Source organism: Podarcis erhardii (assembly GCF_964252035.2).
Source record: "Podarcis erhardii genome assembly, chromosome: 2".
Classification (NCBI taxonomy): domain Eukaryota; kingdom Metazoa; phylum Chordata; class Lepidosauria; order Squamata; family Lacertidae; genus Podarcis; species Podarcis erhardii.
Genome location: NC_138498.1, coordinates 87,515,950 through 87,588,038, shown reverse-complemented (window position 1 = coordinate 87,588,038; position 72,089 = coordinate 87,515,950). Strand labels below are relative to the sequence as shown.

General features: G+C 41.5%; 2 long non-coding RNA genes across 2 annotated transcripts; one reads left to right on the top strand and one right to left on the bottom strand.

Moving 5' to 3' along the window:
• Positions 1-14,100: 14,100 nt before the first annotated feature.
• LOC309335866 lies at positions 14,101-32,836 on the top strand. Its single transcript, XR_014153782.1, has 4 exons — positions 14,101-14,268; positions 16,869-16,975; positions 29,689-29,722; positions 31,286-32,836. It is a non-coding gene; the product is annotated as an uncharacterized lncRNA (long non-coding RNA).
• A 1,636-nt stretch (positions 32,837-34,472) lies between these two features.
• On the bottom strand, positions 34,473-47,515 carry LOC309335865. Its single transcript, XR_014153781.1, has 5 exons — positions 47,360-47,515; positions 43,416-43,473; positions 41,033-41,215; positions 36,957-37,198; positions 34,473-35,145 (listed from the first exon to the last, which is right to left on the bottom strand). It is a non-coding gene; the product is annotated as an uncharacterized lncRNA (long non-coding RNA).
• Positions 47,516-72,089: the final 24,574 nt, after the last annotated feature.

Sequence of the window (72,089 nt, the reverse complement as noted above, 5' to 3'; positions counted from 1 at the left end):
CAGAGTTCTGCAAGGCTCTGATGTGTGCCAAAAATTACACACAAGCTGGAGAGGCCCTGTTCTTCTCAACATTCCAGCTGGTAGAAAAACAATCACCCCAACGTGGAAGGAGTATATTGAGGAAGGACAGCTGAGCCTCTTGTGAGAACTGTACAACAATAATAGAACCATAGAATTGTAGAGTTGGAATGAACCACAAGGATCATCTAGTCCAACTGCCTGCAATGCAAGAATCTCAACTAAAGCATCCATGACAGATGGCCATCCAGCCTCTGCTTGAAAATCTCCAATGAAGGAGAGTCCACCACCTCCAGAGGGAACCCATTCCACTGCCAAACCATACTTACTGTTGGAAAGTTCTTCCAGATGCTTAGTCAGAATCTCCTTTCTTGTAAGCTTAAATCCATGCATCTAAAGCATAAAATGTCTTATCATAATATTTGTAAATCCGCAGTGAAACTTCTAAACTTTTACTTCGCATATGGAAATGTCATTCTAGAGGGGCATTGTGTATATGTATACATGTGCATACTTTTTAAAGTGCAGTGGAGGAAGAAGACACACATTTGCCATGCTAGTTGCTCAGTTACATGACATCTGATGTCAACAACTAGCTCTCAGATAAGAGAAACCTAACTAAGTCAGCATTAAAATATTTGCTTCGTTCTTTCATATGTTCATTCTTTCATATATCTTGGCCCTGTAAAAGAGAATTGGGAAATAATTCATAATGAATTGGGGGGGAATGTTTAAAAGTACTTTTTTGGGGGGGGGGGATAAGTCAGACAGAAATTCCCAGGTGTCAAAAAAGGCTATTTATGTATACCACCACTGCAGCCCGTGTTTTGTTAGCCCCAAAATGGAAAACAAGTGAGGTCCCAACTAAAGAAGAATGGCAACTTAAACTGACAGAATATGTGCAGCTTGCAGACCTAACATATAGAATAAGAGAACAAGAAGAACATATGTTTAAAGAAGATTGGAAAATGTTTATTGACTATATGGGGGGGGGGTGTACACTTGAAAATGTTGGCAGCAGTAAGATAAATTCAACAGTGTAAACAAGCTTTGATGGATGTAATAATGGAATACTGAATGGTTTAGTTTATGTAAAATATGCAGGGATTTAGGCTGTGGAAAATGAACCATGGAAAGAGAAGAAGGGAAGTCATTAACATTTTAAGGTTGTTTAAATGAATATTCTAAAGTGTAAAACAGGAAATTTAATAAAAAATTATATACCAAAAAATATATATAAAAATTGCATGGACAGAGGTTAGAGGAGGGGTGGAGGAGAAATTCATTTCAGTTCGCATTGGAAGGGGAACCTACCTATGTCCCAGTCATCCTTCAAAATCCACACTTCTCCACATTTTGTAATGTAGTTCACCAGCCAAATAATGTGTATACAATGCATGTACTAGGTTGGGGCAAAGTGCATGAATAATGGATATGTTAGTGAAAATAGCATTTAAAAATGCATTATTTACAAAATCTCTGTTTTACCTGCTTAGCCTTTTGTGTATTTTTATATTCTTTCATTGGCCTTAGGTTGTATTTTTGTTTTAATGGATATTGTTTTTTACACTGTACACAGTGTACACCACACATTAAAAAAAATTCTTTTTTAAAAAAGAATTCAAAAAATGATATTAGGGAAGATTGCTTTGCAAAAAAATACCTATATTAAGGGAAATTGCTTTTCATAAATGTGTGTAATAGAAGAAATTCACACTGAAATGCTGATGAATTTTCATGAGGACTAAAAAAAAAGTTAAATGGTGTGGAAATATGGAGAGTTATATTTCTGAGTGGAAAAATAAGGAAGTGTGTGTGTGTGTGTGTGTGTGTTTAAATACCAAACTGAAAGAGTCACTCATTCCTCCTGGAAGGCACTGTGCAGATGCAATGGTGGTGGTAGAGCCATCACTGTTGCAAATAATCCTCTGTGACAAACTCTGACACACATTCAGTTGGATTCATTGCAAGTTTCTTTCTTTCTTTGCATTGTTGCTCATAGAACATAGAAGGCTATCTCAAACAGAGTTAGATCAATGGCCCATCCTAGCCCAAGTAAATAAGACTTAAAGGGTGGGGGCAGATGGCTAGTCTCTCCAGAAATTTTAACACAACACACTGTATGGGCCAGAAGTTGACTATCTTAAAAAAAAGGAGAGGGCCCTATTGCTTGATGCATCCTTAAAAAAATGGAGACAATCTATTGGTGAATTGTGGGATTTTAGAGTTGGAAGGGAATTTGGAGTCCCACGCTTTGCTCAATGAGGAATCTATGATGCAAGATGCAACTACAGCATCCATGACAGTGAAGGAGAGTCCACCATCTCCCTGAGCAGTTTGTCCCACTGTCAAACATCCCTTACCATTAGGAAGTTTCTTCTGTGTTTAAATGAAATCTGCTTGCTTGCAATTTCCACCCATCAGTTCTAGTCCTCTGGAGCTACAGAAAACAAATCTAGAGGCTTGATAGGATGGTGAACCTTTAGCAGACAAAATGATCTATCCCCATGCTTCTTCTCCTACCCTGTTCCTTAGATATTCTTATTCTTGTACAAAGCCATGAGATTTCTTTGCTGTATCACCTAAAAGGAAAGCGCGGCCCAACCTGGCGAAAACAGAATAAATGATGCAAGGAGGGAGATGTAGATCAAGATAGGAAAAGAGGTGGTAAGGGAACACCTATGAATTCAAATCTCTAGGGCCTGATGAGCTGCACTCAAGGGTACTAAAGGAAATTACAGGTGTAATCTCAGAGCCTCTATCTATAATCTTTGGGAATTCTTGGAGAACATGTGAGGTCTCTGCACACTGGAGGCAAGCAAATGTTATCTCCATCTCCAAAATGGGAAAGAAGACACAGGTATCTACTGATCAATCAACTTGGCAACAATACCTGGAAAGGTCTAGAACAAATAATTAAGCAGTTGGCCGGTGAGCACTTTGAAAAGGATGCTGTGATTACTAAGACCTAGCATGGGTTTCTCAAAGCCCATGCCAGATGAATCTCACTTTTTGATAGAGTTACAAGCTTGGTGGATCAGGGGAATGCTATGAATGTAGTGTATCTTGAGTTCAGTAAGGTTTTTGACAAAGTCCCCCATGATATTCTTGCAGAGAAGCTGGTAAAATGTAAGCTTGACAAAGTTACTGTTATGTGGATTTGTAGCTTGTTTTGCTCCCCCTCCATCTCTTTCATAAGATGTGAAGAATAATGTATAATTCATTAACACATTTGTTTTAAGTTTCACACTGGTGGAAAGGGGTGGGAGAGGTGGCAACATCTAAGGTGCTAAGTAATATTAATCACAGTTTCCTGTGTGTTCAATTCTGCTACATGTTGTAAGTTATTAGAAGCCAAGCTTATTTATGAATCAAACAATGTTTCTGGTGATGAAAGATGGATTTCAGATCCTGGAGATGAAGAATGGGCAGTGGGGATGGGGGTGAGTTTTTAGATTTTGGATGCAATTGTGGAACTTACTTACAAGCCCATAAATCCCATTGACACAGTGGTATTTATGAACTCAAAAGTATCAAGATTGCAACACTAGATTCTATATATTTTTGCTAAAATACACAAACAAAATAAAGCTATAGAGTATGTCTTGCAAATATTGAGTCATAAAATGCCATCATCAATCAAATGCAGAAACATTTCTTATATTCTGGATGCATTTGCAGTACACAAGACGTGTTACATAGTCAATGTGGTCTCCTGGGTGGAATTTTATTCTTTGAGGTATGGATTCATATCCTTTCTCTGAGAAGCACCCACACTGGCTGGCCTTGAGTAACTGGTCAGCCATAGTTCAATGCGAGACTCTGACACATCATGCATTGAAAATTTTGTGAGAAGGGGGCATCTGACTCACATCTCAGAAGATGCTCTGTGAGCATGGAGGCATTCCCTAATACTGAAGGCTTGGGACATTCTCTTCCTCACACCCAGCTCTCTGTGACAACGAATTGCAAATTGATCATCTTTCGGGGTAACTTTGTTGCCACCATCTATAAAACATGAATAGGAAGTATCTCAGTGAACAAGATAAAAAATTGTAAAGAATTTTACACTTTGTTTCCAAATTATAGGGGTCCTTACAAATGAGGCTTTATGAGCACCATGGATTAATATGAATTCATTTTATAAGTCGGTTACCTTGGAGAATTTATAGTGTGCCTCTATCCACACCTGAAGAACACGTCTTCACATTAATTAAAATGAAAAGCCGTTAGCAAAGGACTGCTATATTAAAGGGGAGCTCGTACCTTTATGATCTTGATAACACAATGATTCTCGCAGTCCAGCAGTGTGAACCTTCCCAGACCAAGATAAAAACAGTTTGAGCCTCCAAAAATTAATTAAAAGTAATAAAAGTAATTGTCGGGGAAAGAGCTCACCATTGTCTTTCCCACCCACCATTATTTAAGATGTGAGAACACACATGGACTTCCTCTTGTCAGAAACTGGTTTGGTGAAAAACAGTGCTCCTGCCCCAAATAGGTACTAGGCAAAATCTTAAATGTTTCAGAACTGATTCCTACAGAAAACCCTGCTGCTCCCTTTGAGGCTCTGGCTTCCCACTCTTTCCACCTAGTGTGCTGATTCATGCACAGCCTCACTTATGAACATCCTCCTCCTTAAACTGCATAAATCTGAAGCATGAATAAAATCTGTGGCAATTTGTTGTAGGGAACCAGAAGCTAGCTGTATTAAACAAAGGACACATCTATTTAAAGCACTATGATGTGGATTAAAACAGTTGTGGCTTCCCCCAAAGAATCCTGGAAGCTGAATCCAGTGCCTTCTGGGGATTATGTATATTGACTGAGAACCATGCCCAATTCCCTCTTCATAGACAGATTATTTGTACATTCTTGGTGAGATTTGGCGAATGCTCACAATGGCCATTAACTGCTCAACTTACATCACTTCACACACATACAAACACATTATATTATCAAAAACATGCACACTCATCTGTGCATAAAGCTGCATATGTTGTTTCTATATACTGCACTTGTTATTAATTAAAAATGCTGTTTTTTATGAAATAAAACAAAAAAGCCAGAGAGACATTGCTGATAGCATTCCTTGACCATTTTCACTCTTCTATTGTGATGTATTTCCTCCCTTAGCTCTTTGGGAAACAGTTGTGTTGCTAGCTCTGCATTTTACTTTGGTTTCTTCTCGGTGCGCTAAGCCAATCTGACCGAGATTTCTTGTCAAAATAAAATGGTGCTGTAATTGTACCCTGATCCTAATACTTCCATGAAAATAAATTTCATTGATTTTCATGAAACGTCCAAGGTTTCTTAGCATCATTCATTTGTCATTCCAGCATGAGGCTAAGAAAGAAAGAAAAAGAATAATGGGAAATGTGTATTAAGGGGTGTTGAAAGGTGAGCTTTACACAGTGTGGCGAGTGGGGGAGTCATAGCAGAAATATGGAGTAAGGTCCTCCATCTGCTAGTTTCCTTGTAGTTTTTGATGGCTTTAATAGGAACAATCTACCACACGTTTTGGAATTTGGGTGTGAGTAAAGGGAGATTACAGCTGACATTTTGAGGAGAGTTAGAAATGCTTAAACAACACAGGGCATTTTTTGGTCCTCCTCCTGCCTCTAGCTCATGTGGAGGGAGCAGATAACAGTGGCAAGAGGGTGTGCAGTCTACTCTGCCACAGAATGGCATGCTTTCTGGGGGGTAGGGAGGAGGGGGAAGAGAGAGCGGCCATATGTGCTTCTGAGGCATCTCCGGCTGCTTTGAACCTTATCAACAGGGACTGTGCAATGTGGTTTCTCTTCTCTGTCTCTCTGTCTCTCTCTCTCCTTCAAACTCTTCAAGCAAAACCTTTACGTGCAAGGAATCTCAGAGCGACGACAGGCCGGGAGATAGTGGAGAGAGCCAGGGAACTCAGAGATAGGAGCAGCTTTGCTTTCATGAAAAGCTGGGATGGAGAGAAGGTAGGAAGCCCGGCCTTGCTCCAACTTTCTTTCCTGAAAAGAAGGTCTGGGCTGTTGATCATTTAAGGCAGCCCTCTTTAGGGAAGCTTTTAATGTTTAACAGATTACTGTATTTTAATACTTTGTTGGAAGCCGCCCAGAGTGGCTGGGGAAACCCAGCCAGATGGGTGGGGCATAAATAAATTATTATTATTATTATTATTATTATTATTATTATTATTATTATTAAGATGAAGGGCCACAGTATTTACCTGAACGCTTTCTCTTTTGAAAAGGAGAAAGTTATAAGGAGGGATGTCAGAGAATTCTGACAGAAATGGAAACAGGAGCAGAAATTTTCGATGTTTGCTTTTTTGTCCCACATCTGAGACAGAAATCAATCCTGTGAATATGGTTAGTATTTTCTGCTGCTGCTGTTGCTTTCAGTCAATATGTAATTGATTAAGGTCCCCCACATCAGCATTGTGGTCCCTTTCTATTGAAATGAATGGAGTGGAATAACGGAATGATAAGGTACTTTATGTAGCCTATGTAATTAGTTACGTAAATTACATAAGTTATGCAATTTTGACACAGCGGACAGTGAGACAAATTACATAGTCTTTGCTGGCAAATGAATCGCAGTGGAATGGAAACAGTGCGGCAAGCAGTGTGAACACAGGGCAGAATGGAAAACGATGCTTCCTTACATCCCTTTGTAAAAGGGTGTGGTGTTATTTGCAGATGGGGTGTTCACAAGCTGCAAATGCCTCTGCATGTGACGTTGCCCTGTGAGGATGTTGAGTCGCCTGAGTATGCACTGAGTGTGCCAAAAGCGGTGGTAGGGGGGCAGGCTTGTGACATATACACCCCTGCACATTTGCACCAAATTTTAAGCCCAAGGCTCTTGAGTCCAAGTTGGACTGCTCCCCCAACCCTCTTCACAAGCTCAAAAAAGGGAAGGGATTGACCATCAGCGAATGGAAACATAGGAAGTTACCCAACACCAGGTCAGACCATGGGTCAGTCTAGCTCAATATTATCAGCAGTGACTGGCAGTGGCTTTACAAGGTGTCAGGAATGGGTCTTTCCCTAGCTGAAGATGCCAAGGACTGAACATGGAACCTTTTCTATGCAAAGCATGTGCTGTGATAATGAGCTGCAGCTCTCTGTCTAGGGAGCTCTCCATGCTGCCTGCTTCTTGGCTGCTGAGGTGAAAGTGAAGACACCATAATGTCTAGTGCCTAGGCTAACAGGCCTGCCTGTTAGAGAACTGAGCTCTTTCCCATTTCTAGCCATCTCTTTCTTTGCAAACAAAGGTCAGGGGTGGGCTTTTGGGTTTTTCCTTTGCCTGAGAAGGGGCAAAATTCTTGCAGGTGGTGTGGGTTTCAAATGTTCTTTGCAAACTGTTTTGTCTTCTCACTGTTTTGTCATCACTCACAAAGAATGCTTGCAAACGCCCAAGTTGTTTTTTGAGGCAAACAGAAAAACACAGGTGGCAGCAGAATTTCTGAGGGGAGGGTGTTTATAGCCAAGATAATAAGGTATTTTATTTTATTTTATTTTATTTTATTTTATTTTATTTTATTTTATTTTATTTTATTTTATTTTATTTTATTTTATTTTATTTTATTTATTTATTTTATTTTTACCCCTCTCATCTGACTGGGTTGCCCAGCCATTCTGGGCGGCTCCCGGCATATATAAAAACATAATAAAACATTAAACATTAAAATAACTTCCCTATAGAGGGCTGCCTTCAGATTTCTTCTAAAGATTGTATAGATACATTTGATGTGAGAGTGTTCCACAGGGTGGGCACCACTACCGAGAAGGCCCTCTACCTGATTCCCTCTAACTTATCTTTTTGCTATTGGAGAGAATGACCAGTCCATGGTGACATGCTAAGAAGGGTCTCCCTGACAGATCTCAACTCCCAGGCACTCCTTCCAGTATTTAAGCTGTAAGAAATTTAGGGCATTGTAAGTTATCAGCAAGACCTGCAATTCAGACAGGAAATGTATTGACAGTCAGTGCAGTCCCTTAAGGGCCAGTGTAGCATGCCTCTGCTTAGACAAGTTGATGGGCACTGGTGGGGTATGATGGCGTGGTGGAGTTATCCCATGTTGCTCATGCTATGAGTGGAAGGTGGATGCTGGCAAGTCACTATGCCAGCCTGGAGCTGGTACAGTGTTCAAGTCCCAGTTGAGTCTGATGATGTTAAATGACAGCAGTGTGGCTGGCTCAGGGTCCAGTGAATCCCAGGCTAGCTCACCCCTCTCTCTCCCCACACCAGGAACACCTGATTTGGAGGCTTTCCGCAGCCTACTGTCAGCAGTACTTCTGCCCACATGTTTGGCTGGCAGAATAGGGAGTATTACACTTGTGGAGTGGCACTGACAGCACTCCACAGGTGGAGGACAGCAGGTCAGGGGGAGGGACACCTCTGACTGATCCAGCCCGACTCGAAGGGAGTTCGGATTCAGCCGTAATCCTCAGGAGTATGGGATCAAATCTCTACATTGTTTTTGCCATTTTCTTTCTTAGTTTTGCCATGCTTTGGTTTGTTTTTTAAGCATATCTGATAAACAAGTGTTGACTCTCAGAATTCTTACAAGAGTCTTCTGTCTGCCAAAGTGTTTAGTGTAAGGTTAAGGAAGGAATTTGTACAACATATACAAAGATCTGATGCTTTAAATTTAGATGTTCTTTACTCTCTGGAGAAGAGACTGGGAATCAGCAAAGTTTAGGTTGATCAACCTTTTCTTATTTATTCAGTTTCTTGGATTTTTCTACAAATCAATAGACATTCTGGCAGCAAAACTGAATGTTTCATTATTAAATGTTCATAGACAGCATCCTGATCAAGTAGGCTGGAAATAGTCATTAAATAACAACTTGAAACTAAAGAAACCTAAGTTCTTTCACTTGTTTTTACTCTCCCTGCCAACCCCAAAGCAGCTGTCACAACCACCAACCTTTCCCCGAACCCTGTAAAAGAAGTTCAGTATTGATGTTCCTTGAGAGTCATAAGCTCAAAGTTCCTACTATTCCAAGACTGTGCTTTCAACATACTGATCGATGGGTTCATAAATAACCATGGTGCACCAATGGGTGATGTGTCCGGTCGTGCCTTAACACAATAACCTTACTCGGTTGATTTGGGAAAGAAATGGTCTGTATTGTTTCTTCTAAAACTAGACTCATCTAAAGGGGAGAGGAATTGAATAAGTATTTTTTATTATTATTAGGAGCTATTTGCGAGTTTACAGTTTGTATTCATCCAGATTTTGAATGCATGCCACCATGCATGCATGGATATATGGAGAAGGAATGTTTCCATGGAAGTGACTAGGCAATTGCTTAGGGAGGTGGGTAGCTGAGAGACAGAGTCTTTATTTACAGTTTATAAGAAGTACCCATACCCCACATATTACATCCAAATAGAGATGGATTGTTTTTGAAAGGTTTGGAAAAGGGCACGGAACCCGAAATGATCAAGGGGATGGGGCCATTGCCCTATGAAGAAAGGTTAGAACATTTGGGACTTTTTAGTTGAGGGGGGGGGAATCAAGTAAGAGGGGACACGATAGACAAGCATAACATTCAGAATGGCATGGGGAAATTGGATCAAGAGACACTCAATGGGCTCATAGTTAAACTATGGAATTTGCCCCCACAAAAGGTAGTGATGTTCACCAACTTGGATGGCTTTAAAAGAGGATTAGACAAATTCATAGAGGATAAGGCTTTCAATAGCTACCAGCCATGACGGTTGTATTCTGCACCCATGGCTGGAGCCAGTATACCTCTGAAAACCAGCTGCTGGGGACTGCAGGTGGACCGAGTTCTGTTGCACTCAGGTTCTGCTGGCAGACTTCCCATGGGCCACTACTGGACTAGATGGGCCAGTGACCTGATCCAACAAGACTCTTCTTATGTTCTTTCGGTTCATAAAATGATTTGCAACCAATGTCATAAAAAAACCAATAAAATAATTTTGCGCACTGCCCTAATCGCCAAGCTGCACAAGATTCCAGGGGTTCCAGGTGCTTGCCCAGGGTTCATGGTTCCTTTTGGAATGAGGCAGAGTGGAGACTGTGGTGTCTTTAGGATATATGGTTTATTTACATACACACACACACCTGAGCCTGTGATGGAGGGCTTCACATCATTAAGTAGTGCTTCTCCCATAGCCACAGTGACAGTACTGCACCTGCTACACAGTAATTTACCGCAATTTTATTTATTTATTGTTACATTTCTATCCCACCTTTTCCTCCAAGGAACTCGAGATATGGTGACAGGCCCAAGGTCATCCAGGGAGCTTCATGGCTGAGCGGGTATTTGAACTCTGGTCTCCAAGGTCCTAACCCTACATTCTAACCACTACACCACAATGGTTAAACCCATGTAAATTTTTGATTCTTCCATTTCTGTTTCTAGTGTGTTCCAGACAACATTGCGGCGTTTTAGCTTAAGACTAGTTATTAGTATAATAGTCTGGTTCTCATCCCAAAGTAGAATGATATATGCTGCTTGGGTAGCTTTTTAAAAAAATGCATATATAAATCTTAGAACAAATGTACATTCCTGTAAAGTAAAAAGTCCTTTGAAAATTAATATTATTCACAAGATGTTGGGAATCAGGACTTGATTAGGAACATCAGGATCAACCCACAACCACACCCTCATAAGAATATTCTTTCAGAAGAATCTTCTTTCATTCTGCTCCAGGTCTCTTTTTTATCGTTCCAGCCACCAGCTTTGTTCACTAGACCCTTATCTGGGAATGGAGATATAATTATTCTGTGCATCCTTCCTGATGTCCTAATGTCTTTGAGGCTAAAGGCACTGCCCATCATACACACAGCAGATCTGTCAGAGTTAAATACCCTGTCCATTTTCCATTTTTCTTTCAAATACCAGAAGTGATTGCACCACATTATGGACTAATCATCTGTCAAATTTAATTTATTAAGTTGAATCTGTTATAATGCCATGTAAATGAAGAAGAAGAAAAATGTCACATCCAGACTTGGTATTTCTGGAAAGCATTTCACAGGCTGCTAATAAAAACAGCATTGGATCTTCAGCCAATATGTTAGCCTGAAACAAGGTTCTCCTCATAACTCCATGTGAAAATGAAAGCCAATAATCAGGGATGAGCAGATTTTTCCCATTCTGTTCCTCCAGCCATTCCTCCTGCATTCCAGTTTTAACTATATTTGTTGGAAGACACCCAGAGTGGCTGGGGCAACCCGGTCAGATGGGCAGGGTAGAAATTTAACAACAACAACAACAACTTCCTTGATTTAATTATACCAGTAGAATAGCATGCTGCAGCTGTCCATTCCTTCAGATCATTCCCACCCCCACCCCCCTTTGTTTCTGGATGTGCATGGACACATGAATGAAACACTGCAAAACAAGCCAACTTGATAATGCATATTATGGATCTAAGATATTCTTGTGCCCAATGGCAGAGCATCTGCTTTCTGCCAGCTGAGACCCTACCAGCTCACAGACAGTCTCGCCAGAGTGGTGCATGCTCTGGTTATCTCCTGCTTGGACTTCTGCAATGCGCTTTACATGGGGCTACCTTTGAAGATGACCCAGAAACTACAACTAATCCAGAATGCGGCAGCTAGACTGGTGACTGGGAGTGGCCGCTGACACCACATAACACTGGCCCTGAAAGACCTACATTGGCTCCCAGTACATTTCCGAGCACAATTCAAAGTGTTGGTGCTGACCTTTAAAGCCCTAAACGGCCTTGGCCCAGTGTACCTGAAGGAGCATCTCCACCCCCATCATTCTGCCCAGACACTGAGGTCCAGCACCGAGGGCCTTCTGACGGTTCCCTCACTGCTAGAAGCAAAGCTACAGGGAACCAGGCAGAGGGCCTTCTCGGTAGTGCCACCCGCTCTGTGGAACGCCCTCCCATCAGATGTCAAGGAAACAAACAACTGACTTTTAAAAGACATCTGAAGGCAGCCCTGTTTAGGGAAGTTTTTAATATCTGATGTTTTATCATGTTTTTTAAATTATTTTTATTATTTTTTCATTAATAATATTCCAATTAATAACATATCAAATCATACCACAGCATAACACCAATAATAAAGCCAATTATTCATTTCAAATTAAATAATTTAAAGAGGACTTCCCATGTTCTGGCTAGAGGGAGGAAATACCGGTATTTTATTCTTGTTCATGCATTTTTCTCTGTTGTTTATTCCCAATATCATTATTTTTATCATGTTTTTAATATTCTGTTGGGAGCTGAGTGGCTGGGGAAACACAGTCAGATGGGCGGGGTATAAATAAATTATTATTATTATTATTAAGGTTCCAGGTTAAATCTCCAGCATCACTAGGAAGGACTTGAAAAGACCCCTGCCAGTCAGTGTAGACAATACTAAGCATTAACAAAAAGAATCACTTTGGTTGTTGTATTGATTGGAAGTCCTCACTTAGTCCCTAGAACACAGGAAGTTGTATTAGACTGAGCCAGACCACTGATCGATCTGCCTCAGTATGGTCTCTGCACTGACTGGCAGCAGCCCTACGGCATTTCAGACAGGAATCTCTTCCAGCTATACTGGGAGTTGCCAGGGATTGAACCTGTGACCTTTTGTATGCAAAGCAGAGCTCTGCCACTGAACCACAGTCCTTCGCCTACCAGCCTCAAATTCAACACAGCTCAAAAGACCCAGCCAATAATTAAATGCTGAAGTTCTGATCCTAAGTCTGTTCCTTCTCTTTAAGGAATTCATTTACTTTATTTTTGTTTTTACTTCACATGATTTGTATACTGCTTAATTGTTAACATCTTTAAGCAGTTTGCATAAAACAACCTGCTTGCATCTTGGATGTAACAAAGACTCTCCTCCCTGAAAGAGAGGGGAGTGGTTGTGGGCGGGAGCCTGAACACCGCCTCTAGCAGGGGGCGTAGCCCCCTGCCTCCAGCTCACCTGGGTGGCGCTCACGCCCCCCCGGTGGCCGTCCAACCAGGTGCCGTGGGGGGGGCGTGTCCAGCAGCCTTGATGCTGCAGCGTCAGCCTCTCCCCGGCCTCATTTCTCTTCGTCGTCCTGTGCGAGTTTCCTGGTTTTTGTGATGAGGCATTGCTTATGCCATTGTTGAGAGGGAGAGTTGCCGTGTTTGGCCCTCCTGACATCCTTATCAGCAGAAGAAGTATGGACTTGTCGTGGCACATAAAGAGAGATTTGGATGAGGTGGCTGCCTTGTGTCCCAGAACAACGGTGTTCTGGTCCTCCTTCCTGAAGAGAATTGTGTGACGCAGTGTGCAGAACTGTATGGCCATTGAAAAATCCAGGAAACTCTTAAATCGTGCAATAGCCCGTTGGGTGCACTTTTTATATGGCCGAGTCATTTATCATGACCGTATCCGGATCGGCGACCAAGCTTTATACCGGAATGACGGTGTCCACTTATCGGATCTGGGGAACGACAGTTGGTTAGCTAGTGTCAGCAAATGCATCTGGGATTGGTTACAGCTTTGAGGGTATTGGCGGCGAGCCTTTCGGCTCGGGTGGTGGTTAGGCATTGGAATAATGTGCTGTGGTGTGTCGAAGTGCTAGGTGTGGCCATCGCCTATGCCTTCAATGTTTAGGGGTATTCCGTTAAAGGAATCTGGCGGTCGTGTATTCTGTCCAATGCCTGCTTGGCGGGAGGCCATGGCACGACCCTCGGTGACAGCAGGGGTGAGCCTATAGTTGGATTAGCATCAACAGGTGATGAACCCCTGGTGAATAAACCCACTTGTTTCGCGATCCAATGCCTAAGCCAATACCTTTTCATTGCTGTAATCAATAAAGTTGTGGCCTTTTCTAGCCCATTAACCTTATATCACGTGTCCCTGTGTCTTCTTTTCACGTCGCGGTGGTCGGGTCCTCGAACCACAACATCTATTTAATTATTTTAGATGTATGCTCCAAACTATTGCAGGATGGGGAAACAGAGATTTAACATAATGCATCTATGCTATAAAATGTGCTAAGCTTAAAGTGACCATTTTTATATACCCATAGTCATCCAGCAAATATCAGAACTAACAGAAAGGGCGATAGATATTATAACATTAGGGATTCTGCTCCATATTTTAAACAGAGTAGTTCCAGGCCAGGATTTACACAAACTTGGGAGCTCAGGAGCCTAGGTGTGTGGGTGGGGAGGAGCTGCAGTTTTCGCTTGGGCTTTTCTGTGTTAGAGTTTGTTCTCAATTAAACAATTTGATCACCATCCTGCATGTAAAGATTACATCTTACACCTCCAAGAAGCATGGTGAGTTGACGGTACGTATGTCATTAAGCCACACTTGGTTGATCTTAAAGATCATGTGTCAGAGGGATCCTATTTGTACTTTTAGGCTGACATTTTAATAATCCTCTGTCTTGCGGATGTTTCTTTCCCTTGCCTTCAACACCTGGGGGAAAACCTGTTTGTTCGCTTTGCTCTCTCACTAATGTACAAACGGTTTGCTCATTTAACAACCAAGTGCACCAATTTCCTTCTATCAAATGTTGGAAGATATCAGTCTGTTTCCAATTTGGGTTATTGAATGCTGAATTCTTGCCATCCGGTGCTGAGTTTTTGCATCCTTTCCTCTGAGCTCAGTTATAAAACTTACCCCATGCAGCATTTTATATTTGCTCCTGCTAATTTCCCATGCTACAGAATGGATGCCCATCTTGACAAGATTCGTATAAATCAGCATTAGTTATTTTGAAATCCACACAGTTGATGCACGCAAAACCAAATTTGTCCCAGAATGAGAACTAGCTATATTCTATATTCACACATTAACACTGAAATCTTATGCATGCTTACCAGGGAGTAAGCCCCACTGGACCAAGTAGTACTTACATCCAAGTAAAGAGGCATAGGATTGGGGGGGGGGTCAAATTTGCTCCCCAAGAGATGGGTAACCTCTGGCTCTGGCATCTGTGAACAAGCTATTAAAATGACTGAAGTCAGCCAAGCAGATGTCCATGTAAGAGTGAATTTAAGTAAATTCATTAAGGTAAGGATCTGCTGCCCAGGGTGATGCTAGTCCCTAACTTTTAGAAGAATTTCCTGTATTTTGGATAATCTTGTGTAGGGCTATTTAAGACGTCAGAATGGAAAAAAGTGAAGCGTAACCTATATTTATCTGAATTTGGATTCATGCATAAAAATCAGGATACACAAATCTGTGTCCTCTTTTTAATTAAATTTTAACATGTTATTTACTGCTTAATTGCTTCTCAGGATGTGCAAGTAGCCACCCCATGGACCCCATTTTGGGGAAGCCAACATGATGGCTGGATGCTGTTGAAGTGAAAGCCCTGCTACCAGCAAAAGCCACTTTGGACCGGGACCTTCAGCCATCTTCCGATCCCCAGTTTGGATACTTTCCTTTTATGCTTCTGGGTAACACTGTCATCTCTGACCCAACAGTGTTGGCAGGTTTTTGAATCACAGCATGAACCTGCAAAAATCTGTTTTAGCAGATGTGGTAGTAGGTAAAGGATTTATTTGCACTCATGAACAGAAATGCCCCTCCCTTGCATCCTTCAACACTCTGCAAGAAGTGGGGGAAGGCACCTTTCATATCTGTAGCTGGAGTCAGCTTGGCAACAAGGAAGCGCTCAACTTTCCTGTGAGAAACAAAATATAAATAAACAAAGACACCAGAAATAGCAGCACAAAAGCAAATCTGCCCACCAATGCAGACATTTCCTTACGGGTTTGGAATAATGTCCACAAACGGCAGCTCAGGATAGACTAGAGAGAGATGGGTTGAATTTATCAGGCAGGGCAAGGAGAAACTGCTGGCCCATGCAGAGGGGAGGAGGGAGGGGAGGCAAACCAGATGGGACCTAATAGGTCTTTTCCATCTCTGATTTCTATGATGTACAGCACATAAAGCTAGAAGCAGCAACGGTTGAAATCGATGCTGAGCCAGAACTGAGCAGAGGGTTTTTAATCAATCTCAAAGGCCATTTATTGTAAAGATTCAACAAAGCGACAGAGATTATCGCTACGACACAAGGAGCCAGGACACGGAAAGCAAGAAAAGAGCACAGAGAGGTTCTCTTGGGAAGGTCTGAGTGTGCTGCCTTGGCCCCTTTCTCAGACTTAATTGCAACACCGAGGGAGTGGAAATAAAGATTTTGGGGAGGGCATAATTTCTTCCCAATTCCTGATGGCTAAAGATTTCAGAAAGGAAAGCATTTCTTTCTGTCACAGGAATGGGAAAGTTACAACACAACAGCTTGGTAACCTACACACACATCCACACACCACTTACAAGGTCCTGATTTGTGACTGAAGATCAAAGTAAATTATAGCAATATCATAACATTATGCCAGACTAGTGTCATCCAGCCTGGTGTCATCCATATGTTGCTGGGCTCCAACTCCCATTATCCCTGATCACTGGCCATGTTGATTGGGGTTAGGAATGGATGAATTTGTCATTTATCCAAGTTCAGTCCTCCACATTTCTATATTGCTTTGCAATATTGCTAACCCTTTTAGTGTATGTTTCTCCTAATACACACCTTTTTTTGTATGCAGTGTTGCCTAATATACTCATTTTAGAAGCAATTTTCCTTAATAGAATGTATTTTTCCATGTTATTTTCACCAAAATATGCATTTATACTCCTTTGCACACATTCTTTGGTTGGGAAACTGCGTCGCAAAATTCACAGCAGTGTGAACATTAATGAATGGCTGCTTTTCGGTTTACGTGTTTTTATGGAAAGTGAAGGTTATGTAGCTTCACATTAAAATGTGGCACCCCCCAAGTGAGTGGGGGTCATGGGAGTTGTAGTCCATCAATATTTGGACAATAAATTTGACCACAAGTGTATGAATAAAGGTTTCATTTAAATCTAGGAGAAGTCTCACCCGATTTTCTCAGTGGTAATTGGCTGGACTGAACCTTTTGTTGTGTAACGCTATGGAGAATGAAGAGGCAAAGCTTCTCATGACATGATTACTAGGTACGTTGCAGTTGAGCTTCGGTGGTTTTAGAAGTGTCATAATTACATTGATATGGTATTTCTGAAGAAAATATCGGCAAATGAAAAAGGAAAGGTAAGAGTTTCCAGAGTTGTTAGCAGGTAAGAGACTCTAATGCTGCTCCTAATTGTGCTTCTTCCACACTTGGGAACTCTCAAATCTTCTGTTTCTTTGATATTTCCTTGCTCAAAGTTGAAAGACATTGCTTTCATCCATAAAATACTAAGATATGAAATGCATATTGACACTAGAGCTGTCAAAACAACCTTCCTGCCCCTTCTACATTTGTTCTCCTTCTCTCATAATGCTAGAATATAGGGTCACCAAATAAAATTGAGTGGCAGCAGGTTCAGGACACACGATGCATAATCAGTTTATGGAATCCACTTCCCCAAGATCTGATAGTGATAGCTAGCAAGCTAGATAGTTTCACAAAAGGGCGAAACACATTCTTGAAGCACAGCTCTATCAAAGGGTCTTAGCTTTAGTAGCTAAATGAAACTCGGATGGGCAGATCTGCCTATTTTTTACAGTACTTTTGCAAGTTTTTTCACATTCTGTTCGGCTCCATTTTCACATTAATCTGTAAATATTTTTTAAAACCATCTTGAAATATTTAAATAGCATTTAAATGCTGTGTATTTGTCTCTTGCTTCAATTGTCTCCTTTGTGCCATATTCGAGAGATACCGTTTCAGTTTCTGTCTGTTTTCAGATTGTTGGCATGTGGTTCTTTGAGGAGTTTGTTTCTTTGTTGAAATGGGTACAGGAATGTATTGATTCATCACTGATATGTTGTATGTCTGTGATTCGACTTGTGCTCTTCAGGTTGGCTCAATGTCTTGTGTTATCTGCTGTTGCTTCCCTCTTGCTTATTGTGTCACCATTGTGCTCTGAAATGTGTGATCTGTGGGAGTTAAATATATGTAGTTGGTTCTGCTATATGGCAGGAACATAAGCATAAACAGTGGTTGCATATCTTGGGTGAAGAGGATTCAGATGATTAAAAAAAAGATCTTAAAGGGTTGTTGTGTATAGCCTACATTCTTTTAAAAATAGTGGGGTCCTCTGGCACCATGAAAACATTTTACAAAAAGCATAACCGCCACAGTGTTGACAAGTTGGATACAAGGAACCGTGACCAGAAATAAACTTGGCAAAGGGGAGCATCCCCATGCTCTCCTCTCCTTGCAAGCCCCACCACTGACAGTCCCTTCCATGACCCCAAAGCTTCTCCAGAGCAGCATGGGATAGGGCACAGAGGCTGCAATAAATGCTCCAAAACAGGCAATGGCTCTCCATGCATGGAGGTCTCTACTCTTGGAAGGTACTTCCACCTGATGTTTGCCACTACCAAAGCAAAGCAGAATAAGGTGGCAGTTGCAGGGGGTGGGGCCACTGAGGATCAATGGTAAGGTGTTGGAGAAAATATCTATGCGTTATGTGACTTGCCCTAAATATGTCAGGGATTCTGAACTGCATAGGGTTAGATGAGACGATCCTACTTCTATGATTCTGTGATTCTATACTGTTGAGTCTTGCCCCATTTTTGATGTCCGCTACTTGTTTATAATTCATTCAAATGAACATTCTGTTACCCCCTACCCCCAGGAAAGAAAACCATCATGGATCTACCACACCAATGTCAGCGTCATTTTGTGATGAGGTTTCTGGGACCAGTTCTCATTTCCACAGCTAGAAAACTAGGGAAGCTGCAACAAAAAAGACAGAGAGAGCACTCCCAATTCTGACATCACTTGACAGAACATGTCTACTTGACTGTCTACTTGACCCACTGACAGCTATCTCTCTCCTTGGAAGGGTGCTGGGGCATTGAGTGGGTGGACTGAACAAAACTGAAAATGGCTGACCCTTTCCTTCTGAGATTGAAATCATCTCATGTTTCCTCACACTAATAAGATACCCTAACCTGCTGCCTGCCAGCAGAAATCCTCATTAAGCCACCTTGAGGAAGAACATCTACTGAAAGTTTCTTCATCTCTTCACACTTTCTGAAAGACACCCAATTAAGTATACCTGTGCTGTCATGTGCCAATGACTCACCTTAACTCTCAGCACAAGGTACCCACTTCTCCAAATGTGAACCCTGATTCCCACTTGATCAATCAACTCCTCAACGGGAAACCAGTGGTAGCGTCACTTGACTCGAAATCTTCACTGACAGCTCTCAGAAACATATGACAGGCTTCTCTCAGCTTTCTAGAAAAAGAATTCAAATGTTAGAAACACTGTAGAGCTATAGTATATTGTCCTAGAGTTTATAGGAAGCTGTAGTAGCCTCCTGTGGAGATAGACTCTTCTGGGGGGTGGGCAGCAGTCCTTTAAAATCAGGAAGTAATTAAATTAGGGACACCTGGCATGCACCTGGGAGGCCTTGCTGCCAACTATGAGGGGAAAAATAAATTTCTCTCCTGATTTTGATTTAAATGGAGACAAATTGCAATGTTGTAACTTTTAGATATCCTGTATTTTTCAGAGTTGCATAGAATTGAGAAATACATTAGGCATGGCTTTCCCATCACAGTGCAGGGGTGAAAGAGCCACACCTATTTTAATGTTCCTTTAAGGTAATTATTAAAGATAGAATAGCACCCCCTTCCTATATCATCCTAGCAATCTTACATCTGCATGGAAAAATAACAGAATTCATTGGGACCTCTGCTTGTATGCTTACAATATGTGCAGGAACAAGAGGAAGTGGGGAAACTATCTAAGGGCTACTATGTTTCCCTTAAATGTGAATCAGGAAACGGTAAAGATTACATGAAGGCCCTGTCTCCACACAATATGGCACCTCCCAGCCCTAACCTGGATGGTCATAAAACATCAGAGCAGCTTACAGAAAGTGTGGCGCAGTGTCAGACTAGGACCTGGGAGACCAGGCTTCAAATCCCCACTTGGCCCTGAGGCTCACTGGGTGACTTTGGACCAGTCATTGCTTCTCAGCCTAACCTACCTCACAAGGTTATTGTGGGGATTAAATGAGGAGGTGGAGGACCATGTAGGCCATCTTGAGCCCCTTTGGAGAGAGAGAGAAGTGGTATATAAATGCAGTAAATAAATAGAATTATGAATAAATAAAATTATCAGTAAAAACATACAAAAACAAATATTTAAAATAATCAACAATAATTAAAATCGGCAATAAGCCAAAACCTGATGAAAGCATTTGGCAGCTTCTATATGTCTGAATAGGCTTGCCTAAACAAAGATGTTTTGAGTCGGCACCAAAAAGAGTTAGGTGCCTGCCTGCCTGCCTGCCATCAATAGGCAGGGAATATAGAAGTGCCCCCTCTTTGCTTATGTGATTAAAAGCCTCCTCAAGGACATTATTTTTCAGCTAGGCTTTCAACCTGAGCATAGATGTTTTACCAATCCCTTGATTTGAGTCTCTTTTATCTTCTGTGACATGTTTCTTCTCTGCATTTTAAAGATGGGTTATTAGGTGGGCAGAGTGTGCCTAAGAGTCACTGTGGTGAAGGAAGAGCTGCTGGTAGAGCCACGGCCACATCCATTGCCCCACCAGTTTGCTGCAGCCAGGGTGGGAGGTGAGCGGGCAGCCATTCCTTCTTCCCTCCTGCCTCTGCACCATCCTAAGGCTGGCATATATCTCTGTGCCATTCCAGAGGATGTGTCATGGAAACATGGAGGGCTACCCATAACACTCCTTCAGCACACTCAGTTTTACCTGTCACCTGTTGCAGATATTAATATTGTGCAATTTGGAGCAACTGGAAGCATAGGAACTGACTCCTTTTGGAAATAAAGCATTTTCCAGGTCCATAAATATATTATTCAAATTTTACTAGCAAACTTTCTTCATAACAGAATGAAAACATCAAATGTACATAAAAATACCTGTACAGTGACTTGTGCTGTCCAGCACAGGCTCAGCATCTTAGAAAGTATGAAAGGTCTCTGTCTCTCTATCCACAGCCTGCATTCCTGCCTTTATTGGCCTTAGGCTGTTTACTCTCCCTTCAGGAGAGTTTCACTTGATTGAGTTTGGGAGACAAAGACTAAAGGCAAGTCCCTTTCAAAATGGAGATTTGCAACTCAATACCTTCATCACGTGATCTAAAGTTACAACACTCACATGTTAACTACCAGAGAACAACAGTTAGTTAATCATCAACTTAGAAAGAGCTCAGTGTGCTCTACTTGGCTTTAATACAGCCTCATGGGAAAGCAGCATGTAAAACTTTCTGCAATAAACCTTTAGCAATTTTTCATTTCAGTTTCAATTAAACAGTCATACTTAACATTCCAGTCGCTGGAAAATGGATGGAACATGCACTGATGGAACATGCACAGCAGCCAAGCTCTCTGTCCACGTGCTGAGGAAACTGGTTGCATATGAGTTGCCCTGCTAGTAGTCCTCCCTCCCCACCAGTGGAGCAGTAACCTCCATGGCTTCCTGAGGACCTTCCTAAAAACAGCCTCAAGGTAGTGACAGGATTGCTTATGGGCTTGTTCCTTAGATGCTGTAAGGCATGGGTAGGCAAACTAAGGCCCGGGGGCCAGATCCGGTCCAATCGTCTTCTAAATCCGGCCCATGGACAGTCTGGGAATCGTGTGTTTTTACATGAGTAGAATGTGTCCTTTTATTTAAAATGCACCTCTGGGTTATTTGTGGGGTATAGGAATTTGTTCATTTCCCCCCCTTCAAAATATAGTCCAGCCCCCCCCCCCACAAGGTCTGAGGGACAGTGGACTGGCCCCCTCCTGAAAAAAATTTGCTGACCCCTGCTGTAAGGCTCCCTCAACATTTATTTATTTGATGAAATAAACCCTTTCAATATATAAAATCAACAAACCAGAAGATTTTATTGTGCTTCTTTTGGGCACCAGCCTGTTGCTCAGTGCCTTCCTGGGACAGTGCATCAAAGCACCACTCCACACACGGCGCTTGTAGCAAAGCCAAAGGTTAGCTGTCAATAGATAAATTGTGAAGGCAATGGAAATTGGTCTTGCCAGGCAGAACGGTGGGCAGAGTAATGCTATTTTCCCCTTCTATTCCCTGTTCTGTTCCAACGTGTGTGTGTTTGCATTTTTCATCACCACTTTCATTTCAAAAACTTTCATGCCTCGGCAATGAAGAATGAATAGTAGAAATAAGCTGCTTGAGAAGTTGAAAAGGGGAGTGGGGTGGGGGAGAATCCAAACAACAGAAATAGTCCCTAATCTTTCTTTAATGTATCTCTTCTTCTTGCTTCCTCCCCCCCCCCCCCTAGAATGGAAGAGAATGAGGAATAGAGGGCAACGGAAGAACCTTGCTGAATAGCCCAACTATAAAAACACAACCACAGTTACTAAAAGCCCAATCTATTTTCAAATGATTTGCTCTAATGGAATGTTGCTGTACATCTTTTGATGAGACAGGAGTCTATTTAAAAAGACAGGCGCTTTCAAATGTGCTTTTAAACCCCGTCTGTCAATTAGAACAACATCAAGGGTTCAGTGGCTGGGAAAAAAGATGACAGTAATGAAGCGCTGGGAGGGCAACAAGAGAGAAAAGACATAAATCCAGTGGCCAGAGAGAGAGAGAGAGAGAGAGAGAGAGAGAGGAAAGAAGGGAAAACAAAACTGAATTTCAGAAAGGAAGGCAGGGAGGAAAATAAAGCGGAAAGGTTTTGCATCACAGGTAAACCGAAGCTTCTCGAGTATTTGTTCCCCCTCAAAGAGATATAGCTGAGCAGAGAACAAAAATATTTTATAGTAATTACAAAAGTCTGCTGCTGCCAGCTAAAGTGTGTAGTCCTCTACCCAGAGGCAGAACTTCATTTGAGACCAGTCTTCCTAGAGCTAACGTAGGAGCGTGTTGCAGAGCACCTGAAAAGTAGGTTTCCTTCACGACTGAGTCATCACAAAGCACCCTCTATGCATCTACTGTCAGGAAATGACCCAGGACTCTTGAACCCCACCGCCTCTTACTTTGGAAATTAAGAAATAGGGCCAATATGAAAGGGCAGAAATCTCAGCATCTTAATGGATACCGACAATTCCCCTTCCAATGGCTTTACTGGAATTGCCAGTGTTTAAATTCAATGAAGGGTGAAAAAACAGTGTTAAGAAAAGCACATTCAACTTTAAAAACAACAGCAAAAGTCCCATTTATATGTGTCTTGTCTGCTAACATTTTAGGTATTTGAGAGAGAGAGTAGGTGCAGGCCATGATGGGGGGGGGGGAAATGATAGAAGCTACTAGGGAATCTCCAACATTGTGGGAGTGAACTTCTACTCATGCAATGGGACTTCCCTCTCCCCTTCTCCTCTCTTAAGGATCACAGCTTTGCTCTGGAGGGTCCCCTCAATCCTCTGGAGCAGACTTTATACAGGGGGAGGGGGAAGGGGGAAGTCTCATTGCATTAGCAGAAATCCCTTCTGCTGAAAGATGGAAACTGTGTTCAACCCATCAAAAACAAGAGAATGCATCCCCTCCCCGAGCATGTTACTTCTTTGGTGAAAAACTAGCAATCTGCTCTGTAAGAAACAGCTACTGTATAATGAATTTGTGATGGTAGCATGGACAACTTATTTAGATATATGGCATGCATACATACAAAACTGTCTTCTGGATGAGACTGGCATCTCATGGCCACTGAGTTCAACAGGTAGGCACACACAAAAGTCAAGATGTTATTTTCACTAATATGTGCATTTATTTATTTTTACATTCCCACCTAATACACTGTCAGGATGCTGTCAGCGGCTCCCAGGAAAGTATAAACATAAGGGAAGGTTTCTTATTGTCCCTTTTTATCCAATCATTACAGAGAGAGGCTATAGAACCCAGCCTCATGGATAATGGTGTTGTCCCAAGTGAATCTCCACCCCCCGTCTCTCCCACTTCCTCATTCATCACTTCTACAGGTGCTGTTATATGCCCTCTGTCTTCTAGCTCTTTGCTCTCCTACTTTCAAGGCTCGCCAGGTTTTGGGGGGGGGTCTGGAAGGCTTCCAATGACACCGTGTCCGTCAGCTATCACCTTGCTTCCTCCTCCTCCTCTCCTATTATTTCCCAACTTTGCCCTTCATCTGCCTCTGAGCTGTGATCTCCCGCAAACCACTGTTGAAGTCTATGCTGTCTTCCTCTTCCTCCTCCCTGGAAGGGTCAGGGTGGGGAGGCAATCTCTACCATTCCTCTTCTGTCTAGTCCCTGACATATACACATTTTTGTACATATTTTTGGGTTGTAGAACTGCATCGAAAAATTCAGAGAAGTGCAAATATTTCCTGCATATCACGTTGGTATAGTTTCAGGAAGCATAGGTTAGGTAGGATTGCAGTAAAATGTGAACCATTTCTCTCATTTCAATAATAATAATAATAATAATAATAATAATAATAATAATAATGGAAATGTCTGCCAGTCTTCATCAGGAAGCTGTTCCAACCCTGCCCTAACAATATAAGTTTGTTGTTATAGGTTATTTTTAGATGCCATTTGTACTTATTTATTTGTTTGTTTCACAACATTTATATGCCACTTGATTGCAATAAAATCTCAAAGTGGTTTACAAAAATAAAAAAATAAAAATTATCTGTAAGAAATCAGTAAAAAAAAAAAATCACAACCCTTTTCACACTGTATCATCTCTTTCCTAAGTGGTTGAAGCTAATTCAAGGCCTCTGCAATGTATTGAAGCCTGCACTTCTCTTGATTAACTAACAACCTAGGTGAGGCAAGATGGGCCCAGATTATTTTTAGGTTTCCCCTTTTTGGGGGGTGGGGCTCAGACACAGAAGCAGAGTCTCTCTGCCCTTGAGTCTGAGCCCATCCCTGTGGAAAAGGGTGCCTTCCTGGCTGCAGAGACGTCCATCTTGCAGCAACAGGCACCCACAATCCTGAGGGGAGGTTGGCACCCCTGCCCTCCAGTGTTCTTAGAAACCAACCATGTTCACACACACACACACACACACACAATCAGAAATGTGAGTTGGCAGGGGAGATTTATCATTTTCCAAACTATGGACCTGTATCCAACAGGAAATTGTTTCAAACAACCATGTGTGGGTAGAAGGACATCTCATGTACAATTAAACGTTCCATCCCTCTCCTCTCCCTGCATGGCCAATAGCCTTCCCCAAAAATTTTTTGGGGTTCTCCTAACCCTCCAGAGCAGATTTGGGGGGGGGGGTGGAGGAAAAGGAGGAGAAGTTTAGTCACATGAGCAGAAGTTGTTCCTTTCATGATGTGATAACTTCACCCGATTCAACCCAAAGTGTCTTTTAAAAAATAAAACCCAAAAGCTGAGAATACAAATGGAATTACAAAAACTGGATAAGAGATTCATGAGTTCTAGATTCCCATCCCTATACTAAGTAATAACAACAGGACACCCACAAATTACTCTAAGCTTTCCTTGGCTGGGCTCTGATTTAATCTCTCCTTTTAATTAGTTCCCAGAGCTGCACATTATTTATAGGTTGTGTTTCCATGTGCCTTGAAAAGTCTGAAGCTCTAACCTATCTTGCTTAGACAAACTAATCCCCCATTCCTTCCCACTCTGTTGTATTCGCACCACAGACACACAAGAACTGCCTTATCACATGCTGAGTTGTTTATAAAAAGCAGAACATGATTCCTCCAGACTTAATTACAGTCATTTGCCCAGGTTTTGGCATGTCATGATCTCAGTCAGCACCGCGAAGCCTTCTCTGGTGTCTGAGTGCTATAAATATTTGCATTACAGGTGGCTCTTCAACACATCTAATAGAGACATCCTTGTATTGTTGATCACTTTCTTCTTCCAGTAGTAGAAGCAGTAAAACTGTTAAACTGGGAAGGAAAGGGCATTTAACAGAAGAGAAGCCAGTCAGCACAGGGGAAGGGTGGTGTAACTGTGGCTAATGAAAACTGTATGTGTGAAGGGGGACTAAATGTGGGGCAAAAGAAGCAGCAATTCTGACAGAGACCAGGCCACATGGGAGCCACTTCCTCAGGATGCTCTTTGGTTGTTATAGAGGAGTGAGCTTAGAGGGGTATCTGATCTCACGTTGCTGCATTCCTCACCCAATCTAGGATTACACTTCATGCACCTGATGAAGTGAAGTGTGGTTCATGAAAGCTTATGTAATAATAAATATATTAACAGAATAATTCCAAGCCCTGACTTACCATTGCAGAGTGAGTTTGGATGAGACTGAGGTGTCCCTCCACCCAGCTCTGCCCAGTGGCCACTGGCAAGGGGAGGGGCTGTCTCTGCCCCTTCATGCCCCTGCCCAAAACTGTGGGTGGAAGCTACAACTGATGGTATCCCTGCTGGTGGTTGCTAGCATAATCCCCCAAATGTGCCATTCTGGAGTGACAAAGGGGCAGAGCTGCGCTAGTGAAGGAATGTCTGGATCCTAAGCCAGCCCTGCTGCTGGCAGGTTGAGATGAAGGGCCCAGACCACTGAGCTGGCATAATAGAAATAAAATATTTTTTTCTTTCCCCACTCACTTCCACCCTAGCTGGTCTAAGTTTCACTGCTCTGTTAAGCCCCACTGCTGCCATGACAAGCTAAGAATTTCATCCTTGGTGTCTGAGGCTCAGTTGTGTTTGCTACCCCAGACCTATACAGCTATGCTTCTGGAAAGTTCCATATGTATCTGTGAATGATCAGCACAGCACTGAGTTGCATCATTAGGCTTCTTCACATACACAGAACAATTGATGATAACACAGTTGCTACTAAGTCAGGGGTCAGGAACCTTTTTCAGCCATGGGATAGTCCACCGTATCTCAGACCATGTAGTGGGCCAAACTAGATCTCTTTTTTTGGGGGGGGGGGAATGAACAAATTCCTATGCCCCACAAATAACCCAGAGATGCATCTGAAATAAAAGCACACATTCTACTCATGTAAAAACATGCTGATTCCAGGACCATCTGTGGGCTGGATTTAGAATGCGATTGAGCCACATCCAGCCCCCGGGCCTTAGGTTGCCTACCCCTTATCTAAGTCAACACCACAAATAATGTGTGGGACACAGGAGCATGGTGGGGAGCGAGGCATGGCCCAGAATTCCCTGGAGCTTACATGCCTTCCTAGATACTGTTATACAGGGCTTTTTTTCAGCCAGAACTCACCAGAACTTCGTTCTGGCACCTCTCAGATAGGTGCCATTGCCATTATAAGAGAAGAAGAGAGGCGTTCATGGTGAGTCCTATGTGCAGGTTCCATGTATGTGTAAATAAAGTCATATATCCTAATGGCACCACAGTCTCCCTTGACCTTCATTTCAAGAAAACCAAACCCTGGATCACTGGAGGATCTTGGACATTGGGGTGTGCACAAAAATATTTTCAGTTATTTGGAATTTCACAAGCCTTGTTTCCTAAAGGTGCCCATGATTACAATTCATTTTGGGGTGGAGGGTATCACGTGAATTGGCCAACAGCTCCACAGAGATTCCATTGCCAAGTGACTGCAAAGGTCATTTTGTGTGGTAGGGGAGAAAGAGCTGGACCATGAATGGCTCATAGCAGGATGAATTTCATAGTCTTTTTTCCTCTTCCCTGGGGGACCAAAACATATACATGCCATTTGCTCTGATCAAGGTGCTGGGCCCGAAACCAGGGGATGTAGTTCACACCACACCTTTGTGGCCTGCTGTCTGTGAATGCAACAGAGAGCTTCTTTAATCTCTTTGTGCCCCAGAGTCTCTTCTGTAAAATCAGGGTAATAGACTTCCCTACTGTTTTGTGCAGATATACATTTCTTCATGTTTGTGAGTCACTCAGATATCCCAGTAATGAGGCCCATAGAAGTGCTCTAGACAGAGCAGATGCATTTATGGAACTGTGGCACAAATCCCCAGTCATCATTACCCAGAAAAAAAACCTGCTGTTCCTTTTCTATTTATGTTTCTTTTCTCTCTCTTCCCACCCACCATCACAGCCCCCCCCCAGTCGACAAACTTACCTCTCTGTGATTCAAACCATAGTCTTTAAAATGTGCATTATATTGACATTTATATAGTACATTTCTTACACTTACTCTCAAAGCTTTTTACAAAGCTATGAATTACATACCTGTCACCCACTGAATTCATTCATGCAAAAGAGAGGCAGTCATTACATGCTTGGCAATAAAACTCATAATGCCACCCACCATTGAGCTTTTATATGTGCACACCAAAGATATAAAGTTACCTCCGTGCCCTTGACACCGTGAATACATCAGAGGAGGATAAGCACATAGGGAGTTAATGATGGACGGGAGGGACAGGGTCTCTAGCCACTCTGAGATGTGAATATGAAGCATATATTTATTCATAAGCGGCTATGGGTACAGGTTTAAAACTGTCTGATTAATGGCCAGGTGCCTTTTCCCAAACTGGTGAAGGCTACTGAGCATGATACACTACTTTGCTTTTATATCTCTCCCTTCAATCAACAACTCCAAAGCACTTTGCTTGCACTAATTAATCCCCATGTTTATGTACGTGAAGATATCATTCTCTTGCATTGAGATTAACTCAAAGCTAAACGCTGAAATAGGGAAGGCAGGTGGAAGAGGACTGCATGATCAAGAAGTGGAGCCAATCCCAGGCTCTGGCCAGAGTGAAAGGGGTGCAACTTCAGAGTAGGTCCGAGAGAGAACTAACTCTCTCTCTCTCTCTCTCTCTCTCTCTCTCTCTCTCTCTCTCTCTCTCCAGCCCATCCCATCCCACGGGCAGAAATTAAGGACCATTCCCCAGCACCATATCATTGTTTGTGGTTACTTCACCTGCTCACCCTCAGTTAAGAATGGCCTTACTGCAGAGTCACTGGTTAGCAGTTCTGTCAAGTTCTGTTCTCAAGTTATTGTTCTGTTGCAACTTTAGGTGTTTGTAGAGCAGGAATATTGGACAGGATCTATAGTCAAACAGGGAGACCCGTAATGGCCCAGAGGCCTGGCCCCCTCCCAACAGATATTGAGTGGGCCGAAGATAGCTTGGCCCTGGAGATTTAGCCTCCCTGGCACAGCTCCAGCTTAGTTGGTCACCACAGACCCAGTTTCTATGCAGGCTCCAGTGGAATGGTCTGTGCTGGGATGGAACCCTAATACCCAGCAACTTCCAGTGCCCAGCCAATAGGCTGAGCATGAAGTTTCAGCCAAAAGACAGGCTGCCCTCTGCAGAATCCATGCTCTGTGGTAGCACTAACCTTTATTAAGACCATAATCAATAAAGCAGTGGGCATGTTTGACCTAATATCAGTGTCTTGTAGGCTTCTTAGAGGTATCTGGTTGGCCACTGTGAGAACAGGATGGGCCTTTAATCTGATCCAGCAGGGCTCATCTTATGTTTTTATCTACTGCAGCTTGTGCAACAGGGCCTTTCCTTCCTCTACAGTTCCCTGCAGCCCTTCCACATGCCCCCAAATTCTATGCTATGCAGTTGCTTTTGTGAATCCGTGTTGATACCATAGTGTCCAGATTTGGCTCCTCAAAGAAAAGCCCATCGAAACCGTAGAGCAAAATTTGTTGGGAAATTACAAATAATCAAATGATTAATAATTGACCATTTGCAGGCTTGTTTTGCAAGTTTAGTTTCGGTTAGCTATGGTGTTTGATGAAAACAGAACAGTATCAATAATTCACATATCCATCAAACACAGAAATATTAATATAACCTCTAAGAGGAGTTCCAGTTTTTTTAAAAAAAAAACTTTTGATATTTTCATTTATTTTATTTATTCACAGAGCAAAACCTTCTAGTGAGGACAACAAATAACAGGTAAATAATCATCTCATCACAGGCATATTGGTTTTGCCTTCAAGTTTCCAATAGTTTAAATTGGTGATCAGTGGGTCCAACCGTTTCCCTGTGAAACTTTAATGCAAACACTGTATCCTGTGGCCTCAGACCAGTTTATTTGAATGACCACTTTGCCCCATACATACCTACTCAATTGCTTTGATCTATAGAATTTGCACTTTTACAAATGCCGCGTTTGTTCCACATCTGTGAAGACTTGATCTCTCAGTGTGGCAGCACCTATGCTTTGGAACGCCCTGCCCTCCCTTTGACAGGCACCAATTTTAGATGCCTGCTAAAAAAGAAAAGAAAAACTGCTTCATTTCAGCAAGCCTACCCAGACAACAAGTAGCTATGCATACTTGTTTTGGGTTTTTTGTTGTTAATTGATAATAATTATTATTGATAATTATTTTATCTTTTGATTATGCAGTTCACACATTTTGCTAAATAAAATTCAAATAAAGAATACCCATTAACAATGTACCAAACCTTCTGCGAGCTTCAAAGCAGATGGGCGTTTTTGTCATTCCCACAAAAGACTGCTGGGTTCTCTTCTGAAAATCATAATCTTGCCGTAACCTTTCTCCAGATGCAGTGCGTTTTAGGGCCAATAATTGAAAGTTATGTTCCAAGTAGTTCTGTGTTTTCCTAAAGGGAACAGAGGTACACTTTAATTCTGTAGACCTATAAAGAGCAACTTCTGTTTTATATGCAACAGCTTTCAAACATGTCAACTAAAAGACAAGTAACAGATGGGTGACCCATGGGTGACTATAAGGACCCAAGGAAACAAAAGGTGACTGAAGGATGGGAACGAGGGAAAGATGAGGTGCCGGAACTGAGTTCCTGCTGGGCAGGGGAAGCCCTGTATATATAACTTTCAAAATGGGGAAAGATAATGAGATGATCTCATCATTACAGTGGCATTTTATACGGCTATATTCTTTAATCTCTCAGTAATTTCCATGTTATGTTTCAAGGGATGGGATTCTCCTTGTTCAGCAGGATAGGGCCCTCATTTTTTAGTACCTTCTCTACGCTAATTAGCTGCAGGCAGTCTTGAGGCCATCTCACCAAAGGGAATGAGCTATGTGTTTCTGATGCATTTAACTACCACAGTGGGCACACGTAGAAGGCACTAGACCTTTTACATGCAAAGCATGTGTCCTACTAATCAATTACGGCCTTTCACTCAGTATATACTTCTAGTCCTTCCTCTTCCACCGCATTTCCATAATATCTGATGCTGAGGTTGCCCTGACACAGGAATAAGTCAGTGGTAGGAACGATACATTTGTGGGCCAGCAGCCCCCACCCCCCAAAGCATTGTCAGTTAGAACAATGTGTCCTTCCCCGCATCTCATTCTCTTTGAACCACACTGAGTATGTGTGTTAGGAATTATTTCTTTCTACTTCACTTCCAAATTAACATTTTCATTTCCATCTGTCAAAATGTGGGGCTCTCTGAGATGCAAGATATTGTCTTGTTAGTGTTCCTGTCATAATCATTATATCTCCTCTAATTCTTACCCTTTACAGGCTGCCAATGGTACTGAATGCTGAAAAGCTGATAATAACTGATCCAAGTCTCAAAACAACAGCCACCATTCTAGGGGAAATCTGATTAAATATCAGATACTTTAAAGCATACTTTGTAAGCTCCCAGCGGAAGCAACCAGGTTTGGATCTTATGGTATTTATGTTATTTGCAACACATCAGAAATTTCCTATATATATATTAGGGCCCTCAAAGTAAGAAGTGTCTTATTACTGGTTTTCATATCAATAGGATATGTTTCTCAAGAAACCTTCATCTGAAACCTTCATTGGAAACTAAATTGTACCTTTTTGGTCAGAGGACTGTGGCAGACCTTGGAATCTGTGTGGCACCAAAATTCAGTGCCCCTCTGCCTCTCATGCTCTATTCTAAATCATCGTTGTGGTGTCCCCCTGTGGCATATCCAAGTCGGTACTTGCATTCCAGTACAGGTTGAGTTTGTGGTCCAATGAAAGGAGCAAACGTTTTCAAGTATCATCCATTGCATCTACATAGGGGAGATGCATCTACATTGCATCTCCTTGTTTTTGAATTTTCAGTTATTGATTTCCCTAGAGAAGAGTTCCACCACTAGCATTTTTAGTAGCTAGAATTGGTGGTGTTGGTCTTGAAAGAAACACCAGGAAGACAATAAAGTGAGGACTCCAGCTTGGAACTATTCTACAGAACATTTCTATCTAGGCATGGAGGAAATGGCTTATCTTCCAAATGTAGAACCTGTTTTCTATGGAAGAAGGTAAGGGGCAATCAAAACTGCAGAAAACAGGTAAAACCAGCTCTAGTTCATATGATGACAAGTTGCAGGAAATGAAAGGGGTAAAAGTGAAGATTTATGGGAGAAATGGTGAGTGCAATTACTACGTGTGCTGTATTGATTTAAGAGGATTGTACTGCTCCCAGATAGAAATGGCTTTTATGCGTTTGGGCCTATCCCTGACAAAAACACTTTCTTCTCCGTTGACAAGGCCTTGTTGCTATGGAAATGTACGGCTGGATACAGGGGCACAGGCACGTTTTGATAACACAGGCCTAATGGATGTATTTTTGCAACATTCACAGCTCCTTTCTTCTTATTTTCTCCTGAGCAGACGACCATTTCTTCTATTTGTTGCCACTTGATAAAAAAATGTCTCTCTCTAATCTTTTAATTTAGCTTAGATTTCCTTCTCCTTCCAAGCAATGCAGTCTGGCAATTAAACTACTTATCTAGAGACTCCATGCTGGGGCTGGTTGCCTGTTCCCTGTTTTTCCTGTCTGTGAATCTTCTTACAGATGCCTTCTCATTGCCATCGTTCTAAAAGCATCATACATCTTCTGGCTTCTGCTTCATGAAGGGTATGAAAGACCAGCCATATTTCTGATCTATAAAGATGCCAGCTAAATCGTAAACAATATCACGATGCCCTATGTGTACAGTTACACAACCTTTGACATGTGCTTTGCTTCTTCATGAAAGATCAGTTCCTCAGAATAGTGCAGAAAGCAAGCTGGGAGAGGGGGGACCAGCTGTTTATAAAGGATTTGGTGGCCAGCCAACTCCTCCACAAATGCCCCACACTTGGGTATTTTCCAGAGTACAGTGGTACCTCGGGTTACATATGCTTCAGGTTACATACGCTTCAAGTTAAAGATTCCGCTAACCCAGAAATAGTACCTCGGGTTAAGAACTTTGCTTCAGGATGAGCACAGAAATTGTGTTCCAGTGGCGTGGCATCAGCAGGAGGCCCCATTAACTAAAGTGGTGCTTCGGGTTAGGAACAGTTTCAGGTTAAGAACGGACCTCCAGAACGAATTAAGTACTTAACCTGAGGTACCACTGTATGACACAGATCCACTTTCAAAATACAATAATCAGAAATTTGAAGCTGTGCATATATTAGCAAAGTTATTGTGGTATGAAGATATCCAAGTTGGAAGACATACATAATACACACATAAGAACATAAGAAGAGCCTGCTGGTTCCTAGAGAAGTCCACTAGCACAACCTGAGTGTAAGGGCACTCTCCCCTCCTAGGGTTTCCAGCAACTAGTATTCAGAACCATATTGTCTCTGATAGTGGAGGCAGAACATAGCCATCATCACCCTAGCTAGCAGGACCAGTGGTCAGGGATGGTGGGAATTGTAGTCTTAAAACATCTGGAGGGCTGAGTTTGAGGAAGCCTGCACTACACGAAGAAATGCTTTCTTTTATCTATCCTGAATCTTCCAACATTTAGCTTCATTGAATGTCCATGAGTTATAAGAGAGAAAAACTTCTCTCTGTCCACTTTCTCTATGCTATGCATGTTATGCACTTCTATCATGTCACTGCTTAGTTGTGAGATAAATCAGCCTCATATAACCAGCATGCTTAGCTCTAGTTAAGACCATAGAGAAGCTGTTTTCCTAGACTTAACTAGGGCACATCCCTCACCTTGGGAGGAAGGAAGTCAAGTTTCTTTGCTTCTTCTTCTTCTTCTTCTTCTTCTTCTTCTTCTTCTCTCTCTCTCTTCCTTTCTTTTTTAAAAAAATAATATTTATTAAGTTTTCCAGTTTAACAATCCAATAAAGGCCACATTAAAGATATTCTGAATTGTAAAATAATCAAACAGTCCAAATATTAAGCCAAATCATAAATCTTTGTTTGACTTCCCATGCTCTGAGGTTGGAGGATTGCCATAATCTCACATTTGCACTGCTTCCTTAATTAGTCCAGGTGGTTCCCATAAATCAATCGAATGTTAATCCTTCGTTCATTTTCACAGCCTCTGAGTTCCTCCAACAAGCGAGTTATATCAAAACTCTCTCTCTCTCTTTTCCACCATGTAACCGAGCAGGAAGGATGTCTGGGAGATCACTTCAAGTGTGGCTTTAGCAAATCCATCTCTGTGTTTCTATACAAATAATTTGGAAACATTTAGTCTACTGTGTGAAATCCTTGTATAATGGAGGTCTGGACTTGATTGCTCTAGGCTCAGACCACATGCATGGCTTACACGTTGTACTCCTCAACCTATAGTACTGAGATGCTGTCTAGTCAGAGGGCTTTTTGATATTATTATTCCTCCTAACTTATAATGAATAAACTTGGCTGCTGGGTTTTATTCTTCTAATTATTTTATAATATTGTCATTATAATTATTTTTAAAATATTTTTAAGAGCATACTTTTTTAAAAAAAATTGTTCAGGAAATTTCTTTGGGGTTCAATGACTCCAAAAATACCCTGCTTAAAAAATGCAACTACAAATTAATGAAGATGAATTTGGTATTCCAAATTTTGAGCCCTACCATCATGTTTACTTATTGTCAAGTATAAAATATTGGAAACCTATATCTGATGCTAACTATCCAACTTGGGCAACTTTAGAATATACACATACAACACCTTTGGTTGGTTGGACCAAAGATTAGGATCAAAATATTGGAGAATTTGGGAGACTCTTGAAACAAGTCCATTAGAAAGATATGGAATATAATGCCTAATAAAAACAAATTTGATCCATTTCCCCACACTAAATTAACTTCGTGGAGAAACCCAATTTAAAAAACTGTGGGAAAAGATGGTAATATGGAAAAATTAGGTGGAAGTGGGCATATTGACTTTGGATCAACTGATAGAGGAGGAAGATTAATTTTATATGTACAGTGTTTTAAGAAATAAATATCATGATCAGATGCATCCCAATGACAATAACTGCAGCTACAACATCTTGTAACAACAGTGTTTGGACCAGCAGCTTTCTCTCTTGTGGGATGGGGTTAATAAAAATCAGTCCTCCTGTCAGGGAAATATCTCCTCACTGATCCAGTGTAAGATATTCCACCTTCTCCTTCTTTGGCAGAGTTTGTCTTTTCATCCTGTGAAGTAAACAGTACACACACACACACACACACACACACACACACACGAAACAAAGCTTTAATAGTAGAAAAATGTAACATAGTAACATACTAAGAGAAATGAAACATCTTGAGGTAAGTGACAGTTATCCTTTTTTAACTGACAACCTGAAGGGAGGGGCCAATTCTAGAGTACAGCATAAAAGCCCCACCCACTAGAGGCCAGGTATTTTATTAATCAAATTTGGCTTCCATGCTTTTCCTACATTCTCATCTTCTGTGACACAGGAGATATTAGAACCATTGGTCAAATCTTTTGAAAGAAAAAAAAGCAATCATTTGCTATTTGCTATTAATTAGTAAGTTTGATATGCAGACTTTAAGAAACTATTGGAATAAAGAATTGGATGTTCTCTACTACCTAGACAGTGGAACAGTCTCTTAGCTTCTGTAGCAAAGGTATCAGTGGATCTCAAACTAAGACTTACACAACAGAAAATAATATTTGGAATCTATTGGACAACTCCTTTGAATTTGTATAGAGAAGGACTGTCTAACGCAGCTCATTGTTGGAGAAGTAATAAGGATAATGCCTCTTCGAAACATACATTCTTACAGTGTCCAATTCTCACTAAGTTTTGGGAGAAAGTGTTAGACTGTATAAATATGACTGTACAGAAAAACTTAAAAGAGCACTCCTATGCAAGGAAGAAACTCTGAAATAAACCTATAGCTCTACTAAGTGTAGTGTGAGTCCAGATCCTGTTAAGATTTGCAGACCTTGGAACACAGCATTCTCCTGTATGAACTTGCTTGGAGTTTAAGATCTGCACCAGAGATCCTTCAGGTTTCCTTTGCCGGGTGAAACCAGGCAGGTGGTGACCAAAGAGAAGACCTTGTCACTCTTTGAAGAGTGTTCTGGGAGACACCAACTCATTCAGCATTCCATAGACTTTCATAAAATGGATTTGCTCACTGATGCTTTAAATGGCTCTTAATAGTTCTTTAATTTTATTGTCTTAGCGCTATTTAATTGTATTTTATTATTTTAAAATGTGTTTTACTTCTGCTTTTAAATTTTATGACATTTTATGAGGTGGTAATTATTTCTTGTTCCTGCTACCTTTATTTGTTATTTTGGGTATGTCACTTGGTATATTATTTTTATTGACAAAATTGCTCATAAACGTTTGAAATAAAACAACTAGAGATGTCACAGAGTTTCCAGAGTTTTTCACCGTTAGGGAGTTACAGCACCTGCTGGGCCTGTAGAAACAGATATGGGACCGGCATTTATATGGGAAACCCAGCCAGATGGGTGGGGTATAAATAATAAATTATTATCAATTATTACTATTATTTATATAAATAAATGATTGTGTATACCTAAATGGTTCAATATACTGTTTCTATGAAGTAATATAATACTAATTTTAAAATATAAATATACCAAATCATGCAAATCTAATTCGAATAACACTTTGCCAAAGTTGTGCTAGTCTACAACTTGACATCAGCTTGAAAATATCCCTTAATGGTGCAATTGCACCTATTTCATTTCCTCCAGAGAGGTTTTTCTCCCTCTCTCATAGTACTGGAAGCTGAGCTCATCCAATAAAGATGATTGATGGGAGGTTCAGGACAGAGAGAAGGAAGTACTTCTTCATACACCACATCGTTCAGGGGTGAGGAACCTCAGAGACCTGGGGGGCTCTATTGACCTCCAGGTCTCTTTGACTGGCCTTTGAGACTCTCCCCAGGCTATATGCCAATCACACCATCTCTCCCCAGGATATACCTCTCAATGGCCAGGATCAGGGGCCACATACCTCTCAATGCCATCTGCTGGAAAATGAGAGCAGCAGAAGGGCTATTGCCTTCCTATCTTGCTTGGCTCTTTCAGAGGCCACTATGGGAAATAGGATGCTGAACTAGATAGTCTTTTGGTCTCATCCGGCAGGGCGCTTGGATTCTTAACTGTAATGGGGTTATTATGATTTGATCAGTCCTATGAATCCGTTACTCATTGCTTCAGTTGCTGGAAAATGGCTGGTGTCCTATAGGCTGCTACCTGTTACAGTACAAAGAGGCAAGGAAGAGCATGTCAGAGTAACATATCAGATTGCAGAATTCAAAATTTATGCATTTGATTTTTCAAAAGTTGACTGGGGTGTGTGTCATAGCTGTCAACTTTTCCCTTTTTTTAAGGGAAATTCCCTTATTCCGAATAGGATTCCTCACAAGAAAAGGGAAAAGTTGACAGCTATGGTGTGTGTGCGTGTGTTACACACAATGGTTAAAACACACACACCCTAAAACAAACCCAGTCAGAACTCAAATGTTCTCAGATTCAAAATATGGATTTCTTTCCTTTCTTTATTTTGACACTTTCTCATTTTAACTCTGTAATAAATTCCCTCTATGTCTCTGCATATTCATATTTGGTCACTGTATCAAGCAGATGACCTGCTTCTTATGATATGCTACTTGTCCTTTCATAGATTAAAAAAATGATATGCACACATTTATATGTAGAAATAACTCTTTCATTTGCTCTTTCAGAAAGTGCAGATGAACTGATGCTCATAAATACCCTATTAAGGCTGCCATCCTATGGAGAATTAGGTGCACCTAAGCCCGCTAATTTCAATTAACTCTGCATAAGATTAATCTGGAAACAGGACGCAGAAGCAGGAAAAAGAAAATGCACAATTTTTGCACATGGGCATTTTTTTTGTATCGTTCCAAGTGGGAAAGACTCTCTTCTACTAGTTATTTGATGGAATAAATACAAGGAGGTGTATGTTTTATTTATCTATCATATTTGTATCCAAGGTTCTTGGGTGGTACATGTGGAAATTATGCTGTTATCTTAACAGTATTTTTTTGAAGTAGGTTACAGCACAATTCAAACCAAAGAATCACTGGGGTGAGAGAGCTTGGAATAGGCAGATCTTGGGCTGTCTTGGTTCAGCTGGGGCTAGACCAGTGTAGCTATCTCAACTGGGTTATGCTGGCTCACCCAGAAGAACTTTCACTTAAGTCCAAAAGCTGGGCATGCAGGAGGTGGGAGACTTACACCGATTCCAAACCAATTTCAGTTCAGGCACATGACCTGGTAACTCGGGGGGAATTTATGCTAGTAAAAAAGGGTGGTGTAAGTCAAATTCTGTTTCAGAGCCTTGCTTTCCTCCTGCCAGGCTCAGGTTTCCTCAGCAAGCAGTACACTGCTCCCAAATGGAGTTTGGAATAGGGTAATTTACATCACTGCAACTTAAACTGGTGTAAACTTGACCAGCTTCCTTTACTTGGGAATGCTCTGCTAGGAAATGAAGTGGTTTCTGCTCCAAGGTTGCTTACAGAGCTTCATGGCATGGCTTCTCTCTCCTGCCAGTCCAGGTTGGACGTCACACTGGTTGCACTTATCAATGGACAGAAAAGGCTATAGTCCTGGGCCAGGGAGCCATTAAAGGCAAAAGAGCATTTGTCCACATTAAAGAGTAGCGTTCCAGTTACTCTAGCTAACAGCTTTCTGTCTTCCTTGTTCAGAGATAGTGTTGGGTGAAGCACACTTCTTTCCCAGAGGCACACTTCACTCCTACATCTGAGATGATTTACTTTAAGGGCAACATGTGAAATGCATGATCACATTTGGATTCATTTAATTTTTTTTTGGGGGGGGTGGATTCCAGGAGCTCCCTATCCAGTTTGAGACTACAGCACAGGGAAGTGGGATTGACTTTTCTCTTCAAACTGTTTTTCCGACACCCCTCCCCTCCCCAAAGCTGTTATTTCCTCAGGAGGGAAGTTGTGGAGGGCTATAACTAGCAGATCCCCTTCTAGGCCAAACAGTAGCTCTGGAAGTATTTACCTCCACCCATTACAAAATGACACAGCAGGAGTGCCAACTTTTCCCCGCAACCATGGGTGCCTAGGGCCGTGTCTCTGGCACTGAAATTTGTGGGTGCCCAGCCTCTTCATGGGGAATTTTGTGGGTGCTTACCCAGGGAGTTGGCACCTATGTGACACAGTATGACAATTATCAATGCAAGAACCCAACCTCTATGTCTGTGTGTGTGCTTTCTCGAGTGGTGTTGTGTGCAAGTGCTGTGTGCAAGCTGCTGTTCCTCACTGCTCCAACCAGCTTCAACCGTCGCTCCATCACCTAAGTTTAAGGTGCTTCAGAGTAAGGCCCCGGACAACAAGCAGCCTTGTCTGAGAGAAAATACTTTCTCTTCCTTTCTAAGGCCACATCCGCACTATATAGCTCTCACTGGTTCAATAGTAACTCTCTTTTCACAGGAAACCCAGCTTTGTGAGGGGAATAGGGGCCTCCTAACAAATCTCAACACCCTTACTAAACTACAGTTCCCAAGATTCATTGGAGGGAGCCATGACTGTTGAAGTGGTATAATAGTGCTTTAAATTTCTGGTTCAGATGTGGCTTACAACAGGAGTGCCTGAATGATCCATTAACACCCGATGCAGCAATGGCAGCCATTCTGAGGCATCTAATCATAAGCCTGCATTTTTATCAAAGCTTCTATATGTTTAATCAGGGCTTGCATTTTAAAATAAGCTTAAAGATTTTCAAATGTTTCATGCCAGGCAGAAGACCAGCTGCTTAGAAAGAACCTTGGCAATGTTTTCCTCCTGAACAAGGGGCCCCCTGATTTATAGCAGAAAACAATTCTCAAAGTCGTAAAAAAAAGGAAATTACAGGCTGAGAGCGAGGACACTGATCCTACATGTTACAGAAGATAAAAAAAGCAGAGATAAACACAATTAGGAATGGGTAAAATAACACCATGGGCCTCCCATTAAAACTTGAGCCGTATTTTCCTAATGCCAGGAGCAATGGAGAAGCATCTAGCTGGCTGTGAAAGGAGGGGTGTAAACTGAAGAGGCTTCTTTTGAAGCTGTTTTTTTACTGAGTTCCTTTTTTACTTTACAAAGGCCTTATTCCTTTAAAAAGGCTACCTATGATAATGTATGAAATATATTAGCTTAAATATATTGGCTTAAATGTAATTATGCAAAGGATTTAAGAAATGCTAGATTCTTATTTCATAGAGTCATATTGCAATAGGAGACCAGAGGGGCAAATGAGCCCAGCCTCCTGCCAGACAGGAGACGCCATCGAGCACTCCTGATATATAGTTGTCAGGCCTTTTTGTTTAGAAACCATCAAATGAAGGAGATCTTTCAATGTTGATGTGAACTCAAGATTCTTGACATCTGTTGAAGATAAAAATTTAAGATTAACCATCTGTTTTGGAAGGCAATAGGGCAAGGAGGGCAAGAGGTGAGCTGGTAATTAAGATTCCTTGTTGAGACATATGTAAGATATATTACTACTTATTTGTCATTTATAGATGTAACAATATATAGCTCTTTGTGTTCCATAAAAGGGCGAGGAAATGGGTGTATCTCTTGTGATTGGTTCTAGCAAACAGCCAATAGGAATTTCAACTAGGCTGATTGGACAGAGGCAGCCAAAGGAGGAGCAAGGGGGCTGGATTAAGGAAATATAAGTGCTGGCCAGAATGGCAGGAGGCCAGGCCAGAGCTTGGTAACCATATACCACTGAGCCTCTCATTTATTTGTCTGACAAATAAATTACTATTTTAATTTCTCTATTGCTGCGTTGAATATTTCATTCCAGCTAAGCGTTAACCACAAGCAGGGTGCTACAATTCTTCGTTGTAGGGCCTTGTGCAAAATACATTTCGGGGGGCTCTCCCAGTTTAGCCATTTGCCTTTCAGTCTCTGCTTTCTTTTTATGCTTTGTGGCCCTGCTCTCACACATGCTTTTTTACATTACCTGCCATAATGCAGCAAGATTTAAGAAAAATTAAAAAGCTAGTAATCATGCCATATGATGCAGTTCCATATGTAAGCTTACCACTTAAATCTTACATCCAGAGAATATCCCAAACAGATGTGGACGAGAGGGAGCACACACAAAGCAAAGCAATTCCATCTGTCACCTTGGTCCGCTCTGCTAACAGTGACATTTATATATGGTAAGCCCTTGTTTCTGGAAACATCCACAAAGTTCCACTTTGGAGAGCAATCATTCGAGAAACTGTAATAAACCAAAAGTGCACACCAGCAGTAGGAGAGCCTTCACATTACCACTCTGCTCTTAAACATAAACAACTGAAGTGCTGAGGGAGGGAGTGAGAGAGAGAACAAACAGTAGCTAGCACAGGAAAGTCTACAACTGGCGATGAGGGCTCTTCATGGCAAAGCAGCCAGAAGCACTCAAAAACTCCAGGAAGTCAGGATGCATAGGACATGCAAAACCAATAACACTATGTCAGTGCATGTCTCTGGGAAATTCAGACATGGCACATATCTGTCAGAGAAAACAGAATGCATGACAAAATTATCGCATATGATGGTCTTGCGGATTTGGCAGGTGGTCTAGAGCCTCCATACACCACACACCTTATGGGGTCGCTACTGTACTGCAGAGATTTCAACAAGAACATAATCCCTGCCCCACACACTGAAGGATTGCTGGAAAGAAGTGAGCCCCAAACAGCTCGTTTGTACAGTGACTTAACAGTTGGGAATCCTCCCGTGCTGTGGGTGCCTCGTAATTATTTCATTTATTCTTCACGGCGCACGAACCCCGTTCTGTCAGCATGCCGCACAGATTGGCAGTCGTAGTTCTCGGGGCTATGGAGAATGCGCTCTGTGCGGCTGTGCCGGGGCCTCTCTGCTTTGTGGCTTAGAGGAGCGCAAGCAAGCTACAGCTGGTGTCCCCAACTGGGAGCTGTAGGCGTAAGCGTAAAACACACTGTTATGACTGGAGGTGAAGTGTAGCAGAAGATGATGATGTGGGATGGTTGAGTGGGTGTTTATTAGCTTTTTTTAACCAGTTTGGCATTTCCTTCCACTGTTGTACATTTTTAAATACTGTGCTGCCTCATTTAACTAAACGGCCCTAGGGAGAGCCAAAACATTTGGATAATCAGATGCCGAGATAGGCTAACATTGATCATGGCAGGATGTAGAGGTCACGTAGGAAATTTCAGCTATCCAGGAATTTTGGTTCTGTGAGCTACGTGTAACAGAGATCCGACTCTGAAATGTTTCTTTCTGCAGTAACTGAAGAGACAAGACAAAGCTATTTCCCTCTTTAGAATTCTTTTTTCCCCCTCCCCTGCCACCTACTTATAGTTTCTGTCACAAAAGCCATGAATTTCTAGGGAGTTGCTTTGTTCTCTGAGAGATGGTAGCATAAAACGGGTGTGTGTGTGTTCTTAAATGTATTACATTTCTTGTCATCCTTGCTTTAGTTTTTTAAATGCATTTATTCGTTTATAAAAAATATTTATAAACCATCTCTTGGTCTTAACAAAGCCCCTCAAGGCAATGCGTAAAAGTGAAGACGTTAAAGGCAACCGTTAAGAGTGAGGGAAATTGTGTTTATGGGTGTGGGTGGGTTTAAGTGGATGAATGTGTGCAGGTGTAGCCTGATTGAGGGATGGGTGCCTTAGTAGGTGTTGAACTTGTGCAGGTATTGAAGAATAGAATCCCATTGTATGGATTTTGATGCACTATCAGTTTTATTGTTTTCTACACAGTGTTTACTTTTGATTTGCTTGTAAACTACTTGGGTGGGTTTTTCCCCCAATGAAAAGTTGAACATAAATAGTTGAAATACTTGAAGAAGAAAGCCATTTTTAAACAATAAGCCAGATGAAGGACAGACCGAAAAATATCTTAGAACCAGGAGGAGCAAAATCAAAGCATCGATGAAACTATTGAAAGCTATGCAGAGCCAAACATTTTTACTGCCGTCCTAAAAGTAAGCAGCGATGGAGGGCAGGAGTCCTACAGACAAGGGCCTGTCCTCTGTTCCCACCAAACTCACATCTCAATGTGGTGGGTCACAAATTTCCTCCTTTTTATTCTGCACTCTTAGGCTACAACTACACCAAACCTTCAAAGCACTATTCTACCTCTAACAGTCATGCATCACAAAAGAATCATTGGAACTGTAGTTTATTAAGGGTGCTGAGAGTTATTAGGAGGCTCCAAGTCCCCTCACACAGCTACACTTCTCAAAGTATTTTAACTATCAATTGCTCTACCCAAGGAACCGTGGGAATTGTAGCTCTTCATGGGTGCTCTCAGAATTTGCATGAGTAGGGACATATAATACAGAGGTACCTTTAGGTAGGTTCTGTGCAAAATTTCAGGAGGATAGATTCAGAGTTTAGGGAGTGATAAATTTTAAAAAGTGTAATTGAAGCATTTGAAAAAAAACTTACTTTGTTTTCTGCTCAGTCTGTACTGAAGTCAAAGTCTTTCTACATCCTCCCCAAAGCACTGTGATTTGAAACAAAAGGGCAGTCTTAATGAAGTAATTCTCTCCGTCAGAGTTGTCCATCAAAGAACCATACTCCTCTTCAGGATTCTCCTTTCCTCTCTGCCTGGAAATTTCTATTTATGGAGAATTGGGGGGATGTTGCAAAAATATATAAACAGTGGTGGTGATTGGGGGGAACAGGTACCAAAGTCCTCCCAAGTGCTAAAGCAGCTTCAAAGCTAGCCTGCTTCACCTTGGACCACTTCTGATTCTAAAATAGTCTGAGTATCTCCAGGCAGATATCCTGACCTTGTTGCTGTTCCTTTATGTAAGGCTAATGCACAGTATGCTTTTAACAGTTAAGACTTTTGCATTTACATTTACTAGGGGCCTTACTTCAGAAGCTATGTTATTCATCTTGCTTTCCACCGTGACGAAATAATGTAATTTACGTAATCTATTTCATAATTTACACTGATGTCATACCTTGGGTCATTATGTGATTCCGCCCCATTCATTTCCATGCAAAGCCAATGCAAGGCAAATGGAGGCAAACATAATTAGTTGTGTATCATTTGTACACTAGAAGCAACAGCAGCAACAAACGCCAGTTGTATTCACTGGACTGATTTCCATTTCGGAGATGGGACGAACAAGGGAACACCAGCAATTTCCACTCCTGTTTCTGTTCTCATAGTAATTTTCCAACATTCCTAATATTTACTCATATTTACCAATAAGTCACTTATAGTTTTGTTCTTAACTTGTTGAGAATTGCCTCTGAAATTTAACTTCAATGTGAGTCTCTTGAGCTCATACCCCAAATAAATGGATTCTCAGCCGCATTACATATGCGCCACAAATCACAGCATTATAATTCAGGACATATCCAGAGAAGAGCTTCTGGTGTTCTGAGTTTGGCTTCTTTTAGGGCCCAAGATAAGCCTAGGAATTAATTAGCCACCACCTCCCTTGCTTCCTGCTTTTACTTTTGATTTTTGTCTTCTGCCACTGTTCTCTATGCCTACAATGGCCTCCTCATCTTTATCCCTTAGGATACCTCTTTTAAAATCTTCCTCCTTGAGTTTCACTCACTTTTTTTTTTACTTTGCTTTAGCCATACCTGTCAGCACAGTTAACCATGCTGTAGTTAACCCATTCATCTCTGTTCCTTTTTCAAATCCTTTCTTCCACCTCCACATTACAAGTCTATAATAAAAGGGAAGCAAACATGGGTGCAAGTACACTGATTTCACCTACTGATATATTTTTCAACAGTATATTCAAGACAACATATGATTGAACAAGAATAAAACTGTAAAACCTCATGGTAGAACAAGTGAGAAATGCTGAAAACACGGGGGGGGGGCAATACAAAGTGTGCAAAAAGCAACATTGCAGCAGTTAAAACCAATTAAAAACCATCTGCCAAGATTTCAAAATATGTACACAAAAAAGTTGTTAGGCAGGAGAAAAGGCCACCTGAAAAAAGTATCTTTAATTCTTGGTGAAATAGCAAGTGAAGGAGCCAAATAGATGTCTCTGGGAAGGGAATCCCATAGCATGGGTGCTGCTGCCACTGACAAATTTCAGTAAAAGAGGTGACAGAAGAAAGGTGCATCAATCGGTATTTCTAGATGGGGAGGAATATATGGTAGAACATGAGTTCTGCATGTGCTTCAAGAGTCCACTAGTTGGTTCTGCCACATTCACATGTCTGAAAGATCATCTCCATCACTACTGGCTTTCTTGGGTGCTAAGATCTGCAGAGGGGCTCTCTTAGTATTCCGCCACCCTCACAAATGTGGGGAACAATGGCTCAGGAAAGGCCTTTCTCTGTGGCAGCTGCTAAATTGTGCAACTCCCCCCACCCACACAGTTGCATCTTGCACCTTCCTTGTACAGTTTTCACCACATGCTGGCCTTTGACAGTCAGGGCCATCTTACTCATAGGTGCTAGGGGTGCAGGGCACCCGGGCACCGGGCTCTCAAGGGCGCCAGGCCAAGAGTCCAGTGCTGAGAGTTGAGTCTGGGGAAGAGCCTGCCCATTGGTTGGAGCGCTGCGGTGGGCTCTTCTGTTGTGGGCAGCTCTGCGCTGCAAGTTAGGAGGCGACCGAGCCAGCAAGACACTGAGGCGGCCAGCCGGCTCCTCCCTCCTGCACGCCTGGGATTGGGCAACTTGGGGGGGGGCGTGCCAGGTGGATCTTTGCACCCTGGCGCCGCATATGCTTAAGACAGCCCTGTTGACAGTTAATGTCTTTTATTTTGTGGGACCCACTTCTTTTGGTAAAATTCATACTGTTCTGTTCCATTTCGAATGGTGTTATACTTGTTTCATAATTGCTAACACCTTTATCGGTTCTTCCAGTTGTCTATTTTATGACTGTAATCCACCTTGGGACATTATGGTGAAGGGCAGGTAAGAAATCTTATAAATAAACAAGTAATGTTTAATAAATTGCTTTTAACTCCCATAATGTGTGAAGAATCCTCTGGTAACAATCATACAAGGAGCAGAGACCATGATTAGTAGGAATGTAAGAAGCTGTATTAGACTGAGTCAGACCTTTGATCCATCTAACACAGTGTTGCCTACACTCAGGGCCGGCCCACCCATGAGGCCAAGTGAGGCAGCTGCATCAGGTGGCAGGATCCACTAGGACAGCAGATCCCAATGTCAAACTTTCTTTCCCCCTTGTTCCTGATGTGGTTCTTTCCTCACCCCGTGGGGAAGGGGTCACCATGTTGGGGTCCATCTCAGATGCCAGCATGCCTTTGGCTGGCCCTGCCTAAACTGACTGGCAGTGGCTCTCCAGAGTTCTTCTTATGCCATGCCTGGAGATGCCAGAATTTGAAACTGAAGCCTGTTGCCTGCAAAGGATGTCCTCTGCCACTGAGTTATAGCCCTCTTCTGCTTCCATGTTTTATTCAGCTGCATGCATTTTTTATTATTATTAAATGTTAAATACTTGTAGTAAGTAGCAGTAGCAGCAATTCGTAACTTTGGGGGCCACTTGAGAAGATATCCTTTGTGTTAATTTCACTCCTAAAGGTGACCCGTATAACTGTTTTAAATAAGCAGAAATAAATTAATTTATTAAACTCTTTCAAAACTGCCCTTCATGGAATGTCACCCTCACATGGCAGTGGGTAAGAGAATAACAGCAAAATATAATGCCATATAAAAGCACAGATTAAAACCACACTGCACCCTTTTCAAAAAAAAGCAGTAACAATTACCGTAATCAAAACTTAGGTGTTAATAAAAATCACATTTAAATACTTTCCCTAGAAGCTAGATAGGAATATATGTTTCTTTAGGGTATGGGTCATTGTGTCTCAGGACAGTGCTCAAACTCCCCACAAATCAGGGCTTTTTTCAGCTAGAACTTGCAGAAACTCAGTTCCGGCACCTCTCAGATGGGTTCTGTCACCTCTCAGGTGGTCACCATTGCCATTCTAAGAGAACAAGGGAGATGTTCATTATCAAAATGGCTCCACCTCCTTAGAGTGTCATCTGTAAATAATATGCCAGACATGTTTCTTCCTTCCCAAGCAGGGTGGGACGTAACTTATTTCCTAATTACAAAAGAATATAGGATAAAAAAGAAATTATGACTGCCAGATGGTGAATTGCTGCTTAGCAGGAACAAGCAAGGAGAGGACTCAGTCAATCACTGGGTAAGTGATAAGGCAGCACAGTGAACTACCAAAGAAGAAGGAAGCTCATTACACCAGACACTAAATTATTCTTATAGAGACTTCTACTTCTTTCCCTGCTTCTATTTTTTATTCTAAGCCATAAAGCAAGCAATTCCACCAAGGCTCTCTTTTAAATGATTAACATTTTCATTTTAACTTTTGTTTTTGATTGTATTCCAGCCATTAATCTGACTTGTGTCTTACCCTGCCCTTCTCCTCTTCCCTTCTTTCAAACAGGCTTCATTCATCTCAGTGTGCTTTGCAAGCCACGGTAGTCTGTTCTGAAGGTGTGGAACAACACTGGGTTGCTATGGCAATGTGGGCTTACCACAGAGCAAGGCCATAGCTGGATTCCACCGCAAGCAGGACTTGGTGGGAAGCAGAGCCATCTGAGGGGGCTTTGTTCAGAGAGAGGCGCTTCTCTGAAGATTATTCCGAAATGGCATCAGTGTGACCTCTAAGCGATGGAGTTCATGAAACAACTTCAAATGAGCACGTTAAAAAAGTGTGCCTGGAATTATTGGGAGCCTTTCCTCTTGTGTGTAACATGATGCTTTCTCACCTTGGATACAACATCTAGTGCTCAAAGAAGAGAAAAAACTAGGTTGTTAAAGAAAAAAGGGAAAAAACTCTGGCAAGAGCTAAGGAATATTTTCAGAGCTGGCCTGAGGAGTTATGTGTCTAACTAGTTTCAGGGTAGGGATCAAGGCTAAAACCCTAGATGAAACTGTAATGCCCCCAAAATCTGGGAAATTGTATTTTCTCCAGCCTCTGATGTCCTAATGACTGGACCTCAGAAACGGATGGTTTGTTGTCCCTACAGTGCCTCTGTTCTTGTTTGCTCTGGCAGATCCCCCTGGCAATTTTTGTTGATTACATTTATTATAGACCACCTTTCTTCCAAGAAGCCTACAGGGGCATACATTGCTATTCCCCTCCAAATCATATCCTCATAACAAGCCTGTGTGGTAGGTTAGGCTGAGAGACAGCGCCTGGCCCAAGGTCACCCAGTGAATTTCACTCTTGATTGGACATTGAACCCTGGTCTCCCAGGTCTCAGTTATGGCTTCCTGCAAAGAATCCTGGGAAGCTGTAGTTTGTTGATGGTCTCCCAACAACTCTCCGCTCCCCTAACAAACTACAGTTCTCAGAATTCCTTGTGGGAAGCCATAGCTCTTAAAGTGGAATGGGATTGTTTAAAATGTATAGTGCAGTTGTGAACTAGTCTGTAAAAGGGGCAAATGGCTTGTTCATTTGTAGTCCCTCTTGGGGGGAAATGGCTTAAGGAACCCCCACCCCCACCCCCACCCCATTTGACTCTGGCAAGTAAAGTTGGTTTAGATCCACATAAACCTTTACCTGGTTGGTTCTGTGCTACTTGGATAAAATTCCAAGTGGAAAGTGTGGCTGTGGCTCAGCCCTGATTTAATAAGACACACCCAGACTGGATGTGAGACGTTTGGTGGGCCCAACTAAGCTTGATGTATAGCAGGGGTTCCAAGTTCACTCAGATCAATTTTTGATAACACTCAATTGTTACACTAAATACAGCTGTGGCTGCACTAATGATACAGTCAGAGCTTGATATGCTTTCCTGGGAAGTGAAAGGACAGTCTATTTTCCAAACTAGCTGCAGACTATTGTCCTGAGCTGCAAAGCAATACATCTCCATTTGGGTGCAATGGAGCAAAATGGTTCTCCATAAGTAGGAACCAATTATTCATAGTTGTGGGAACCAATTATTCACAGCTGTAAGACTCTGGGGGATATATTTGGGGAAGCTTCACTTTCTTTTATCTTTATAGGAGCTGATGTTTCTTGAAAATGCTTTGTGCAGGGAGCAAAAGCAAGCATATGGCAAGGGGTTTCTTAATTAGAAACCAAATAATGGTATATAACTTAGGATATGAAGCTAATACAGCATTTTTTGTTTTTGTTTTCCAAGTCAAACCAACATTTTAATAAGAAAGATTCAAGTCAATGGGTCAATGGGCATAAATTATTTTATTGAAGCTGGAGCACTTTAGGTTTTAACGGCAAGGGAGAGCAAGTTAATTGCAGCATATCACAAGTATGGATACTTTACTATCAATAAAAAACAAATCTTGTGCTTGAAGTGAAAACAAATTAAAATTAATTAATCAGTGGAAAACACTTCATTTGATCAGGGAAAAACAACTGAAAATATTAAATCTGTGTGGACATACAGGATAATCAAATCAATACACACACTCTTGTATTGGCTTGATGCCATAGGCTATGTTGTAGACATACACGTGAATCCAATTAAATTCCTATTAGCTGCCAAGTGGCTATATTATTAAGTTGAATCCACTCCTGAAGAAGAACCATGCCATTTCTTGAATTTAAATCCTATTCTGTGCAAGGGGAATAACCACTTCATTCTTTTGGTATCCCTTGCGGCAGGTTTTCTTAGAGTAGCATTTCGTCTTCCTCAAGCCCAACCCATGATGCAGGATTCACATCCACATCTTGAATTTCGTAGAATTATAGAATTGTAGAGTTGGAATGGACCACAAGAGTCATCTAGTCCTACCCCTTGCAATGCAGGAATCCTTTGTCCAACTTCGAGCTTCGATAGCTTGACCACTGTCATTCATGTGCTGGGAACCTCAGCACAGGTGTTATGTGCTAACAAGGTCTCACTGCTGTCAGCAAATGTGCTGCAGCATTGTGCACTTACTGCAGCTTCCAGATCATGTGCAAAGGAAGCCTGCATACAGCACATTGCAGTAATCCAGTCATGAAGTAAGCAGTGCATGAACTATGGCCACGCTTTCCCATCCCAGGAAAGATCATAACTGTCATACCAATTGCAATTGGAAAAATACACTTCTAGACACAGAGGCTACCTGAACCTCCAGGGACAGCATATTGTGCCATATTGTGAACCTGCTCCTTCAGGAAGAGTGCAACTTGACCATAGAAGTAGAAAGATCAGAATGGCAGGGTGAGGTGGGCAGTCTGCTGAAAAGAAAGGTTGGGGGGTTTTTTTCATTTCAGTTGTAATAAATCAGAATCTAAAGTGGCTTGCTTATTCAGCAAGAAATGGAAATATCAAGAAGCTGCTTGTATTTTGGTAGCATTCTCCCTTCTTTCCCTGGTAGCCTCCAGAGAGTTCCCTTGAACGTGCACCAGAGTCCACTGGTAGATCACAATTTAAGAACTACTTAACTTTTTTTTCTGACAACGGCCAATTTCACATGTTATGGAGGAAGATTACAACATGGCAATAATGGAACACTCTGCTGGGAACTTGTTCCAAGAATTAAATCTGGGAATCCATCAAAGAGAGTGTTGGCTAATCCAGTTTTAAAACTCTTTGAACAGTTCATGGTTCTCAATAAAGATGAATTACATACATGTATGTCTGGAAAGAGAGGAGGGAATACGACCATGTTTATTCCTCAGGCTTTCAATGCCATCAGCATAAGAGTAAGAGAAGCCCTGCTGGATCAGGCCAATGGCCCATCTAGTCCAGAATCTTGTTCTCCAACGATGCCTATGAGAAGCCTGCAAGCAGGACTGGAACAACGGCACTCTCCCCACTTAAGATTCCCAGCAATTGAAATTCACTGCCTCCAATACTGTACTTTCCTTCTGGGTTGGGCACTGGAGATATCATGTTAAGATGGTTCCATTCCTATTAGACAACCTCTTGACACCCCAGGAGTTGCTGTTTCTTTGTGGGGAGATGTTTTTCAGCTCCCTGACCATTGTCCTATGAGTTCTCACCAAGTTCTACTGGTTCAATTTAAGTCCCCCATATCATTTAGCACCAACTGCCAACTGCTTCCATTGTGGACTGAGATCCAGCTTCTCAGTTCTACTCCTTTGACCCAGAGCTCCCTTGGTGGGAGCTACTGCCTAGTCCAACAGCTGAGAAGAACAGAGATGAGGACAGGAAATGTAGTTTGAACAATCCTGGTTCTGTGTGGATGCCATGTACGGTAATTTCTCTTCCTGTTACTATATTTGAGTGTGTTTCAATTTGGAGAACCTTTTGCAAGTGGCTCTTGGGTCTATAAATCATGAGGCAAGTGTTCTTTTTTTAAAAAAAAAATTGCAAATGAAACCCAACTTTTTCATCCAGTTCAGGTGAGGCAGTGATGGTGCTAAACCACAGCCTGTGTATGGTAATGCATAGAATGAGGGCCAATAAATGAAGCTCAGACCAGACAAAGATGAGGATCTTATTGGTAGGTCCTTTCTTGTTTTGTGAATTACCACCATTAATTATGTTGTTATCGCTGTCTGCACTTGAACCCAAAGTGGCCTTGTCGATTTGTCTCTTTGGCCTAAGACCAAATGCTGACCTCAAAGTCTATCCCAGGGCAGAAGGGTCTCATGGCAAGGAGAATGGAAATGTTTTGAACCACAAAAGTGGAGAAAACTTCCAGCCTCTGTTTGTGCTGCATCTCTTTTTCCCTGAAGGTTCTGCTGGTAAAGATTACCAGGAGCTGGGGTGAAGGTTCACTGGAAGCTGGCAATCAGGTACTCTGTAAAGGAACAAGAGGAATAGAGAGCTATCTTTGGTAATAATGTTCTGTTCAAAAACCTCAATAATACTATATTAAAGTAAAGAGCACATTCTGTGCCTCATTACTGCATTCTTTTGTGTTTGCTATCACCACTGATGGCCATTGAGATGTAATAGTCTCCTAAGACGTCTGTTTTTTCAGTCCCACTGTGATCTGCCTGGAATAGCAACCTAGCCATGAGCATTAATGTATTCCCACTGACCTCAGTGGGGTTGCACTAAAGTAAGCAGTGAGTAATCTTTATTACCTGATCAGAAGTTGAGGGCATACAGTGTGACCTGTGCATCCAATCAAGGCTCCTCGAACTGCACATTTCAAATGCACTTAATTCAAATGCAATTTCATGCGATGAAAAAGCTACAGACCAAGTGCATTTACATAAATTAACTCAGAAATGATTTAAACTAATGAATAAGCACTGCTTAAACACACATACATTGTGAACTTTGGATGAAAAACAAGCAGCAAAAAGAGGTTAAATTCATGTAAATAAATGATTCACCGCAAATAGTTTATCCAGTACTATTTTCTGTTACCAAATTTCATTCCTGTGTTGTTTCAGGAATGCGTTGTTTGATCTTTCTCTCTTTTGCTCCTTTCTTATAGATTTTCTTCATTTTAGAAAATGCTTAATGCATAATATTAGCATGTATTTCACCTTTGGTGGTCTTACATCCATAAGGTTTGCTTGATATATGCATTCATTTTAAAATAAAATAAAAAATCCACACTGTGAGATGCATGATCTGTACAACATATTTTAAATTTATGTATGCACAAGGGTGGGGGAAAATAGGATGAGAGATTGTGGATATTCACATGTTACAGGGTTTTTTTTGTTTTTGTTTGTTTTTTGCATGATATGCCTGAGCAAATGCTCATGTCATTGGTTCCTGCCTGATTCTGTTTTCCTTTCACCCAAGTTCTAATTAGAGCAAGAATGCACTGGGCTGCCTTTTGCTCCGTTTCATCTCCTGATTTTTTTTAATGTTAAATCCACCAAGGAAATCTCCTGAAGGCTTTGAAGTCTTGGGGTGTGTGAATAAAGATGTCACAACTGCACACACAGCGCTTCTTAATGAGGACAGAAGGTTTGATGTTGGAATACTCCAGCACCCAAAGGGAAGAGATTCTCTCCAAGTTTGCCTTTTCTCACACACACCCCTCTTTGCATTCATGCTTCCACTGCCATCTCCTTAGTGTCGATTTTATCTGAAAGCTAAGGTAAGGCTGAGACAGGGAACTGACAGTAATTTTGGCTGACAGTTTGGTGCAGTTTAGAGAATCCTGGCTTCTCTAACACTGTCAGGGCTATTTATTTTATTTTGACTGGAGCTTTACCAACAATAATGAGCGCCCTTCTGAACCTGACTCATGATATCTATGTTCCTGCTGGTTTGGAAATGCAGCTACTAACTTGTGCAGCTCATGTGTTCCAAGGCAACCTCACCCAGTAGCAGAGGAAGGGGGGGCAGGCCACCCTGGGTGTCACCACTGGGAGGGGGTTGAGAAAATGCCGGGCGACACACCGCGGGGTCTGCAGAGCACCCAATCCACATGTCTCTCCCCAAATAGTCTGCCCACCGCCTCCCCCTCAGCTGTAGAGCAGCTGAGTAGGAGGAGGCAGGCAGACCCCTTAGAGGCCCCATGGAGCGTCCTGCCCTGGCTGGCCCCACCCCCACACGCAGGGCACACACACGGCCCCAGGTGCCCAATCGGCTTGCTCCACCACTGATCTCACCTCTCTATTGTAGCATAGCTCACAGTCCCAGAACATGCTGAATACTAGGACTCAGTAAGGAAAGGCAGAAGCAGCGTTGCTGAATAGAAAAGGCAGCACGCTAGGTGCTAGGAGCTGAAGGAAGGAAGGAAGGAAGGAATTAAGGAAGGAAGAAGTCCAAGATGGGTGGAGCTTTGAAGGTTGGGTTTCCTCCACCTCTTCTCCAGGAGACTCCAGAAAGGAAGGCAAAAGCCTTATGTTTCCACCCTTCTTGGAAATCAGTGACCTTCATCTCCCAATGACGTCAAAATTTCCCTGACCTAGCTACTCAGAAGAGCCATACAGCACAAGGCCGCCCCACACCACATCAGAACATTGATGCATCCAGTTCGTTATGATAAAGACTGATTGGCAGTGGCATCCCAGGGTTTCAGGCAGTCCAACCTGGCTCACCACCGCTGGAAGCAGTATGTTGGACTAGATGGGCCCTTGGTCAGATGTTCTTATTACTTGCTATTCCTGCCAGTGATCAAGGCAATGCTGTTCTAGAATGTTATGGCCTAGCTTGAGCCCAAAAGAAAGCATTGGTGTAACACACTGAGAATTCGCTTGATTCCTCCCCATCCAAGATAAATTGGACGAGGCCAGGTCATGATAGTTTGAAACTGGTTTTCCGCAGGGGCTGAGATGTACAAAGTTAGGCAGGAATATGCAGCCTAATGTTATCCAGTGTGTGAGGCAAGATCCTCATAAAGCTTACCACATACAACATGAACGCCACTATGTGGAATCAATTTCCCTTATGGCCTCCCTGTATGGGCTATAAAGTATGAATTGCCCTGACTGTCAAGTAAGTGTTTATGCCAAGTTCAAGCTTAGTATATATGCATGTCCAGAACTGTCCTTGATAGTTTTAATGTTGAGAAACACAGCAAGAAGGCCCCATATATATTTTTTTTGCCCTGCCTTCTGAGCTCCATACTAGTATCCAGTTGTGTTGGTTTCATTTTTCTTCCTCCCCTGAGCAATGCTGTAAAATTAATCTGGTGGCTGCTGAAGTTAATACTGCTCCTGAGGAGCCAATCTGTGGCATTTCTCATTAAGCTTTGACATAGCTGGAGTGGAGTTTTCAAAGCAAACCCTGGAATTTCAAGCTCACTGTGGGTCGATCCTGAAAGTGCTGAAATATTTAAGTTTCTTTTGAGCCAGGTGTCGGATTTATCGACAAGGAGCGCATTACTGCATTTTTTTCATCTAAGGGGCCCTGACGTTTGGGCTGGTTATTATTATTATTATTTTAAATGAAACTTTGCATTGACTGGCCTTGTCTGCTCAGCCTCACACTTGGCTAAGCAGGCAGGCTTCTTCTCCCCATCTGATCAGAAATTCTTCATGCAAACCAGACAGTCGATATGTGGGCCCCTTTCGGCTGCTGTTGCTGTTAATGCATTGGGAAGTGTACAATCACCCAATTCATTTGCAGGTTCAGGCACAGACTAGCTGACCGCCATGAGGTGTATGCCTGTGGGGTACCTACAGGGGCCCTGTATGCAGTGAGATGTAAGAAATGAGATAAAATCAATGGAACAGCAGAGCTGCCAAGCAGCTACACAGGTGCTGCAGACATTCACCCACATGGAACTAAAAAGGAGGCTTTGCCTGATTTATGATCCCATCTGGACCATATTAAAGGAGATACAAGTTGCATTTCCCTTTCCAGTGTCTAAACCAAAGTCCCGTTGGACATCTGGGAATAAAAAGAACCCAGAGGGGGAGTGGAACCTGCAAAACATGTGATGTGGTTCATGCCTCAGACATTAAGAAAATATCTCATAAAAACCACACTTGTTGTAGTAAAGCAGGAAAACCATGAATATTATATTTCTGTCCTATTCACTGAGTACTCCTAAAACTGCATAGCTGGAGCTTGCTGAGCAGTTTCTAGTTTCAGCACTAAGGACAGCACCAGCTTTCATACTTTACTGTGTCTTGCTGCTCTGGGGACCAATATTATGCCATCTTTATTCATTGGCAGTTAAGCCAAATGATGAAAAGGTAAGTGTGTGTGAAAGAGTGAAGTATGGGATGTTTGGTGCGTGGGTAATAATACTAATACTAATACTAATACTAATACTAATACTAATACTAATACTAATACTAATACTAATACTAATACTAATACTAATACTAATACTAATACTAATTCATTATTTATACCCCGCCCATCTGGCTAGGTTTCCCCAGCCACTCTGGGCTGCTTCCAACAAAGTATTAAAATACAGTGGTTTGTTAAACATTGAAAGCTTCCCTAAACAGGGCTGCCTTCAGATGTCTGGTAGTTTTTCTTCTCTTTGACATCTAGTGGGGGGGCGTTCCACAGGGCGGGTGCCACTACCAAGAAGGCCCACTGCCTGGTTCGCTGTAACTTGGCTTCTCACAGCAAGGGAACTGCCAGAAGGCCCTCGGCACTGGACCTCAGTGTCGGGGCTGGACAATGGGGGTGGAGACGCTCCTTCAGGTATACTGGACTGAGGCTGTTTAGGGCTTTAAAGGTCAGCACCAATACTTTAAATTGTGCTGGGAAACGCTGTATGCTTGGTTAATAACACACAGCATGATATTGCCTTCTTAATTGGCTTAATTGGCTGGGGTAGTGTCATTTTGATTCTGATCCTATGAAAGTTTCCAAAAGAGCCAAACTGAGCTTGGTTAAAAAAACCAACCCAAAACAAAACAGTATTGGCTGATTATTTCAAAGTTAGGTACATTCTTGGAGGATTGCAGCCTGAGCTCAGGAAAGCTAAGCCAACTTTCTGTTCTCAGGAAGTAGTGCAGTCAGGCTGTCAAAAGGCACAGAAGCACACTTAATAAAATTTCTTGTTGATGACTCGGTGGATGGATTTTATTGGTGCTTAGATTTGACTACTATGAATGGAGCTGGGGAGGAAATTGGTCCACAGGTCAAAGTGATGATGCCAAACTTAATTTGCTTTACTTGGCAGCATATGGATTTGCTCTGACATCTATTTATTACTTGTTTATTAAAACATTTAAATACCACCGTTCCAAGTCATATAGAGAGTTTCATTTTTTTTTTTATAAAAATTTTTATTAATTTTACAGAATAGAAAAGAACAAAAAATAAAATACAAAAGTTTCATAAATCATATTTCTTTTACAGAATCTTTTGGACTTCCCCACATCTTCCCGAATCTGCATTATTTATAATACCAATTTCAGCATTTTGTTATCTTGTTTCATCACTTATTGTATCTTTCATTTTGTCATATTACCCTTTTCAATATATTTATAACCCAATGTTCATAATACAAAATCTTCAGCTATTTATTGTCTTATTTCATTACTTATTGTATCTTTCAATTCATTATTGTATCTTTCAATTTCATGTTACCAAAATCAAAGTTATTGTAACCATAATCTTATATATTGTGATTAGAACGTAATGCAATAAAGATTTTTCTTAATTTCACCTCTCTTTTCTTGTGCCTTAATTTTAATTTCACCTAATTACCATTGCTGGGGCTAATATTTCCTAAAAAGTGCATTTTCTTAACATTCATACAGCTTATAATATTTTTGTAAATAGTCCTTAAATTTTTTCCAGTCCTCTTCCATTTTTTCTTCTCCCAAGTCTCGGATTCTGCCAGTCATTTCCGCCAGTTCCATATAGTCCATCAACTGCGTCTGCCATTCCTCCAGTGTGGGTAAATCTTGTGTCTTCCAACACTTTGCGATGAGAATTCTTGCTGCTGTTGTAGCATACATAAAAAAAGTTCTATCTTTCTTTAACACATTCTGGTCTACAATGCCCAGAAGGAAGGCCTCCGGTTTCTTAGGCAAGGTATATCTAAATACCTTTTTTAACTCATTATAGATCATTTCCCAAAAGGCCTTCACTTTCGGACATGTCCACCAGAGATGAAAGAATGTCCCTTCCGCCTCTTTACACTTCCAACATTTATTATCAGACAGGTGATATATCTTAGCAAGCTTGACTGGGGTCATGTACCACCGGTATATCATTTTCATAATATTTTCTTTCAGGGCACTACATGCCGTGAATTTCAATCCGGTGGTCCATAACCTTTCCCAGTCCTCAAACATAATGTTATGTCCAATATCCTGTGCCCACTTTATCATGGCGGATTTGACTGTCTCATCCTGTGTATTCCATTTGAGCAGCAAGTTATACATTCTTGAAAGTAATTTGTCTTTAGGTTCTAACAATTCTGTCTCTAATTTCGATTTTTCCACCTGGAACCCAACCTTTTTGTCTGTTTTGAAAATTTCTCGAATTTGGGCATAATGCAACCAGTCTCGCACCTTACTTTTTACATTTTCAAAACTCTGCAGCTTCCAATTGTCACCATCTTTTTCTATTAATTCCCAATATTTTGGCCAGTAGGCCTCCATGTTAAGTCTCTTGCGTGCCTTGGCCTCTGCCGGTGAAAGCCACCTTGGAGTTTTACTCTCCAATAAGTCTTTATATTTTGTCCAGACCATAAAAATTGCTCTTCTAACAATATGGTTTTTGAACATTTTATGAACTTTAACCTTGTCATACCACAAATACGCATGCCACCCAAAAGCGTTATCAAACCCTTCCAGATCTAGGACATCGGTGTTCTCTAACAAAAACCAATCTTTCAACCAGCAGAAGGCTGCAGATTCATAATATAACCTCAAGTCTGGCAGGGCAAATCCCCCCCTTTCTTTCGCATCTGTTAGTATTTTAAACTTAATTCGGGGCTTTTTGCCCTGCCAAACAAACTTAGAAATATCCCTCTGCCACTTTTCGAAGCATACCACTTTGTCCACAATCTGCAGGGTCTGAAACAAAAATAACATTTTCGGCAAAACATTCATCTTTATAGCTGCTATTCGGCCTAACAAGGAAAGTTTTAGTCTTGTCCAAGTTTCCAAATCCCTTTTGATTTCTGACCAACATTTCTCATAATTGTCCTTAAACAAATTCAAGTTTTTAGAAGTCAAGAACACCCCTAAATATTTTACCTTTTTAACCACATTTAATCCTGTCTCTTTCAAAAACTCATCTGTTTCTGTAGACGCTAGGTTCTTAGCTAAGACCTTAGTCTTTTGCTTGTTCAACTTAAATCCCGCCACCCGACCATAATCAGATATTAAATCCAAAACTCTTTTTGTGCTAGAAACTGGCTCCTGTAATGTTAATACCAAGTCATCTGCAAATGCTTTCAGTTTATATTGTTTCACTCCGACCTCAATGCCCCGAACTGACCGGTCCCTTCTAATCATGTTCAAAAGCACCTCCAGGACCGAGATAAACAGTAATGGGGATAGAGGGCACCCTTGCCGTGTCCCTTTTTCAATATTGAATTCCTCCGTCACCACATTGTTTACTATCAATTTAGCTTTTTGGTCTGAATATATTGCTTCTATACCATTTTCAAACCCCCGTCCCACTCCCATCCCTTCCAAATTTTTCTTCATGAACATCCAAGAAATGTTGTCAAAGGCTTTCTCCGCATCAATAAAAATTAACGCCGCTCTAGTGTTGATATTTGTTTGTAAGAGTTCCAAGATATCAATAATGTTTCTCGTGTTGTCAAACAAATGCCTACCCGGGAGAAAGCCTGCTTGGTCCTTGTGGATCACTTCATTCAATACCTTTTTAAATCTATTTGCCAAAATGTCTGCAAAAATTTTGTAATCCACGTTTAGGAGTGAGATGGGACGGTAGTTCTTAAGTTGAGTCTTTTCAGTTTCTGTTTTAGGAATCAATGTGATGAAAGCTTCTTTCCACGTTTCTGGTGCCTTCTTACCCTCCATAATCTGGTTACATACTTCCATCAAGGGTTGTATCAAATAGTCCTTCAAAACCTTATAATATTTGGAGGTAAGTCCATCAGGGCCTGGAGATTTGCCTAATTGGAGGTTCTGTATGGCACTCTCGATTTCCTGCTGTGTAACTTTAACATTCAGGGTTGTTCTCATTTCCTGAGGAATTTTTTGTAATCCGTTAGTTTTAATAAATTGATCTATCTCGGATTCTTTCTGCGGCCCTTGTGCATAGAGATCTTTGAAATATCTCTGGAAACATTTCCTAATTTCTTCAGGCTTCTGAACCATTCTTCCTTCAATCTCTAGATTTGTAACTGTATTTAATTTTTGTCTTTTTTTCAGCTGCCATGCTAGCAGTTTCCCACATTTATTTGCTGAATCGAAAGATCTTTGTCTCATTTGTTTAATTTTCCACTCCACTTCTTGGTTTATCAGTTTCATATATTGGGCCTGGAAAAATTTCACTTCTCTCAACACTTCCTTAGACTTGGGCCTAGATCTTAATTTCCTTTCACCCTCACTTATTCTCTCCAGTATCTTCTGCTTCTTTTCATTCCAGAGTCTTTTCTTTACAGTGTTTTGTTGTATTAGAAACCCTCTCATCACCGCTTTACTTGCGTCCCAGATTGTTCTTTTTTCCACCGTAGTGTTCAGATTTATCTCAAAGTAATCTTTCAAAGTTTTTTGGGCCTTCTTCACAATCTCCTGATCTCTGAATAAAGTGTCATTCATTTTCCATCTGAAGGATCCGGTTATATTTAGTCTCAATTCCATTTTCAAAGCATTATGGTCGGAGCAAGTTTTTGGGCAGATTTCCACTTTTCTAGTTTTAGGTGCCAGTCCTTTAGTTATCCATATTTGGTCGATTCGTGTCCATGTCAAATGAGCTTCAGAAAAGAAAGTTCCTTCTTTTCCTAGGGGGTTCTTGACTCTCCATATATCAATCAAATCCATATTGTCTGTCATTTCAAAAAAAGTTTTAGGTAGTCTGCCTTCTTTTGTTATATTTACACTCTGCGACTTATCCATATTTACAGAGACAACCCCATTCATATCTCCCAACATAATAATGTTGTCATAATCCAGATAGTCCAATAAAGTCTCATGCAGCTTCTTAAAAAATTCCGATTTTCCATCATTTGGCGCATAAATTCCTAAAATCAAAAATTTTTCACCATGTATGTAAATTTCAATAGCCAAAATTCTGCCTTGTTCATCTTTAAATAGAAATTTCGGTGACAGGCTCTCCTTTGCGTAGATCACTACTCCTCTTTTCTTAACTCTGTCCGAAGAAATAAATTCTTGGCCTAGCCTTTTATTGATTAGCACTTTCCGATGAAGCCTTGTCACATGTGTTTCTTGCAGGCAAATAATGTCCAATTGCTCTTTCTTCAATATATGGAATACTTTCCTTCTTTTTTCTGGGGAATTTCCGCCATTTATATTCCAACTAAGAAGTTGCAGAGACATCCTGAGTCAATTTATAGGCCTTACAATGGGGTGTCTAAATCTCCCGTTCCCGGCGGTGGCAGTGATGGTCCAGCTCCAGGCTGTTTAGTTCCTGGTGGTAGAGGTGGCCAAGACGCAACTGCTCCTTTCTGGAGGTCTTCCCCGTTGTCGTGAAGAAACTTCTGCTGGTCCTCTGGTGTTCTGATTCTAGTTTTCCTTCCTTTATAGCTAAATGATAGTCCTTGCGGGAACTCCCACCTATAAGGAATTGTGTTGTTTCTCAGCAACTTTGCCAGTTCCAAGTATGAGGCTCTAAGATCCAATAACAATTTAGGTATATCTCTGTAAATTTCAGCCTTTTTACCTTCTATCTCTAGAGGTTTTTTGAAGTGTAGGCCTAGTATCTTGTCTCTTTCCTCTCTTGATTTCAGAATAACCAAACAATCTCTGGACTTGTCTTTCTTCACCGATCTGCCCAGTCTAAATGCAGTTACAATTTTGAAGTCTTTATCCTCTTCAATTCCCCAAAATTTGGAGAATAAAAGTGTCAAAAATCCCTCCAAGTTGCCTTCCTCCAATTCTGGGACAGCTCTCAACCTGAGGTTATTCTCCTTGTTTCTCAATTCCACCATCGACAGGTAGGCCTGTTGTTCCCCTACCTGTCTTTGCAGAGGCTTGATTTCGCCTTTAATCTCATCAACTTTTTTACTTGCTTGCTCCGCTTTTTGATAGGCTTCCACAGCTAATTTATGATTTTCAGCTGTAGCTCCTTGTAGATTCTCAATTGCCTGTGTGTTCTGAGAGACCTTTTCAGAAAGTACGCCAATAGTAGTTGTTGCTTGGTCTATTTTTAGTGATTGACTGTCCACCTTTTGATTTAAAATTGCTAGTTGTTCTAGAATTTGTTTCAAAACTGTGTCAGATCCTCCTGTTGCCATGTCCTCTTCAGCAGGCTGTTCGGCCTCCACCTCCTGTGCTATCAGGACGGTTGGAACAGATGATCTGCGATGATGAGCTAAAGTTGTTTGGACAAGTTGCACAGGCTTCCTTTCTTTTTCTTTTTCTTTTTCTCTTTCTTTAGCTTTGGCTGCTCTTGTTTTCCCTGTGCCACTCATTCCACACCTGCCTCTTGTTCAAGGTCAAGTTATCCTTTATTCCATGAGAAAGCAAGTCCGGAGTACACACAATTAAACCACAGAAATTCCAAACAAAAAATGTTTCCCAGGCCTCTATAGCTCCACAGTCCTCTAGGGGGAGTATCTTAAAATTTCAGGGAAGGAAAAGGTTTTTCCGCCATTTAAAGTTTCTGTAATCTCTTTTTTAGTTTGTAATTCCAAGACAAAAAGGAAGATTCGCAGAGTCCTTTACTTTCTAAGCTAAAGCCACTAGGAGCCAGACTGGTAATTGCAACAGTATTTCAAACGTTTAAAGTTTCAATATATGTAGCAGCTTAAAATCTTGTTACTGTAGTCCGCAGTTTGACAGCTCAGTTACATACTGACAGCCCGACGACTTGCGTTCTTAAAACAAAGTCCCAAATTTAAATCCCATAGGCAAAAAATAAAGTCTCTCTTGATCTTTTAAATAAGAAGACTGCAAATTCTGTAAATGCACGATAGTTCCACTTTACAAAGTTCCCATTAAGCGCCTCAGCGCTCCTCTGTACTTTTGCTTTTGATCTTGTAAGCAGTATCGGGAGACGGACTTCCTTTTACTCGTCACCCGTTTTCAAACCCGGAGAAAGGATATTTAAAGTCCAAATTGTAGTTCACTTTACTCACGGGTATGTTGCTTGCCGAATTGATGTTCACAGGAAGAAAGGTCGACGCTCATCAGCAGCAGCTGCGCGGCTTCGCCTCCCGCAGAAAGAGCGATGAACTCACAGCGCCGCTCCCCCTTTCGCGCTCCGGAGCCCCTTACGGGGTCCCTTCCGCACTTCTGGGGAAGTTCCTGGCGCCCGCCGAGTCCCACGGCCACGGGCTCCCTCTGCCCGTGGTTTTTTCAAGCGGGTCGTCGCTATGCCGCAGCGAACGACCCTTTTCTGCGGAGCCCCTCTTCAGACGACGAAGAGGACCGCCATCGCTGTTTCGCGCCGCCTCCGGAAGTGCATATAGAGAGTTTCAGGGTGGCTAACAATGGTATAATTAAAACAAGCCTAAAAGGTAAAGGTAAAGGGACCCCTGACTATTAGGTCCAGTTGTGACCGACTCTGGGGTTGCGGCGCTCATCTCGCTTTATTGGCCGAGGGAGCCGGCGTACAGCTTCCGGGTCATGTGGCCAGCATGACCAAGCCGCTTCTGGTGAACCAGAGCAGCATATGGTAACACCATTTATCTTCCCGCTGAAGGGTACCTATTTATCTACTTGCACTTTGACGTGCTTTCGAACTGCTAGGTTGGCAGGAGCAGGGACCGAGCAACGGGAGCTCACTCCGTCGCGGGAATTTGAACTGCCGACATTCTGATTGCCAATTCCTGTCTTTTAACCCACAGTGCCACCCGCATCCCCATAGTCTAAAAACAACAAAACTAACATGACAAGAAAGTAGCACAACCTAATTTATAATTTTGGAGCCAAGATTGAAGAGACAGCCAACATATATGTTTGGAGGCCATTAGGAAAAGAGCCAATTGTACCTCCCTGATTCCAAAGCCTGGGCACCTAGGTGGAGAAGGCTGTGCAATGCATCTTCAACAACTATGTCTCCGGTGGCAGAATGGAGAAAACAGAGGTTGTGATGAAACCAGGATGGGCTAGAAATCTTTGCCTCCTTATATCTATAGCTCAGAAACAAATCTGGGAGGAAAATCAAACTCCAAAGGAGCTCAAGATGGCATACATAGTACTCTCCCTCTTCATTATAGCTTCCCAGCAACATGGTGAGGTTGGTTAGGCTGAGAAAATGTGACTAGACCAAGGTGAGTGGGCATTTGAACCTCTCAGGTCCAGCACTCTAACCACAGCATGACCCTGGCTTTTTATCCCTCCCATCTCTGCCATTCTCTGGTTAGGTGGCTCTCTGGTAAATTTCTTGGCAACCTGTATGAGTTTAAATAACTAGTACAGCCTGAGATCAATTTAAAGCACCAAGGAGATATGAAGCCTCACATTTGTTATTGTTTGCATTAGTTGCTACTGTCTTATTACTGGAAGTAGCTTGGGGGAAAAAACCAGAACAAAAGCAGGAAAAAGGACACTCAGTGTTTTTTGGGAAACACAGATCCAGACATAACGCTTCCAGATGTTTCCCCATGCTTCCATTTTTCAAAAAAACACACACCTTTATTTAACTATGGGAGAGGGGTGATGTAAATGGAAATTGAGCTGTAACAGAGCTTGGAATTGACCCTTATACGTTTCTCGGAGTTAATACAAAATGTGCTATCACACCTATCATTTGAAATTAAGTGCAAAGCGAGTGCATTTTGAATGTGTGGAGAGACTTCTATTGTGAACTATTAAAAGACCTATTAACAGAGAAACAGAGCAGCCAAATAGGGACTGATGATCATTCAAGCTGAGTTGAATATGTGGGGCAGAGGTTATTAAAGAGACTCCTTCCTTTGCCAGTTCTGACTCCTTCGTATGCCTCATAAGCAGATCATGTTGTTGGGCACAAAATGCAGGTGATTCGCAGGCAAACAGAAGTGACTGATACCACTGTCCTCACTGATCGATCTAACTTAGTCTGGATTTAACCTTATATTTGGACATATAAAAGCATCACCTGGGGGAGGGAAGAGGAGTTGGAGGAGAAGGAGGTAATGGTCTAAATTTTCTCCACACACACAAAAAAGGTCAAATCTCCAACATATTTTCATCTGGCATGTCAGTGAAGTCTGAGAAACAGAGGTTTTGCAGCTATACTGTTTATTGTTGGATTCCAAAAACAATGCAAATGTCTCAAAACCTGGGCACAAACAGAAGGCCTGACCTTGCATATATTTCCAAAAAGTAACTCTTATTTAAATGATGAAAATGTGTTTAATAAAATTCTTCTGCAGTTGTATCACACATTGTAATTGGGTTGGTCATTTGCATCGTTGCCATTCTGGAAGCTGGTAGACCTCTGTTGAAAAGAAAAGATGTCAGGCTAGATAAAATCCTTAGTCTGATGCTATTGGGTTCATTTAATGTTCTTCAATGATGATGATGATGGTGCTGATGTTATAACACTGCAAAACAATGAAATCTCTCTAGGGAGCATCATGAAGTTTCATCATTTTCCCTGTTAATTAACTTGCCCCACTGGAACAAAAGGAGAACCTTGTCAAGAATATTTATGGTGGCTTGGATGACACAACACCCTAGGGAAGTGACCAATGACCTGTGCTATTGGAAAATACATAATATGGGTAAGGCCTTGATTACAGCATTCATAATTAATTGTGAAAATTGACAAAAAGATAAATAATGCAAGGAGCCTCTGCGGTATTAAAGCCATAAATTGGGAGTCCACCCAAGACTCATGATTGGCAGGTACCCCAACTGAAGTTGCAGAAATCACATATTGCAAAGGCTAAGGTCTAAACGATTACATTCCTTTTCTTATTAATATTCCTGTTAAATTCATTGAGACTGTAAAGTTTTAATATACTTTGAATGAGGATCAGTATTTTCAGGTAGACTAAAACTTGATCACAGAGGCTATGCAAGGAAGGTCTCAGCCTATGTTGTAGGTGGTCTCTCTGAGTCAAAACGACACTTCTTCCAATTTACTGCTAAATAGAGCAGAATAACTTTATTGCATTAGCCCTTAGATTATAGCTGCACAGTGAGATGACAAAATTTAAACCAGATAGACTTACATGGAAAAATCACTGCTTGCTATTTAAAATTTAATAGTAATTTCATTAGTAAAATTAGTGATTAGGATAAATAATGTTAAAACATATTTGTTATGGGATAAACCATATCAAAACATTTTCTTAAAATAACACACATTGCTTACCTAGTGCAAAACATTATAAACTTATATTGAGGTGCATTTCTCATGCTTTCAAATCTCCAATTTACAGCAATTGTGTCTACTTGCTTTTTCCAACACCTGGCAGCCTTTCCTGCAAAGGCCCACTATAGCAAAACACCCAGCTTCTTTTTAGTGTTTCTTGTAGCAGAAAAGCTAATTTATATTTAGCATACCAAAATTTCATGTTCTTTAGAAAAGGATCTAAGTAATGATCTTTGGTGTCTGTGTATAATCAAGGATATACATTCAAGGATATGTGCCAAATCCTTTGAGACAGGTTTCCCACAAATACACAATCTCTCTTGAACTGGGATGCCATAGAATCTACCTGATTCCATCATTGTACTGCATCCATTTGTTCAAAACATGATCTTGTGTGAGCCCTTCAATGTTCCAATGCTGTGAGCAACAAAAGGTAACCTGCAAATGGGTGCTGATGTATGATACCTGTCAACCTTATTGGCAGGGGAGGGTGATCTGGCTGTGACATTTATCACTGCATTGATTTCCAGGGTTCATTCAGCTAATCTGGCTGGTGGGTGTCCCTCCCTCACCCCTCCATGTGCATCCCTCCTGAAGCTGCACACTCAGTCAAAGAGGATGACCATCCCAGATAGAAGGAGTGTACCATTCTTCCATAAATGTGAGGATTTTTTTGCTAGCTTCCTAAAGACTTAACAATTATTTGTAAGCAACATTCACTGAATTACTGTTTTGTAAATACCATGCATATGTATAGAATGATCCGTGGAGAGGAGCATCTCAGAGTAGGGTATATTTCTGCGAATTTGGGAGGATGAGAGTTGGATGGCCTTACTTTAGAAACCAGTTCATTGAGGGAAGATTCCCCCCTCCCTTTTCACCCTTCTGCTCCTCTTTTCTCCAAGGAGCTTCACCAGCCATGGTTGTCTTCAGCGGCACTGTGAATGTTCTACAATAAGCATCAACCACTGCTGAAAATGGAAGGTATTTTTCAACAGTTGCAAAACTGAATGCAAATCAGGCCTAGTGAGTGTGTGTGTGTGTATTTAACACGCTATGCATGGAAGGGGAAATAGGTAGGGAAAAGGGATATGGTTACCCAAGCTGGCTAAATTGAAAGGTCAGGCTAAAGAAGAGTCTTGGGAGCAGGACAGGGTCTTGCGAAGTGACCATGGCTTAGAACCCCATCTAGAAACAACCATCACATATTTAATACTGTGTGTTTTATTATTATTGGAATGGTGAACCTTAGTAGCTGACATGAGCATGGGCATTCTGAGACCTTGCCTTGTGGGTTAGTAATGTGTCCAAACTACACCTATGATGAGCTATGATGTCAAAGGCAATTTGAGTGATTGTCTACAGCTTGCTGAAGGAATGCACAGCTTATTTTATCAGTACTATATACAATGGAATGGCAGTGGCGGAGCAACATGCTGCGGCCCCTGGAGCAGAGAACGGGGGGGTGTGTCTGGGGCATGGCGAGCAGCACGGGGGCATGGTGCGGTGTCTGTGGGGGCGTGGTGAGCGGCGCAGGGTTGCTCAGCGTGTGGCATGCGTCCCGGGAGGGTGCGGAGCGCATCCTGGGGGGGGGGGGCATGATGGCATCCTTTCCCCAAATGGTGCCCGGGGTGGTGCACTCCGCCCCCCTTTGTACACCAGTGTGGAATGGTAAGGAGCTCTACAGACCTTAAAAAATCATCTGCCCTCTTGTTGAAATATTCAGGATGCAAGCTAGGAAAGGAAAAATGAGGAAAATGGGAGGTTCAGGCCCAGCATATTTGGAGAAAGATGGAAATAGCCAAAATAAATAAATAAAAAATTGTCCAGTAGCACCTTAGAGACCAACTAAGTTTGTTCTGGGTATAAGCTTTCATGTGCATGCACACTTCTTCAGATGGAAATAGCAACACTCATTATTGCCAATCTCAGATATCTGGAGATTATGAAATCCCCATATAAGTTTGGAAGTGATAAGGGATATCTATTCTAAAAACAACAACAACACATTTTATTGTTCTAGCCCAAGGTTTGACAAATATATGCAGCAAGCAATCAAGTGAGTCAAGTAAAAAATTTCAAAGCCCACATCATAGGAATTGAGGGTTACTCAAGGAAGTAAATTTTATTCAGATTCAATTTCTGTATCTTTGCAGCAGTTTACAGAAATTTCATCCAGTTTCTTATTGATGCCACAGTTTCTGTAAGGAAACACTCCCTTAAGTCAGCAAAAGTTTTTTAAAAATCTCTCTAGAAACTACATACAGAGGGCAGAGGTGAATGCAGCTCATGGATAATAGTTTGAGAACCTCTGCCACTTGGTTTTGGCTACCAATACCTAATATCTGTTCCCTTAGCACTTTCTTATACTGTCCATCCAGAACTGCAGTTGACATGACTTGAAAATGTAATTCAATAAACACATTTCTTAATGAGATTGCTGTATCTGTTTTTTCTGGTTTCTCATTTTTCTGACACATTGAGCTCACGTCTTTAATCATTATCCTTTGGCAAGCAGATGACCAACAACGGTCACAGAATTTCAGCTTTCGAAAACCTCTTTCCCTAGAACTCCATGTCAGTATGAAGAAGATAAAATCCACCCCCTTGGTTAATTTTATGACAACATTTGATGGAAGTTAGATTCTCATCATGTCATATCTGGGCCATGGAAAAGACCTTGCTTTTATTGTGTGATGACATGGAAATTACTGAGTAATTAGAGGATTATCCAGTACCTTGTAAATTAAATGTTACCTCTTTACCTTTTCTAGAACAAAAAAAAAAATAAAAAAAAATAAGCATGTAATTACCTAGTGAATTAAGCTGTTCGGGTCTCATGGTAATTATTCTCGGAGTCAAAAGCCTGGGGTTTTTTCTGGTAGTCACAAGGAAGACATTATCTTTAATTTTTTAAGCATATGTTGGCATTGGATCTCATACCCTGGACACTTTAATTTTAATAACATAATGCCATTCTCAAAGGAAAGGAATCATGTGCTTCCTTAGATGTGTCCAAATACGATGAACATGTGTATGTAACAGAGGTTGGACATGTGCAAAACTGATGCAAGATATCACAGCACAAATTATACGGAATGAAATTCAGGTACAATTAATCCAAAAATGTTGGTGACAAAGTTTAATGCTATACTCCGTTTCACAGCACAATGGCTAGGTTTTGTGAGAATAATATCCGAGTCAACATCTATGTGCAAAGATGGAATACAAATGGATGTTTTCTGCTGCTGTGTCAGAAACCCGGCGCACAAATAAGGCAGCCCCCTTTCGGATAACATTGACTAAGCATCAGCTGGGGAGTGTTTCTGGAACACATAGTGCCATTGACGGGTTGGGCTGACCTCATGCATTCCCCCACTGCACATTCAAACAGAATGCCTGAAGAGGGCTTGTACCATTTAAAAATGTCTGAATCAAAAAAACATTGACTTTAACAGAATTGTGATCGGCAGAGCTGGCCCACGCACAAGGCAAAGTGAGGCGAGCACCTCAGGCAGAAGGATCCACAGAGTCAGCAGATCTCGATGTAAATCTTTGTTCCCTTGTTCCCGGTGTAGATTTTCGCCCCCACCTTCTTCTCTGGTGGGGATGGAGGTGCCATTTTGTGGTTCGCCTCAGATGCTAAAATGTATTCGGTAGGCCCTGGTGGTCAGCATATCATGCAGCTGCTCCCTCTCACCCCAATCTTTAAATTTTGTCACATCCCCACATATAGTGAGCACCATCACCAATATTTGCATATTGTATATCTACTGTATTTTCCTAAGATCAGTCCTGATTTTTGTAAACCACTCTGAGAGCCTTTTAGGCTAAAGGATAGGGTATATAAATGCCATAAATAAATTAATATTTATGAGTCAAATGTTAAACAATATACAGTGGTACCTTGGGTTACATACACTTCAGGTTACAGACTCTGCTAACTCAGAAATAGTACCTCAGGTTAAGAACTTTGCTTCAGGATGAGAACAGAAATTGTGCTCCGGCAGCGCGGCGGCAGCGGAAGGCCCCATTAGCTAAAGTGGTGCTTCAGGTTAAGAACAGTTTCAGGTTAAGAACGGACCTCCAGAACGAATTTAGTACTTAACCCGAGGTACCACTGTAATGATTTTTACATACATTTTGGAGATCGCAAACTGGGCTGTCCTGAAACATATATCTCCACATAGGCTGTGTACACACTGTACCTTTAAAATGCATTCAAAGCACATTCTTTCCCTCAAAGAATTCTGGGTGCTGTAGTTTCTTAAGGGCTGCTGTGAATTGTAACTCTGTGAGGGGTAAACTACAGTGCCTAGAATTCTTTGAGGGAAAGAATGTGCTTCAAATGTGCTTTAAAGGTACAATGTGTATACAGGCATATGTAATGAAACAATAATGACAATAATGACCACATCTCATTTATTTCTTCTTTGGATCAGTCAGATCCAAATTTGTACATACGTGAGATAATAAACCTGTGGTAAATTTCAGATTTGCCCAAAGGTTTCCAAAAAGCTCTTTTAGAGAACAATGGCAAGAAAAATTGATGAACTATGCAGAATTAGCAAAGTTAACAGAAAAATTGCATGAAAAGGACAATAGAGACTTTAAAAATGAATGGGAATCTTTTACAATTTATTTACAAAAACAACATAAAGAATTGGACTCGTTGGCAGGTTTTGAATAAACACCCACAATTTTATTTACCGGTAATTAAAACATGGAGGAAGATAATGTAATGACATTTTATGAATATTAACATGCAGAAGATAACAATTTTTGTAATAAACCAGAAAGGGAAGATGAGGGAAGTCACCGGGACCCTGGAAACTTTACAGAATAAAGGGAGCACAACAATGGGAAGAAGGATAAAAACATAACAGCTCTTTTACATTCCAACCGTTTTCTGAGTTACCTGATAATAAGTGTCATTGACATTTCTTCTGAGAAGACAAGTATAGTATTCCTCTGCTAGCCATTCCAGGTTCCTTTAAAAATGTCAACCAGTATTCTATTATGAAGTGGTATGTTGTTTGTGCTAATTTTTCTTTTAAAAGGGGATATTTAATTCCAATGCATTACAACACTGTTATTTTTCTTTTCTCACAGCGATAGAATTATTCCACCTAAAAGTCACAGCTAATTCAAACAGCAGTTGCTTCAGGTGCAAATCGGTACTGAAATAATTATCTCCTCACCTTCTTGTGTGTTTTTGTTGTCTCCTTTTTAATCTGCTGAAGTATTACTGGCATCACAATGGAGGATTCTGGGATAACAGTATTTTGATTGATACTAATATTGCACCATTCCTTGGCATGATGAAAGCAATACCTTGAATTTACTTAAAGAAAATTGCCATGTCCTGCAGTTAAAGTATATAGCTCTTCCTTGCTATAGATATGTGGTGCACTTTAGCGCACAAATGAGCTTTTTCAATGTGCATTTCACCACCATATTTCACAACCTGCCAGTCTATCTAAACTCTGGATTGTTGGACGTATTAATGGGCCTATGTTTTGGGGTGTTTGGCCTAATTATTCAAAGAACAAATAAGCCCCTTTCCCATTGCAAGCATAGCTTTTTGGACGCTGTTCCGTCAACCTGACAGTACATGGATTAGTGCTAGCACTGTGCTCCTGTGGTCTCTTCCCTCTTAATAGCCTTTCATTTCTGCTGAAAGGAGATCAAAGTTAGAGACATACCAAAGGGCTTACGTTCAATAATGGGATAAGAGGAGAGGCCTAAGCCAAGCTTAACAGCAGCTAGCTGAGGTACCTCTACATGCCACATGTCATCACTCTGACCATATATAATGTCAGCACTTTGATCTATATATTCGCAAAGGTGACAGTAGGGACAAAGGGACACTATAAAAGTTTACTGAGTTTACCCTCTTTATAACACAGTTTAACTTAGGAAAGCATAGGTACATGGGCTGCCTTGCTAGGTTGTGCATGCATTTCAACCACAGTACCAAGATACTTAGGAACGACTGGAACATATCAGGCTGCCTGACCCCAAGGCAGACCACTGATCCATCTAGCTCAGCATTGTTTGCACTGATTGGCAGGCAGGGATGGACCCTGGTAATATGGTGCCCAGAGCAAGGACAAAACTTGGTGCCTACCCTCTAAATAGTTCTTATTTTCCTTTAGGTGCCATTGCTTTTGATAGATCTTCTCAGTAGGTACCCATATAAATATAGGTATTGTTGTTGTTGTTGTTGTTGTTATTATTATTATTATTATTATTATTATTATTATTATTATTATTATTTTGTGTCCCCTTGGTGCTGTGTGCAGGGGAACTGCCTGCACAGCCCTAAATCTGGCACTGCTGGCAGCAGCTGTTTCAGGCAGGGTTCTCTCCTAACCCTACCTGGAGATGCTGGGGATTGAATTTGGGATC